A 51,898-nucleotide genomic window follows, 5' to 3' on the forward strand; every position below is an offset into this window, starting at 1 on the left:
AATAGCAAATGGGTCTTGCTCTTTTATCCAGTCAGAAACCCTGTGTCTTTTGATGGGATCATTTAGCCCATTCACCCTCAGAGTAACTACTGAAAGATATGAATTTAGTGTCATCACAATACCTATTCAGTCCCTGTTTTCGTGGATTATTTCTTTGGGCTTCCTCTTTCTTTAACAGAGGCCTCCTTAATATTTCTTGCAGAGCTGGTTCAGTGGTCACATAGTCTTTCAGTTTCTGCCTATCTTGGAAGGTCTTTATCCCTCCTATTCTGAATGAGAGCCTTGCCGGATAAAGTATTCTTGGCTGCATGTTCTGCTCATTTAGTAGCCTGAATATTTCCTGGCAGGCCAGAAAGGGCTGGCTCTGGCTCTGTGTTGATGTCTGCTGTTAATCTAATATTTCTCCCCATATGAGTTAAGAATCCCTTGTCTCGGGATCCCTGGGTGGCGCGGCACTTTAGCACCTGCCTTTGGCCCAGGGCGCGATCCTGGAGACCCGGGATCGAATCCCACGTCGGGCTCCCGGTGCATGGAGCCTGCTTCTCCCTCTGCCTATGTCTCTAGTTCTCTCTCTCTCTCTCTGTGACTATCATAAAAAAAATAAAATAAAAAAATAAAAAAATAAAAAAATAAACTAAAAACCCCACTACTTTAATAAAAAAAAAAAAAAAAGAATCCCTTGTCTCTCGCTGCTCTAAGGATTTGCTCTTTATCTTTGGAATTTGCGAGTTTCACTATTAAATGTCGAGATACTGAATGGTTTTTATTGATTTTGAGGGGGAGGGGGCCTCTCTGTCTCCTGGATCTGCATGCCTGTTTCCATGCCCAAATTCCCAGCTATGGGAAGTTCTCAGCTATGATTTATTCAAATATGCTTTCTGGTCCTCTGTCTCTCTCAGTGCCCTCTGGAACCCCAATTATATGTAGAGTCTTCCTTCTGAGGTTATCATTTATTTCCCTTAACCTTTCCTCATGGTCTTTTAATTGTCTGTCTCTTTTATCCTTTGCTTCCTTCCTTGCCATCAACTTGTCTTCCGTGTCGCACACTCTTTCTTTCCTTTTTTTTTATAATAAATTTATTTTTTATTGGTGTTCAATTTGCCAGCATACAGAATAACACCCAGTGCTCATCCCGTCAAGTGCCCCCCTCAGTGCCCGTCACCCATTCACCCCCACCCCCCGCCCTCCTCCCCTTCCACCACCCCCAGTTCGCTTCCCAGAGTTAGGAGCCTTCATGTTCGTGCACTCTTTCTTTCACCTCATTAACCCTCCTTGATAGGACCTCCAGTTTGGATTGCATCTCATTTAATTGATTTTTTATTATGGCCTGAATAGATCTAAATTCTGCAGTCATGAAGTCTCTTGAATCTATTATGCTTTTTTCCAGATACACCAGTTGCTTTATAATTGTGCTTCTGCATTGGCTTTCTGACATCGAATTGTAATCCATATTCTGGAACTCTGTGGCAGAGTGTTCTCTTTCTGATTCTTTCTTTTGTAGTGAGTTCTTCCTTCCAGTCATTTGCTCAGTGCAGAGTGGCTGTATGAGTGGGCTGAGTCAAGAGTATTAACCACGACCTAAGTAAATTTTACCCTAGAGGATTCTGATGAGGTCAGAGACCAGAAAATGAAAACAAAGATCACAACAAAATAAAACAAAAGGACCACTGAAGTGAAAAACACATTTTAAAACAAAGCAGTAAAAAGTAAAAGGCCAAGAATCTCAAAGAAGAAGAAGAAAAAGAAAAAAGAAAAAGAGAGGGGGAAAAAAAAGCAAAAGTAAAGGGGGCGGGGAGAAAAAAAGAGGAAAAAAAAGATAAGAAAAAGAAAGAAAGAGGGGGTGGATGGGGATTTGGTGGTGGTGAAGAAGTTGTAGTGGAGGGAGAATGTAGTCTACCCTAGGGGTTCTGGAGGGTGATACTCCTAGTTCCAATTGTATTAAGTTCTATGTGTTAGGAGATGCTCAATCCCAAATGTATATAAACCAGCAATACTTGTAGAAAGCCCCAGCAGTGACCAGCAAAACATAAACAAGATAAAAAGCGGGGGCCAGAATGGGAATGAAGAGAGAATATAATCTCACGGAATGAACCGGCACACTATACCACTTGGTTCTGGGTGCATGCTGGTCATGTTTCAGAAGGCATTAACTTCTGTCATTGTAGAACAAAACAAGACAGAGAAAACAAAAAGCGCAAAACAAGATCTCACATATCTCCCAAAATTGAATTGAGTTTGTTGAGGGGAATCTAGAAGTGAAAAATATATCTAAGACAAATGCATATGTAATTGTAGGCATACGAAAGTCAAAAAAGGAAGAAAAAAATGAAGAGGTGGTAAAATATTGTATTTAAGGTGGGAAAAGAGAAAAAATATTGGAAGCTTTTCGTCTGATATATAAACGAGTTGTACTGGGAAAAGGGGTGGGGGGAAGGGAGGGTACCCTCTAGTTCTATATACCATAAATCTCTCGACTTCCCCGGGAGCTTTCCAGTGCTGCTTGGTCAAGAACTTGCTCTTCCCCTGTTCTTCCAGCTGGTCCTCTGGGCGAGGGTTCTGCTGTGCTGATTCTCACATGTGCGTGCATGCACCTGGGAGAGCTGTCCCGCCCCCTGCCAGTTGCCGGCTCAGTGGTAGATGTTTACCTTGTGAGGCCTCTGTTCCCTGGTAGTGCTGCCTCTCCCAGGCACAGGGGGAAACAAGGAGGAAATCAACAATGGAGGTGGCCAGAATTCCAGCTCTGGGGTCAGCTCCCTGCTAGTAACTACCGCAGTCTTCCAGTTGGCACTGGACTAGTGCGACACCTCCGGGGCGGTGTGGGGGGCACTGATCCGAACAGCTTGCAGGGCACCCAGCGAGCGGCAGGAGAGTCCCCACTGTCCTGTGCCCTCCCTGCTTCCGCCTGTCTCAGGGGTAGAGCAGGATCGTGGGCTTTGTCTGCTCGGTGCCCTGGGATCCAGGGCCCTGTGCTGCTGGGATGGCGCCTCTGGGGCACGTGGCTCCCCAAGGCAGCAGGGCACAGACACCTCCGTCTGGAGCCGCCCGCCTAACCCACTGGCTTCTCCCAGATGCCCTGCCACGTGCCGCCAGCCCTGTACAGATCTGCCCAGTCTGTGGTGTGTTTTCCCTCCAGGGGCCCCTCCTGTATTCGTGTCTCTGGGAAACTGGAGGCTTCACTGCCCTTCCTGCTAAGGAAAGGAAGCTAAGCACTTATCTCTACCTGATTCCCCTGCTAAGCACTTTTCCCTCGGGGGAAAAGTCCACGGTGGAGTTTCAGAGTTCCTGCTTCTCCAGGGCTGGGCTTTCCTGTCCCTCCAGGAAGCTTTATCTGGGCTCCTCGTGGTGCCCCTCCCCAACTTGATCTTTTTTCTTTTATTTTTTTCCACCTTCCTACCTTTATTTTTTTTTATTTATTTTTATTTTTTTATATTTTATATTCTTTTATATTTTTTATTATATTTTTATTTCATTTTATTTTATATTTTTTATATTTTTTATATTTATTTTTTTATTTTTTATTTATTTCTTTTATTTATTTATTATTTTTATTTTATTTATTTATTTATTTATTTATTTATTTATTTTTATTTATTTCTTTTATTTTTCTTTTATTTTTTTCCACCTTCCTACCTTGCTAGAAGCAAATGCTCCCTTCTCTCGGGAGCATTCTGATTGTTCTCTTTTTAAATCTCAGGTCGGAGTTGTCAGTGTTCGGGATGATTTCAGAGTTATCTCAGTAAGTTGGTGGGACCAGGTGAGTTGAGGACCCCTCCTCTTCTGCCATCTTGCCCCGCCCCCATACCGTGTTATTAGTTTCAGAAGTAGCATTAAGTGATTCATCAGTTGCACACCACACCCAGTGCCACTACTTCACTCCTTAATGCCCATCACCTAGTTAGCCCATCCTCTCACCCAAATCCCTCAGCTACCCTCAGTTTGTTCCCTAAAGCTCAGCATCTCTTATGGTTTGCCTGGTTCTCAATTTTCATCTTGTTTTATTTTTCTTTCCCCTCCCCCATGTTCATCTGTTTTGTTTCTTAAATTCCACATATGAGTGAAATCGTATGGTATTTGCCCTTCTCTGACTGACTTATTCTGCTTAGCAGAATGTCTTCTAGTTCCACCCATTCCATTGCAAGTGGCAAAATTTCTTTCTTTTTGATGGCTGAGTATACACACACAATGGATATATACCACAGCTCCTTTATCCATTCATTGGATTGTTGATGAGGACATCTTAGCTCTTCCCATATTTTGGCTATTGTGGAGATTGCTGCTATAAACATACATGTGCCCCTTAGTTTAATTTTGAGTTTAATTTGAGCCCTTGTGAGTGGTGTGAGGTGGGATCACATTGTGGTTTTGGTTTGGATTTCCCTGGTGCCCAGTGATGCGGAAAGTTCTTTTTTATGCGCCTGTTGGCCATTTGTGTGTTTTCTTGGGGGAAATGTCTGTTCGTGTCTTCTGCTCATTTCTTGACTGGATTATTTGGGTTTTTTGGGTGTTGATTTTGATAAGTTCTTTATAGATCTTGGATGCTAGCCCTTTATCTGATACGACATTTACGAATATCTAAAACTAAAAAAAGTTTTAGTTTTGTTGACTGTTTCCTTTTCTGTACAAAGTTTGTTGGGTTTTTGTTCTTCTTTAAATCTTTATCAAGTCCCAATTGTTCACTTTTGCCTTTGTTCTTCTTGCCTCTGGAGAGGCAATCAATTGCATCCATTTCTTTGCTATGGCTGAGGTCACAGAGGCTGCTGCCTGCATTCTCTGCAATTTTTGATGGATTCCTGTCTCACATTTAGGTCTTTCATCCACTTTGAACTTATTTTTGTGTTTGGTGTAAGAAAGTGGTACAGTTTTATTCTCTTGCATGTGTCTGTCCAACTTTCCCAACACCACTGGTTGAAGAGACTGGCTTTTTTTCCATTGTATATTCTTTCCTGCCTTGTGAAAGTTTAGTTGACCACAGAGTTGAGGGTCCATTTCTGACTTCTATATTCTGTTCCAAGGATCTGTGTGTCTTTGTGCTAGTAGGACACTGTCTTGATGATGACATCTTTGTCATACAGCTTGAAGTCAGGAATTGTGATGCCTCCAGTTTTGGGATTCTTTTTCAACATTCCTTCAGCTATTCTGGGTCTTTTCTGTTTCCACGCAAATTTTGGGATGGTTTATTCCAACTCTATGAAAAAATGCTGATGGTATTTTGATACGGATTGCATTGAATGTGTAGATTGCTCTGTGTAGTATAGATATTATAGCAATATTTGTTCTTCCAACCCATGAGCATGGGAATTTCCATTTCTTTGTGTCCTCCTCAATTCCTTTCTTAAGTGTTCTACAGTTTTCAGAGTACAGATCCTTTACCAAAGTGGTTAGGTTTCTTCCTAGGTATCTTATGGTTTTTGGTAGAATTGTAAATGGGATCAATTCCTTCATTTCTCTTTCTTCTGTCTCATTGTTAGTGCACAGAAATGCACTGATTCCTGTGCATTGATTCTGTATCCTGCCAGTTTGCCGAATTGCTGTATGAATTCTAGCAATATTTTGCTGGAGTCCTTTAGGATTTTTCCATGGAGAATCATGTGATCTGCAAAAAGGGAGAGTTTGATTTCTTCTCTGTTGATTTGGATGCCTTTTATTTCTTTGTGGGTTTTTTAAGTTTTTATTTATTTCTTTATTTTTTAAAATTTTTATTGCCAAGGCTAAGACTTCTAGCATTATGTTGCACAACAGTGGTGAGAGTGGACATCCCTGTCGTGTTCTTGAACTTAGGGTAAAAGATCTCAGTTTTTCCCTGTTTTGGATGATATTTGCTGTGAGTTTTTTTTAATATGGCTTTTATGCAAATGAGATATGTTCCCTCTAGCCTTACACAGTGGACAGTTTTTATCAAGAAAGGATGCTCTATTTTGTAAAGCACTTTTTCTGCATCTATTGAGAGGATCATATGGCACTTGTCCTTTCTTTTACGCATGTGGCATATCACACTGGTTGATTTGTGTATGTTGAGTCACCTTGCATCCCAGGAATAATGCCCACCTGTTCGTGGTGAATAATCCAGGTAAATGGGCTGTTGGATCCTATTGGCTAGTATCTTGATAAGAATTTTTGCATCTATGTTCATCAGGGGGAGTTCTTCTTTCTAGTTATTTTTCTCAGTGCAGAGTGGCTGTATGAGCGGGCGGTGTCAAGACTATCAACCATGACCTGACTAAATTTCACCCAGATGATTCTGCCGAGGGTCAGAGACCAGAAATTGAAAACAGATCAGACAAAATAAAATGAAAGGACAACTAAAGTGAAAAACAAGTTTAAAAAAAAAGTAGTAAAAAATAAAAGGCCATGAACCTAAAAAAGAAGGGAAAAAAGGAGGGAAAAAGAAGAATAGAAAAAGAAAAAGAGAATAAGAAAAAAAGGTGGGGAGGGCGGGACTGGGAGATGGTGGTGGTGAAGAAGTTGTAGTGGAGGGAGAATGTAGGGGTCCGGAGGGTGATTCTCTTGTTTCTGATATATTAAGTTCTGTATTATTAGAAGATGCTCAGTCCCAAATTTATATAAACCAGAAATACTTGTAGAGGGCCCCAACATTGACCACCAAAGCATAGATGAGATAAAGGGGGGGGGGCAGAATGGGAATGAGGAATCTCACAGAATGAAACAGCATGGTATAATACTTGGTTCTGGGTGCATACTGGGTCATGTTTTAGAAGGTATTAACTTCTGCCATTGTAGAGCAAAATGAGGCAGCGAAAACAAAAACACAAAACAAAGAAAACATATCTTGCATATCTCCCAAAATTAAACTGAGTATGTTGAAGGTAATCTAGAAGTGGAAAATACATCAAGGTCTGTAACTGTAGAAATATGAAAGTCAGAAAGGAAGAATCTTAAAAATGAAGAGGTGGTAAAATATTGTAGTTAAGGTGGGAAAAGAGAAAAAATTGGAAACTTACGGTCTGATCTAATGCTTTCCTGGAAAAGGGAGGAAAAAAATTAAAAAGGAGGGGTATACTCTGGTTCTATAAACTGTAAATCCCTCAACTTCCCCTGGAGCTTTCCAGTGTTGGTCCGCCAAGAACTTGCTCTTCCCCTGTCCTTCCAGCTGGTCTTTTGGGAGAGGGGCCTGTTGTGCTGATTCTCAGATGTGTGCACCCAGGTAGCTACCCCGCCCCATGCCAGGTGCAGGGCTCAGTGGGAGCTGTTTATTCTCTGAGGCCGCTGTTCCCTGGCGACCCCACTCCGCCCCAGGCACAGGGTGACACAAGGAGGAACAACAATACTGGCGGCAGCCAGTTCTCCAGCTCTGGAGTCAGCTCCCACAGTAACTACTACAATTTCCCAGTCCACACTGGCCTCATGTTCCGGGGGCGGGAGGTGCTGATCTGCACAGCTAGGGGCGCCCGGGGGCGGGGGGCAGGAGAATCCTCACTGACCTGTGCTCTCGTTGCCTCCACCTGTCCCAGGGAGGGGGGAGCACCGGATCCTAGGTTGAGTTCCCCGGTGCCCTGCTGTCTGGGGCCTGTGCTGCTGGAATCATATTCTCAGGGCGCGGCTCCCGAAAGCAGCAGGGCACAGTCCCCTCCGTCGGGAGCCTCTGCCTGAGCTTCTCCCGAGGCCCGCCGGCCCGTACTCCATCCAACCCTTTACCGAGCTCAGCCCACAGTCTATAGAACGCTCTCCCGCAGGGTGCACTTCCTCTGTTAGGGACTCTGGGAGACTGGAGGCTCCACTGCCCCTCCTGCAATTCTGCCCAAGTTCCCTACTAATCGCCTTTCCATCTGGGACAAACCTGGTGCGGATTTTTAAAGTTCCTGCTTCTCAGGGACTGGGCTTCCCTGTCCCGGGAGGCTTTTGCTACCCGGACTTAGCCAGGCTCCACGTGGGGGGCTCCCCCCCCACCCCCCGCTTGATTCTTTTTTTTAATTTTTTTCCGCCTTCCTACCTCGTTAGAAGCAAAAACTCTTCTCTCTGGAGCGTTCCAGCTGTTTTCTCTTTAAATCTCAGAGTGAGACCTAGATAACCTTCAAATCATCCTGAAAACCTATAAATTCCACCTGAGAGGAATTCGGAGGCTCCGCGTGGAGAGGGCTGTATCGCCAGGGAGGGGGATTCCAACAGTGCAGGCCCCAGAGCCCAGGCTGCCGGAGGACACAGCCCAGGATCCGGCGCTCCCCGCGGGACAGGCAGAGGCCGGGAGGGCACAGGACAGCAAGGACACTCCTGCCGCCACTACCCTGAGCAGTGCAGATCAGCGGCCCCGCCCCCGGAGAATCCAGAACCCTGCGGACTGGGAGCTGCGGTAGCAGTAACTACCGGGCTGGACTCCAGGGCTGGAGAGCTGGCCGCTGCCACTGTTCCTCCTGGGGCCTCACAGGATAAACAACCTCCACTGAGCCTCACGGTGGCCTCACAGGATGAACAGGTTAAACAACTCCCAATGAGCCGTGTACCAGGCAGGGGGCTGAGAAGCTCCCCCAGGTACTCACACCTGAGAATCAGCACAGCAGGCCCCTCCCCCAGAAGACCAGCTAGAGGGAAGAGGGAAAAGCAAGTTATTGACCAAGCAGCACCGGAAAGTCCCGGGGAAGTCGAGGTATTTACAGTATATAGAATCAGAGGATACTCCCCCTTGTTCTTTGTCTTCTGTTCCCCCCACCCCATTTTTTTTATTTTTTCTTCTTCTTCTTCTTCCGTTTTTATTTTTCTTTTTTCTGTTCTCTCTTTTTCTCCTTTTTCCAGTACAACTTGCTTTTGGTCACTCTGGACTGAGCAAAATGACTAGAAGGAAAAACTCCCCTCAGAAGAAAGAACCAGAAACAGTCCTCTCCCACAGAGTTACAAAATCTGGATTACAATTCAATGTCAGAAAACCAATTCAGAAGCACAATTATAAAGATACTGTTGGCTCGAGAAAAAAGCATAAAGGAGTCAAGAGACTTCATGACTGCAGAATTTAGATCTCATCAGTCAGAAGTTAAAAATCAATTAAGTGAGATGCAATCCAAACTGGAGGTCCTAACCATGAGGGTTAACGAGGTAGAAGAATGAGTGAGTGACATAGAAGACAAGTTGATGGCAAGGCGAGAAACTGAGGGAAAAAGAGACAATTAAAAGATCATGAGGATGGGTTAAGGGAAATAAATGACAGCCTCAGAAGGGAAAATCTACATGTAATTGGGGCTCCCGAGGGTGCCGAAAGGGACAGAGGTCCAGAATACGTATTTGAACAAATCATAGCTGAGAACTTTCCTACCTGGGAAGGGACACAAGCATTCAGATCCAGGAAATAGAGAGATACCCCCCTAAAATCAATAAAAACTGCTCAACACCTTGACATTTAATAGTGAAACTTGCAAATTCCAAAGACAAAGAGAAGACACTTAAAGCAGCAAGAGACAAAAAAATCTCTAAATTTTATGGGGAGAAATATTAGATTAACAGCAGACCTCTCCACAGAGACCTGGCAGGCCAGAAAGTGCTGGCAGGATATATTCAGGGTCCTAAATGAGAAGACCATGCAGCCAAGAATACTTTATCCAGCAAGGCTCTCATTCAGAATAGAAGGAGAGATAACGAGCTTCCAAGATAGGCAGAAACTGAAAGAGTATGTGACCACCAAGCCAGCTCCGCAAGAAATCCTAAGGGGGATTCTGTAATAGAAAGAAGAAGTCCAAGGGAACAACCCACAAAACCAGGGACTGAATAGGTATCATGATGACACTAAATCCATATCTTTCAATAGTAACGCTGAACGTGAATGAGCTTAATGACCCCACCAAAAGGGGCAGGGTTTCAGACTGGATAAAAAAGCAAGACCCATCTATTTGCTGTCTACAAGGGACTCATTTTAGGCAGAAGGACACCTACAGCCTGAAAATAAAAGGTTGGGGAACACTGTACCATTCAAATGGTCCTCAAAAGAAAGCAGTGGTAGCCATCCTTATACCAGATAAACTAAAGTTTATCCCGAAGTCTGTAGTGAGAGATGAAGAGGGGCACTATATCATACTTAAAGGATCTATCCAACAAGAGGATGTAACATCATCAATATTTATGCCCCGAATGTGGGAGCTGCCAAGTATAACAATCAATTAATAAGCAAAGTTAAGACATACTTAGATAATAATACACTTACACTTGGTGACTTCAATCTAGCGCATTCTACAATCGACAGATTTCCCAAGCACAACAATATACAGAGACAAGAACTTTAAAGTTTTCTTTCCTTATTTATTTATTTATTTATTTATTTATTTATTTATTTATTCATTCATTCATTCATTCATTCATTCATTAATTCATTCAGAGAGAGAGAGACAGGCAGAGGGAGAAGCAGGCTCCATGCAGGGAGCCCGATGTGGGACTCGATTCCGGCCCTCCAGGATCACGCCCTGGGCTGCAGGCGACGCTAAACCGCTGCGCCACCAGGGCTGCCCGAGACAAGAGCCTTAAATGATACACTGGACCAGATGGATTTCAGAGATATTTACAGAACTTTATATCCAAACGCAGCTGAATACTCATTCTTCTCAAGTGCACATGGAACTTTCTCCAGAATAGACCACATACTGGGTCACAAATCAGGTCTGAACCGATACCAAAAGATTGGGATCGTCCCCTGCATATTTTCAGACCATAATGCTTTGAAATTAGAAATAAATCACAAGAAGAATTTTGGAAGGATTCCAAGGATGTGGAGGTGAAGGACCCTCCTGCTAAAAGATGAAAGGGTCAACCAGGAAATTAAAGAAGAATTAAAAAGATTCATGGAACCTAATGAGAATGAAGATACAACCGTTCAAATTCTTTGGGATACAGCAAACGCAGTCCTGAGAATTAAAAAGATTCATGGAACCTAATGAGAATGAAGATACAACCGTTCAAATTCTTTGAGATACAGCAAACGCAGTCCTGAGGGGTAATACATCGCAATACAAGCATCCATTCAAAAACTGGAAAGAACTCAAATACAAAAGCTAACCTTGCACCTAAAGGAGATGGAGGAAAAAAAACAGCAAATAGATTCTACACCCAGCAGAAGAAGAGACTTAATAAAGATTCAAGCAGAACTCCATGAAATAGAGACCAGAAGAACTGTGGGACAGATCAACAAAGCCAGGATTCGGTTCTTTGAAATAAAGAATAAGATAGATAAACCATTAGCTAGCCTTATTAAACAAGAGAGAGAAGACTCAAATTAATAAAATTATGAATGAGAAAGGAGAGATCACTACCAACACCAAGGAAATACAAACGGTTTTTAAACCATATTATGAACAGCTATATGCCAATAAATGAGGAAACCTGGAAGAAATGGACACATTTCTGGAAAGCCACAAACTACCAAAACTGAAACAGGAAGAAATAGAAAACCTGAACAGGCCAATAACCAGGGAGGAAATTGAGGCAGTCATCAAAAACCTCCCAAGACACAAAAGTCCAGGGCCAGATGGCCTCCCAGGGGAATTCTATCAAACGTGTAAAGAAGAAACCATAAGTATTCTACTAAAGCTGTTCGGAAAGATAGAAAGAGATGGAATACTTCCAACTCATTCTATGAGGCCAGCATCACCTTCATTCCAAAACCAGACAAAGACCCCACCAAAAAGGAGAATTATAGATGAATATCCCAGATGAACATGGATGCAAAAATTGTCAACAAGACACTAGCTAATAGGATCCAACATTACATTAAGAAGATGACTCACCATGACCACAGGGGATTTATCCCTGGGATGCAAGGTTGGTTCAACACTCGTAAAGCAATCAATGCGATAAATCGTATCAACAAGAGTAAAAACAAAACCATGTAATCCTCTCAATAGATGCAGAGAAAGCATTTGACAAAATACAGCATCCATTCCTGATCAAAACTCTTCAGAGTGTAGGGATAGAGGAAACATTCCGCAGCATCTTAAAAGCCATCTATGAAAAGCCCACAGCAAATATCATTCTCAATGGGGAAACACTGAGAGCCTTTTCCCTAAGATCAGGAAGAAGACAGGGATGTCCACTCTCACCACTGCTATTCAGCATAGTCCTAGAAGTCCTAGCCTGAGCAATCAGACAACAAAAAGAAATAACTGGCAAAGAAGAAGTCAAACTCTCCCTCTTTGCAGATGACATGATACTCTACCTAGAAAACCCGAAAGCCTCCACCCCAAGATTGCTAGAACTCATACAGCAATTCAGCAGTGTGGCAGGATACAAAATCAATGCCCAGAAGTCAGTGACCTTTCTATACACTAACAATGAGACTGAAGAAAGAGAAATTAAGGAGTCAATCCCATTGAAAACTGCACCCAAAAGCATAAGATACCTAGGAAGAAACCGAACCAAAGAGGGAAAGGATCTATATATACCCTAATAACTACAGAACGCTTCTGAAATAAATTGAGGAAGACACAAAGAAGATGGAAAAATATTCCATGCACATGGAGTGGAAGAATTAATATTGTGAAAATGTCAATGCTACGCAGGGCAATTTACGTGTTCAATGCAATCCCTATCAAAATACCATGGACTTTCTTCAGAGAGTTGGAAGAAACCATCTTCAGATTTGTGTGGAATCTGAAAAGACTCCGAATAGCCAGGGGAATATTAAAAAAGATATCGATAGCTGGGGTCATCACAATGCCAGATTTCAGGTCGTACTACAAAGCTGTGGTCATCAGGACAGTGTGGTACTGGCACAAAAACAGACACATAGATCAATGGAACAGAACAGAGAATCCAGAAGTGGACCCTCAACTTTATGATCAACTAATATTCAACAAAGGAGGAAAGACTATCTACTGGAAAAAAGACAGTCCCTTCAATAAATGGTGCTAGGAAAACTGGACAGCCACACACGGAAGATAGAAACTGGACCCTTCTCTTACACCATACACAAAGACAAACTCAAAATGGATGAAAGATCCAAATGTGAGACAAGAGTCCATCAAAATCGTAGAGGAGAACACAGGCAACACCCTTTTTGAACTCGGCCACAGTAACTTCTTGCAAGATACATCCATGAAGGCAAGAGAAACAAATGCAAAAATGAACTATTGGGACTTCTTCAAGATAAGAAGGTTTTGCACAGGCAAAGAAACAGTCCACAAAATTAAAAGACAACCTACAGAATGGAGAAGATATTTGCAGATGACATATGAGATAAAGGGCTAGTATCCAAGATCTGTAAAGAACTTATTAAACTCAATATCAAAGAAACAAACGATCCAGTCTTGAAATGGGCAAAAGACATGAACGGAAATCTCACAGAGGAAGACATAGACATGGCCAGCAAGCACATGAGAAAATGCTCCACACCACTGGGCTTCAGTGAAATACCAATCCAACCCACAATAAGATACCACCTCACACCAGTGAGAATGGGGAAAATTAACAAGGCAGGAAACAACAAATGTTGCCGACGATGTGCAGAAGGGGGAACCCTCTTGCACTGTTGGTGGCAGTGTGACCTGGTGTAGCCACTCTGGAAACTGTGGAGGTTCCTCAAAGAGTTAAAAATAGAACTATCCTATGACCCAGTAATTGCACTGCTGGAGATTTACCCCAAAGATACAGATGAAGTGAAAAACCTGCACCCCGATGTTTATAGCAGCAATACCCACAATAGCCAAACTGTGGAAGGAGCCTCGGTGTCCACTGAAAGATGAATGGATAAAGAAGATGTGGTCTGTGTATACACTGGAATATTACTCAGCCATTAGAAACGAGAAATTCCCACTATTTGCTTCGACGTGGAGGGACTTGGAGCGTATTGTGCTGAGTGAAATAAGTCAATCTGGAAAGGAGAAACATTATATGGTCTCATTCATTTGGGGAATATAAAAAATACTGAAAGGGGAAAGGAGAGAAAATGAGTGAAAATATCAGTGATGGTGACAAAACATGAGCGACACCTAACTCTGGGAAATGAACAAGGTGTAGTGGAAGGGTAGTGGGTGGGGGGTTGGGGTGACTGGGTGACGGGCACTGAAGGGGCACCTGATGGGATGGGCACTGGGTGTTATGGTATATGTTGGCAAATTGAACTCCAATGAAAAATAAATAAAAATAATTAAAATAAATAAGTAAATCTCAGAGAGAATTCCTAGGTTTTCAGGATGATTTGAAAGTTATCTAGGTAAGTTGGTGGGGACAGGTGACTTGGGGACCCTACTCCTCCGCCATCTTGCCCTGCCCCTCGTCTGATGTTTTGGACCTTTCTTTGCTCCATAGATTTGCTAGATGCAAGCCTACGTTGGTTTTCTGTGAGAGAGGTCTGCTGGACTTGTTCAGGAGGTGACTTGTCCTTCTAAAGATGCCAGGTCAAGGTGTGGGGTTTAGCATAGTGGTTTCCAGCCTTCCTTGGAGGTGCTGTGTTTGCCTCCGAAGCCAAACTGCGCTGGTGGGCAGGACGAGGGAGTGGTGGTGAAGTACGTAGTCGATGGCATCACCCTGCCCTCTTGTCCCTGGGGATGGAATTTCCAGCCACTGCTGTTCAGGAAGCCCTCTTGGGAAAGCAAACAATCTCCTGTGTCCCTAGCTTTTGTCAGTTCACTACCTTTAACCTGCCTGTGCCTAGCCTGTCAGCACATCCAGAGCCACAGATCTGTATTTTATCTCTGGCCAGTGGCTGGGATTCCAAACTCCAAGTTTTATAGGGCCTGGTAAGGTGCAGACCCATTCCTCTATCCCAGATAAGAGGCTTGGGGCATGGCCAGCACCATCCCATCCCTGAAAAGCAGTAGCACAGTGGGGGTGCACAGTGGGGGTGCAGGCTAGAGTTTATTGTAGCACTCAGCAAAAAACTGCAGCCTGGTTATCGGGTGTCTGTACTTGACTCAGTCTCTTACTCCCTTATGTCCCAGAAAAGCCATCGCAGAGGCTTGAACCTATTGTGGCAGACAGCGAAAAGCAACAGCCAGGTTTTCTGCAATCTGCTCCATTCTCTGCTTTCAGCTAGTTTCTACCACAGAAAAGCAGCTGCTATGTGCACACTGAGGTTTACACACACACAGACACACACACACACAGCTATCTACCTATCTATCTATCTATCTATCTATCTATCTATCTATCTATCTATATCTATCTATCATCTATCATCTACCTATCATCTCTAAACAGACCATAGGTGGTGACATCTCTAGACCCCTATTCAGCAGGAAGAAGTTATAGAAGATGATATTCCACTCCCAGCCAACTTGAAGATTTAACGGTCAAAATAATTCAGAGGGGAAATGATGTGGGGGACAGAGGCAAAAGAAAAATTAAATGGCCTTACCATTCACAGTCCATTGACAAGTCTTTGAAACAAGCAGAGTGACACTCTTGTAGGAACCAGCTGCCTGAATGTTAATACTTTGTGAAGGACAAAAGGCAATCTTAGCCCAACGCTCAGGATCCTGTAGGTGTATTTTAACATTATAAATTCCTTTAGAAATTTCCGGTATCTCCTCTCCCCAAGACACATATTGGCAATCATTCCCCTAAGCATAGGACCCACCGATATACATCTGAAGGGTCTCAAAACTACGGGCTTATTAGACAGTAATAAGTGACCTTTCCCCAACGATAGCTAGCCCCCTCAAGGTCCTGGAAACCTGTTTCCAAAATTCCTCAGAGATTTATGGTATTCCTAACTTCTCCCAACTCCCAACTATATAATAACCACCCCTTAATATCCTATTGTAGCTCTCCCACAGGGCCTGTCCTGTGGGACAGCTTCAATAAAACCACCTTTTTGCACCAAAGACATCTCAAGAATTCCTTCTTGGCCACTGGATTTCAACCCTAACGTCTCTCCTACATCACTCTAGTCCAAAAGAAGGATGAAAAATGGATGTTAGGTGGTCATACAAATGAGACACAGCCGTGTCTACCATCATTTTAAATTTGGAAGGTTGGCTCAGTTGGCAGTGGTTTTAACAGTGCATCCATGCATCCAGGCAAAATCCAGGTTTCAGTGGCCTATCCACCAACGGGGGAAGGAACTTGTGACTCAAGTTAGAGTCACAGAACCACTGCGTCCCATTAGGAGTCAGTCATCTAATTCTAGGCCTCCTTGAATTGCACTTAAGATATCAAGGGCTAGTCAGTCTTGTAGGGCCATCTTTTGAATTTGTATAGGGATCAAAGGAGTCCAAATCCAGGGGCAATTTCTCTTAGCAAAGTTTTTGTCACTCCAGTGGCCTTTTTATCCAAATGAATGGAGTACTCCCTGTATTATCTTTCCCTGGTTATTATTTGGGTATAAAAAATTTCCCCTCATTATAAAGCATTTCTGAATATGCTTGTTCCTGGGCTATGTGAATTTTTTGGTCTGAATAGACTGCCCTCATGGACCTTATTGGAGGTAAGATTGGTAAAAGACAGAATATTTGCCTATTTGTGCTGCCTGCTTGGGCCATGTGGTCTACTGAATTGTTTTTTTTACATTCTAGGGTCATATCCTTTCTGCTGTCCTTTGAGGTGGTTTACAGCTACCTCCTCAGGTAAGTGTACAGGGTCGAGAACAGTTGTATTTTCAGGCTTAATATTTGATTAGGGAATTCTGGCTTGATAATGATCCCCTTTCTTCTAAATTGCTCCATGGATGAGGAAGGCATATTTGGAGTCAGTACAAATATTTTTTAAGGCTTTGTCTTAAAAATTGCAAAGCACAAGTGAGCACTACTAACTAACTCTGCTTTCCTGGCTCCTATTTGCTCTGGCCTCAATAGTCTGAGTTAGACCAACTATAGCTTACCCATCTTTTCTTATTCCCTTTTCCATGAAACTGCTGCCATTGGTAAACTGGTTGTCATCTGCATTTTCGATAGGGGAATCTTTTAAATCTGGTCGACTAGAATAAACAAGATCAACAACCTGTGAACAGTTATGCTCTATAGAAGTACAAAGGTCAGGTCCAGACATAAAGGTAGCTGGGTTTAAAGTTTGACAGTATCTCAGGCATATCTATGAGCACAGCCTAGTATTTCATAAGTCAGCCTCTCATCATCCATTGGTGGCCTCTGGTATCTAAGACATTCTGGACCTGAGGTGAAGTCATTAGAGTCATGGACTGTCTCATAGTGAGCTTTGAGGATCCTTCCACCAGGAGGGATGTTGTATGCTTGGCTAAAGCCTCCACTCAGCACTTTTGTATCAACAGAAGTGGCTGAGGGATAAAACCATCATGGAATCTTCTTTGTTTGAGGTCTATCCTTAACAATATCTTAGTTACAAGGAATCACTGGCAAGTGGGAGAAAACTTGTCTCAAGAAATAAGGGCATCCCCAAGTGCATCATCCAATCCAATCATAAAGAAGGAGAGGTCATCCATTATCTCCAGAAGTCCATAGTTAACCCTAGGGAGTGGGGTATGCAGTGGCTTTTGAGGAGTGATTTTTGTCATCGTAGCCACACAGATTTAGTCAAGGTGCTAGTTGAATCATACGATTGTTGGGGAGTCAATCACATTTTCAGCTCTTCAAATAATCATATGCCCATGGGGCGGTGTTATTATCCCCACAGAGTAACAAACAAGAGGACTGTGTATACGTGAGCTATCGTGGCAATTTCTCTGAAGTTTGCCTCAAGTTGTCTAGTGTAGGCAAACAACAAACTTTTAAAGACAATCTTAACTAGGATTTAACATCTGCAAAGATGTGTTATTGAAACTTAATTTTTCTGTCTAAAATCATCCTTATTTTCAGAGATAGCCAACTCGAGACTAATTTGTTTGCAAAACAAATAGAATTTTAACAAAGCTGACCTAATCATTTACATAAGTTCAACAACTGCCCATATCGATCTTTTAGAGTCTGTTTTGCTGGAACTTTTACAAGGAATCTAGATTGAACTTTTAGTAGCCCCTGTAGGCCAGAAGCCAAGATAAGTGCTTGCTGTCAGACATGCCTGCAATACCTGTAGACTTGGGCGGCTTTGTGTTCACAAGGCTCCCAAAGTATCCTGAGGTTCCTGCTGCACCTGCCAGAAAGTGACATTCTTTACTCACCTGGTGAGGCTGCTGGGAACTCTGCACACAAGGTATCAGGCCAACAGTTCCAAGGGGGCTTTATGGCTCCAGGTTTCATAAAGTCATAAACTGTGTAGTCATATATGAGTTTATGTCTGTCTCTCTGAAATATGACATTCCAGGCAAAGTCTTGTAGAATAACCAATGTTTCCAGTGGTGTCCTGTTACAAAGAGAACAGATTCCTGGAGAGCTTATGCAAATGACTATGATTGCCATGGAAGAAAGAAAAATTATTGAGACCTTTCGGATCTCAGGGGGTTCAGGTAGAGAGAAAAGTTAAATGCTTCCATTTGTTCACAAATGAATTATCAGGTTTCTGTACATCACAGATAGCTTAAGAGAAGTTTTCCTTAATCTGGAAGTGTAAACAGAGAGCCAGCAATGTTTCAAGCAAGAGCTACAAAACTGTAATCTTCTTCCTAGTTCATTTAGTCCCATATTACTAATTCTTGTTCAGTTTGAATGCAGCTTATTAATTAGTTCTGGAAAATTCTTACCCATTTCAGGTTTGGTCTTAAAGATATCAAATACCTATATTTGTCCCAAAGTCCTTTTATGAATCCCCTTGAAGATAAAAGTCATTTTGCAAGAGAATAGAAACAATTATAAATGACAAAAACTCAGAAATGGCCATTGTTGATGGTCTGTTCATTATGATGCAACTGACAAGGAAATACAGTTATTTCTGTGACACATAACACTTCAATAATCAGTATACCAAGTGATGACTTTATACAAGAAAGTAACATGCCAAATAAACAAGCCTGATTAGTCAAGGAGACTTCACCTGTGATTTAAATCTTGGGGAAGCTTGTTAAAAACCTTAGAACGTTTCGGGGTGGCTAAGTTGGTTAAGCATCTGCCTTTGGCTCAGGTCCTGGATGGAGCTCCAATCCGCTCCCTGCTCAGCGGGGAGCTTGCCTCTCCCTGTCCTTCCCCCTCTGCCTCTGCCCCACTCATGCTCACTCTCTGTCTCTCTCTCAAGTAAATAAATAAAAATTTTATTGGAAAAAAAAAAGCCTTAGAAAGTTTTAAAGCATAGCCTAAACCAGATTAGAGATCACCAAGGACCCGATAAAGGCAAAACAGAAACTGTTTTTTCTGGGAGGACAAAGGGAAAAGAAAACAACTTTGTTTACATTTTCATATCAAGAGCAAACCCACAACTCAAGAAAATTTTGTATTTTTAACACAGAGAAAGCAGACTTTCAACCTTATACCACTGTACTTTTTAAATCCATTCATTTTGATCTTAGTGCTGCCCTGACCATACATAAAATTCCTTCCCAAAGATTGCCCTTCACAAAAACCTTTTTATATCCAGATTTTGTCCCAAACCACTTCTCTCCAAACAACCAGTCTCATTCAGGACAAAACTACTTTCTTTTACCTTCAACAAGAGTGTCTTCCCTTTCCTTTGATTGTTCTTACACATACAGAGCTGCTTCTCTGATGCCCATCAGTCTTAATTAGCAGAAGTTTAACTCTTAGAAACCTTAGTCTCCAGTGAAAACCAAGTAGTAACCAGCTGTGGACAGTTATCCCAGATCTCTTTAGATGGCAAATTTATTTATTTATTTATTTATTTATTTATTTATTTATTTATTTAAAAATATTTTATTTATTTATTCATAGAGACAGAGAGAGAAAGAGAGAGAGAGAGAGAGAGAGAGGCAGAGACACAGGCAGAGGGAGAAGTAGGCATCATACAGAAAGCCTGATGTGGAACTTGATCCAGGGTCTCCAGGATCACGCCCTGGGCTGCAGGCAGCGCTAAACCGCTGCACCACCGGGGCTGCCCTAGATGGCAAATTTATGAATCAGTTAAGCACAAAGCATCTTTGCCAATAGCCTCCAATATCCTTAGTGTGTTTACAATACGAAGTCAAAAGCACAAATCTTACATCCTTTAATCAATGCTTTAGCACTTTGTTCTATTTGGAAAGACCTAAATGTCCAATGAATTTGGTCCCATTTATCATCCAAGCAAAACTTTAAAGTTTCAGATTACCAAATACTTTGAAAGCTATCTTGACAATTACCCATGAAAACTTTGAGGCAGATCAGAGTAACCACCACTTTAAGTGTGCTAACAAATTGCAATGCAGATAACACAAGCTTATTTGATCTTCAGCAAATCTAGATAGAATACAAGTGTCATATTTAATGCTGATAACTCTAAAGACATGTCTATTTTAATTAAACCAGCAAACCTAAATTAGTTTAAAGGGCAAATATATTCCACCTGGGTCCACTTAAAAGGTCAATTTACTCCCCATTGTCAGTTTTTACCTGGGGCACCAGTGGGGAAATCTGAAGTGAGCGATGTATGCAGGCCACAACCAAAGTGGCGCAGAAACAAGAGGAGGGGAAGGGGAAGACAGAAGAGGCAGAGTGCTGCCAGAAGTCAGAGAAAGAGGGTCTGGTTTCAAAACCTCATCAGCTCTGACAGAGTGGTAGATGTCGTTTGTGGTGTGTTTTGTTTTGTTTTTGTTTTTGTTTTCCACCAAAGTGAAAATATGTGGTCCATATCAGGCCAGAGAAGACAGGGAATTTCCCTGAAACAAGAGGAGTTTTGGCAGTTGCTTGGGAATATTCCACAAAGTCCCTATCCCAAGATAGACTAACCACAGTTGGCTCCAATTATAGCCATTAGCCTGGAAATTAGGGAGAAGCCCCCACATCTATTAGGAGGAAGAACAGTGAGAGAGAGATGGGGGCGGGGGGGCGGAGGGAGGGAGGGTGGGAGAGAGAGTGCCAGAGCGCCAGTGTCCCCTTCATTGTGGATGGCCTGTGCTTTCTCCAACCTGGGATCTATCAGGAGGGGGCCTATTTAGATAATTATCATCCAGTATGTCAGGAGGGAGTTTACTAGACTGGTTACTGACCAAACAAGGGCTTCTACAAGAAGCCCTTAGGTCCAGATCATGAATTAGAGCCCTGTTGCCTGCAGAAGGGATCTAACCAAAAATGCTACTGTGTTACAGGAGATCAGTCCTTTCCTAAATTTTGCAACCTGACTTGTTTCCCGGGGGCTAAAAGGCATCCCAAGAGAGAGTCCTTGGGGACTGAGGAAGAAGCCTACTGAGGTCATGCTCCTAGAGAAGTAGAGAAGGTCTATTACCAAAAATCCCTCCCAACTCCCACGTGGCATTCCAGGAAGGATAGGTCAGAGGTTCCATGTGTCAAAAGCAACTGGACGTGTGTCTTTACCAAAAATTGCTATGGATCACCATCCTGCCTTACCGTGAAGGCATCCTGCCATAAAAGTCCCCATAGGTCTTCCCCATTGCATCCCAGGCTACAGGTGGGTGCCTGGTGAATGGACTGAACTACCACCCAATCCATGCCAGAAGGCCTTGTTATTGCCTGGCCAGGAGGGTTGTGCCTTACTTTTCCTTGCCTTCAAGAGCCCATGGAAAATATTGGGAAACTTTTATAAGGAGAAATCACCCAATTTTCTAGCTTTAGTAGTTATTAGTAGAGGACATTGACAGAAGACAGTAGAATTAGAAATCCATCATGGTCTAAAGGACATTCCAACACCTGTGGTCTTTACAGCCAACCTCTCTAGGAAATGGTCCCTAGTCAGGTTTTAATTCAATCCAGTACTGGTTTTAGCCAGCTCTGAGTGGATATCCTGTGGTCAGAACCAGCTAGACCAGGGATGTGAAAGGGATCACATTGGACCAAATGAGGAGGAAACCTCACACAGGAGTCCTAAGATTGGCAGGTATCCTGGTGATTTAGGTGGCTGTCCTGTGCCCCAGACAGACAATTTTGTATAAGGACAAGGAATAGAGAGAGAGCATCAAGTATGTAAGTCTTATTATCATCCCAGCCACGGTACTCGCTTCCAGCCAAAAGGCAGGCTTTCTCCTCCCCACCGAGTAGTCTTGGGGTAGAAGTTTGTAGCCTGAGCAATCAATGTGAAAGTGTTCCAATAAGACCATAAGACTGTACTCCCTGGAAAGTCCCTGAAATGAGAGTAAAGAAGAAGAGAAGGGAAGGGAGGGTAGGGTAGGGTAGGGTAGGGTAGGAGGGTAGGGTAGGGTAGGGTATGGTAGAGAGGGTAGGGGAGGGGAGGGGAGGGGAGGGGAGGGGAGGGGAGGGGAGGGGAGGGGAGGGGAGGGGAGGGGAGGGGAGGGGAGGGGAGGGGAGGGGAGGGGAGGGGAGGGGAGGGGAGGAGAGGAGAGGAGAGAAGAGAAGAGAAGAGAAGAGAAGAGAAGAGAAGAGAAGAGAAGAGAAGAGAAGAGAAGAGAAGAGAAGAGAAGAGAAGAGAAGAGAAGAGAAGAGAAGAGAAGAGAAGAGAAGAGAAGAGAAAGTACCACCAAGTTTACACCAGAGCTCAGAGTCCAGGTGAAAAGACTCAAAGCCCCAAGTTTGGGTGCCAAACGATGTAGGAAAGATGTTACGATTTGGGACTATGGGCCAAGAGAGCATTCCGAGACAACTATGGTGCAAAAAGGTAGTTTTACTGAAGCATGGGGACAGGACCCATGGGCAGAAAGAGCTGCACTGGGGTCATGAGGAGTGACCTGTTATATACTTCAAGTGAGGAAAAGGTTAGGGAGAGCATAAGTAAGTTATTTTGGAAGCAAAGATTCCAGACCTTGAGGGACTAGCTATTGTTGGGAAAGTGTCATTTATTACTGTCTAATAAACCCTTAGTGATGAGACCTTTCAGATGTATATCACTGGGTCAAACGCTTGGGGGATGATCACCAACATATATTTTGGGGAGTAGAGATAAAGGAAGTCTCCAAAGGAACTTTTATATGTTAAAGGAGGCCTACAGGATCCTGGGGGTTGGGCTATGGACTGTCTTTTGCCCTTACACAGGAATTGACATGCAGGCAGCTGAGTTCCTAGAGGAAGGTCACTCTGCCTTGAAACATTTAAGGACTTGTCAGTGGACTGTAAATAGTAAGGAAACTTGAGTTTTCTTTTGCCTCTGTTTCCCAGATCAGGTAGACATGGTACATGTCAGGGTACCCTGATATAGACTTAATTCATTGATGTGGCTTTCTATGACTTGGTTACCTATCCCACTAAAGTCCATTAAAATCCTCATAATGGTGCAGGCAGTGCAAAGTAGTAGCTCAGGCCAAAGATCTCCTGATCTCTGTCAGCTGAGGATGTTAGTTAGAGTGGGCTTATCTGGGTGGACATTGAGGCAGGCAGGCAGACAGGCAAGTTAGTGGAAGCTTAAATGAGTCGTGAGTCCAAGCAGTTGTTTCTCATTGGGGGCGCCTGATACAGTTCCTCTTCCTGGCAGTGATGGCTAATGCGGATACAATTCAAGAGACCAAACTTTCCAAAGAAAACTCCCATTGTTACTGACACAATATCTATCTGCCGTGTTCTGTTTGTTGGTCTCTGTTTATCTGCTTGTTTGTTTCTTTGTTTGTTTAAAACGAAGAACAAAATGATGACGGGCACTGAGGTGGGCACTTGACGGAATGAGCACTGGGTGTTATTCTATATGTAGACAAATTGAACACCAATAAAAAATAAATTTATAAAAAAAAGAACAAAATGAAACCCTAGAAGTGCAGTGAAGTCTGTTTTTTTCCCCCTTTGCTCATAAACTCATGAAAGACAAAATCAGAGACAAATGTTGCCTGCTAATTCTACAACAATACCTCATCCAGCCTAAATCAAAATTACTCTCTAAAGTGCTGCTGCCTTCCTCCTAGACCAAACATACCAGTCAAGTTCCCACTTAAGCGTGAATCCTGAGAATAATAAGAGAGGTTATCCTGGGTCCTGGGGGAGAGAAGGGTTCGAGATTGGATGATCTCTGGTAAATCACTGGAGCAATTCCCAATTTACTATGATTACATTGCAATCCATGACAGGATTCTCCTTTAGAGGCAGCCTTACATTCTGCATCAGTGTCAGGGACCTGATCTTTGCCAGGGATGGGGACCGGCTGCACACAGGAATTTGGTGGCCACACAGACTTTTTTCCCCCTAAACCACATCAACTGTACATTTTGGCTCCAAAAAATAAGCAACATTGTGTCATTGTGTTGGGCGTGGATCCCAAACCTCCACAATCCCAGAAAGCACTCAGTCTTTAAGAACATCTTGTGAGAAATGTTGCGAACAACTTTTCAGAAAGACTAATTATATGGTCATCAAGACAGTGTGGTACTGACACAAAAACAGACACATAGATTAATGGAACAGAACAGAGAATCCAGAAGTGGACCCTGAACTTTATGCTCAACTAATATTCGACACTGGAAGAAAGACAGTCTCTTCAATAAATGGTGCTGGGAAAATTGGACATCCACATGCAGAAGAATGAAACTAGACCACTCTCTTTCACCATACACAAAGATAAACTGAAAATGGATGAAAGATCTAAATGTGAGACAAGATTCCATCAAAATCCTAGAGGAGAACACAGGCAACACCCTTTTTGAACTGGCCACAGTAACTTCTTGCAAGATACAACCATGAAGGCAAGAGAAACAAAAGCAAAAATGAACTATTGGGACTTCATCAAGATAAGAAGGTTTTGCAAAGCCAAAGAAACAGTCCACAAAATGAAAAGACAATCTACAGAATGGGAGAAGATATTTGCAAGTGACTTATCAGATAAAGGGCTAATATCCAAGATCTATAAAGAACATATTAAACTCAATACCAAAGAAACAAACAATCCAATCATGAAATGGGGAAAAGACATGAAGAGAGATCTCACAGAGGAAGACATAGACATGGCCAACACGCACATGAGAAAATGCTCTGCATCACTTGCCATCAGGGACATACAAATCAAAACCACAAGGAGATACCACCTCATACCAGTGAGAATGGGGAACATTAGCAAGGCAGGAAACCACAAATGTTGGAGAGGATGCGGAGAAAGGGGAACCCTCTTACACTGCTGGTGGGAATGTGAAATGGTGCAGCCACTCTGGAAAACTGTGTGGAGGTTCCTCAAAGAGTTACAAATAGACCTGCCCTACGACCCAGCAATTGCACTGGTGGGGTTTACCCCAAAGGCACTGATGCCATGAAACGCCGGGACACCTGTACCCCGATGTTTCTAGCAGCAATGTCCACAATACCAAACTGTGGAAGGAGCCTCGGTGTCCATCGAAAGATGAATGGATAAAGAAGATGTGGTTTATGTATACAATGGAATATTTCTCAGCCATTAGAAATGAAAAATACGTACCATTTGCTTCAATGTGGATGGAACTGGAGGGTATTATGCTGAGTGAAATGAGTCAATCGGAGAAGGACAAACGTTATATGTTCTCATTCATTTGGGGAATATAAATAATAGTGTAAGGGAATAGAAGGGAAAGGAGAAGAAATGGGTAGGAAATATCAGAAAGGGAGACAGAACATAAAGACTCTTAACTCTGGGAAACGAACTAGGGGTGGTGGAAGGGGAAGAGAGCAGGCGGTGGGGTTGAATGGGTGACGGGCACTGAGGGGGGCACTTGACAGGATGAGCACTGGGTGTTATTCTGTATGTTGGCAAATTGAACACCAATTAAAAAATAAATTTATTATTTTAAAAAAGAAAGACTAATTAAAGGAGTAATCATCCTCTTAACTATGAAAATGCACCTGATTTTGCTAAAACATGTGTCTCTCCTGGTTCATCCATGAAACTGACCCTTTTTGCCTACTCACCCAGCAGGTAACTTCATGGAGTAAAACTATGGCTCTACAGTACTGGTGGGCTCCACCCAGCGGGACCAATGAACCTTCGCTTACTGATGCAGAAGGTCAACACTCCATAGAACTGATTGAAACAAGGCACTAAAAAATTATAGCCTGTCACAGCTCACTTAGTTAAGGAAGGCTACGGATTCCTAAATCTCAACCTCCAATTCCTTTGTAAGTCCTGCACTTGAAGCCATGCTAACAACTGGAAGTAGCTGTTGAAAAACAAAACAAAACGAAACAAAAACAACAACAACAACAAAAACATGTTCCCTTTATTACAGCAACTCTAACCAGATATGGTCCCTAATCAAATGCATTCACAATGACATGAGTACTAAATGGCTTGGAGTTACAGACTTGGCTAACCAGGTCTGCTCAGTCAGTAAAAAAAGCGTCAAAAGTCAACTACAATTCATCTTCACCTTTGGGGTTAACACGTAATCTTTTGTTGCTTCTCTAAGGGGGGTACTTAAGTGATCATGCAATTGCACACAGGCTTTGGAGACAGAACATAGAGACTTGTCTCACACTCCCACCAGAAACTCAGCTTTGGCTTTGTATTCATGACATCTTACTGTAGCAAATCTCTCCACATGCTGGGCTTGCTTCTGCCAACCAGGTTTTAGTACACGTCGCATAATCCTCTTCCCAGGTCAACCTCCTCCATAAACCTCACTTATCAAGATGAATGTGGTCATGGTTAATCTTATGTGTCATCTTGAGGAGGCCATGGTACTCAGCTGTTTAATCAACACTAGCCTAGATGTTGCTGTGAAGGAATGTTTTGGTTATGATTACACATTTACCTTTCTTACATTTTTAGTTTTTACATTTACCTCAGTAGACTCTGAATGATCACCCATTAAACGAGCAAGTCTCCTTTAGTCAGCTGAAAGCCTAAAGAAAAAAGGCAGAGGTTCCCCAGAGAAGAAGGCATTCTGCCTCCAGGCTACTTTTGGGTGCAGACTTCCCTCAGTCTCCAGCGTGCCCACAGATTTTGGTCTCTTCAGTCTCGCTAGCCTGTACAATCATGTGAACCATTTTGGTCTCTTCAGTCTTGCTAGCCTGTACAATCATGTGAACCAATTCTTAAAATCTCTCTCTCCCCACCCCCTCTTTGTTTCCGTAAACACATCCTACTAGCACAGTGTTTCTGACTGACTAATACAAATTTGGGTAATGAGTGTAGACATAGAGGACTAGAACCTTAAAGATGTTTCTTAAAGTTTGTTCCCTAATGAGATTAGATTTGAAGGCAATAATGACTATTTCCAGTGGGAAAGAGAGCACAAATAAAGTGGCAAGAGAGATATGGAAAATACCCTCACTGAGTACTCTTAATCAGATACTTATAGGAAACAAGATTCCTGATGACCAAGCTCTGATACCTTTGAAGACTTTTTGCCAAACTAATTAGTTTAATGGGATTGGCTGGTTGATCCTGTAGGAGAAGAAAATGTTTTCTCTATCCTCTTGTTCAATGTCTAGATTTACAAAGTAAACTGACAGCACACAATTAGCAGGAGAAAAGGCATACAGGTTTAATTAATGTTAAAGGTTTATCTCATGAGGGGGAGCTTTAGAGAGAAGAGGACCTCCTCTCCCCCCCACCCACACACACCAAAACCAAACCAAACCAAACCAAACCAAACCAAACCAGACCAAAACAAAACAAAACAAAACAAAACAAAACAAAAACAAAACAAGCAGCAAACCATTGAGGTTGGAGGCTTTTATGCATCATTAGGGCAAAAGAGGATCCAATTTAAAGAAAAGTGACAAGACAAATGAAAGGGACTTTGAGCTTCAAAGGGTGACAGGTTATGGAAAGGCAAATATATTGGTTAACTCATGGTAGACAAAGGCTCATTAGTAAGGTTTGCCCACATAGGCTCTTTTTCAGTGCCGGCTCTTCTCCGGGGGTAAGTGTGACAGCGTGGCAGGGACAGGATCACAAAAGAGATTTATGATCTGTCTTCAGGCAGATGGGGGAGGCCAGAGAACTCATCCTATGTCTACCTTTGCTCCATTGCCTTCAATTCAAGCTAGTACTCATGCCAGGGTGGTATATTTTGGGGTGGCATATTCCGATCTCTCACAGTTCTCCTGGCTGAAACTTCATGAAGTCCACATATTAAAAAATCCAGTCAAGGACTGTGGAGAAAAGATTTGGGTGGGAAGAGAACTGTAAAGGAAGAGAAGAATATAGGATAGAACAAGAATAACAGGCAGGAAAGAACGAATTCAAGTAGAGTTTCCCACACTTCATTAAACCAACTTCCCAATCTTGGAGATAAGTCAGTCCCATAAAATGGCCAATAGGGTGTGATTATCTTGTCTTTTTAAAGGTATAATTAGACACTATTTGTCTCATCCAATCTATTCAGAAGCTGCATTTTCCAATGATTGCACAAGCTCCTCCGTGCTGGGCAGCTACCATATCCTTGGCATGGTGATTTTTGAGCACATCTGAGACTAAACTGTTAACTTCTGACTGGACTGTTACCGGCATTTGTGTAGTGATATTGAACTCTTATTCTACTACCATGGGGAGATTTAGGACAGTCTTCCAACTCATACTTTCCAAAGCTTTGGAAAACATTGAAAATATGATGGAATTGTGATATTCAACTGGGTCTCTTACCTGAGACATTTATGTGGTGTTACCTTATGATAAAGGATCCGGAATTTGTAATTTTCCTGGCATTTAAGGTAGAAGAAGCCAGGTATCAGAGTCCACAACTTTCTGATCATTTAGGTAGGCATATACTTCATATACTTTATGGGCAGGTTTTGTTTTATTGCACTCCTTTTTATTGTGCTTTACAGATATTGTGTTCCTCACAAATTGAACTTTTCTGGCAATCTTGTGTTGAGATGTCTAACAAGCACCAATTTTCTTTTTTTTAATTTATTTTTTATTGGTGTTCAATTTACTAACATACAGAATAACCCCCAGTGCCCGTCACCCATTCACTCCCAGCCCCCGCCCTCCTCCCCTTCTACCACCCCTAGTTCGTTTCCCAGAGTTAGCAGTCTTTACGTTCTGTCTCCCTTTCTGATATTTCCCACACATTTCTTCTCCCTTCCCTCATATTCCCTTTCACTACTGGACCCTTCTCTTACACCATACACAAAGACAAACTCAAAATGGATGAAAGATCTAAATGTGAGACAAGATTCCATCAAAATCCTAGAGGAGAACACAGGCAACACCCTTTTTGAACTCACCACAGTAACTTCTTGCAAGATACATCCAGGAATGCAAAAGAAACAAAAGCAAAAATGAACTATTGGGACTTCATCAAGATAAGAAACTTTTGCACACCAATTTTCCAATACCATTTGCTCATCATGTATCTGTGTGTGTCACATTTTGTTAATTGTGCAACCTTTCAAACTTTTTCAGTATTACTATATTTGTTATGGTCATCTGTTTTTAATGATTGTGACGTACTAAAAACTCAGCGATAGTTAGCGACTGTTAGCCTAACGCACGTTTAAATTAAGTTGCACACATTATTTTTAAGGGGATCCCTGGGTGGCTCAGAGGTTTGGCACCTCCCTTTGGCCCACTCGATCCTGGGATCGAGTCCCGCGTCAGGCTCCTGGCATGGAGCCTGCATCTCCGCCTGCCTGTGTCTCTGCCTCTCTCTCTCTCTCTCTCTCTCTTTCTCTCTCTCTGTCTTTCATGAATAAATAAATAAATAAATAAATAAATAAATAAATAAATAAATCTTTAAAAAAAACAAAAGACATAATTCTATGACACACTTAATAGACTAGAAGTATAAACATAACTCTGATGTGCCCTGGGAAACCAAAAAACTCACTTGGCTTGCTTTGTTGTAATATTTATTTTGTTGCAGTGGTCTGGAACCAAACCTTCCATATCTCTGAGGTATGTCTGTACTGTCATTTTGGATAAAAAGTCTAGTGTAATTCATGCACAAACTCAAGCTGCAACTTGCAATTCCCCAGCTCATGGTGATCCATGACATTTGCCATTTTGACAACTTCATTTTCTTTCTTTTTCTTTTTTTTCTTTTTGCTACAAATACATTTTCTATGTGCTCCTATCAGTGTGGAGAACAGATTGAGCAAGAGCTGATGCAGAAGGACTGTAGTCCAGGTTGACAACTATAAATAAGTCTTAGGTTTGTTGCCTGACCAGTTAGTCCATATATATACATTTTTGTCTATTCAGGTATAATATTTTTTTTGGATTCAAGGTTTTTTTATTTATTTTATTTTTTTATTTTTTTATTTATTTTATTTATTTATTTTTTTTAATAATTTAATTTTTTATTGGTGTTCAATTTACCAACATACAGAATAACACCCAGTGCTCATCGCATCAAGTGCCCCCCTCAGAACCAGTCACCCATTAATTCCCATCCCCCTCCATCCTCCCCTTGCACCACCCCTAGTTTGTTTCCCAGAGTTAAGAGTCTTTATGTTCTATCTCCCTTTCTGATATTTTCCACACATTTCTTCTCCCTTCCTTTATATTCCCTTTCACTATTATTTAGATTCCCCAAATGAATGAGAACATACACTGTTTGTCCTTCTCTGATTGACATATTTAACTCAGCATAATACCCTCCAGTTCCATCCTCGTTGAAGCAAATGGTGGGTAGTATTTGTCGTTTATAATGGCTGAGTAATATTCCATTGTATACATAAACCACATCTTCTTTATCCATTCATCTTTCGATGGACACTGAGGCTCCTTCCACAGTTTGGCTATTGTGCACATTGCTGTTAGAAACATCGGAGTGCTGGTGTCCCGGCGTTTCATTGCATCTGAGTCTTTGGGGTAAACTCCAACAGTGCAATTGCTGGGTCGTAGGGCAGGTCTATTTGCAACTCTTTGAGGAACCTCCACACAGTTTTCCAGAGTGGCTGCACCAGTTCACATTCCCACAAAGAGTGTACGAGGGTTCGCTTTTCTCCGCATCCTCTCCAACATTGGTTGTTTCCTGCCTTGGTAATGTTCCCCATTCTCACTGGTGTGAGGTGGTATCTCATTGTTTTTTGATTTGTATGTCCCTGATGGCAAGTGATGCGGAGCATTTTCTCATGTGCATGTTGGCCATGTCTATGTCTTCCTCTGTGAGATCTCTCTTCATGTCTTTTGCCCATTTCATGATTGGATTGTTTGTTTCTTTGGGGTTGAGTTTAATAAGTTCTTCATAGATCTTGGAAACTAGCCCTTTATCTGATAGGTCATTTGCAAATATCTTCTCCCATTCTGTAGATTGTATCTTAGTTTTGTTACCTGTATCCTTTGCTGTGCAAAAGCTTCTTATCTTGATGAAGTCCCAATAGTTCATTTTTGCTTTTGTTTCTCTTGCCTTCATGGTTGTATCTTGCAAGAGGTTACTGTAGCCAAGTTCAAAAAGGGTGTTGCCTGTATTCTCCTCTAGGATTTTGGTGGAAACTTTTCTCACGTTTAGATCTTTCATCCATTTTGAGTTTATCTTTGTGTACGCTGAAAGAGAGTGGTTCAGTTTCCTTCTACTCCAGAACTGTGAGAGGAGTCGGAACAAGGCTTTTCTGGCATGGACCTTAAAGATGCATCACAGACAGCATTGGACAGAGTCCTTGCCGTGGAAAGTTCCCTTGACGGTACACACCAGGAGCAAAGGAACAGCAGCCACCACGAGAGGAGCCGGAGCAAGGCTCAGATCATGACCCCTATTATCCATATTGAATAACATCCTTCCGTCTGGGCCGAAAGATAAATAGCGCACTGAAACTTAGGGCATTGGTGAAAATGTGTTGTTGTTGGAGAAAAGGAAGAGATTTTGTAAAAAAATCTATTCAGCGGGAGGGACAGGCATGAGTGCCGTTGTTGGAGGAACGTTGGAGGAAGAATCAGGAGACTTCTCAGTCCAGAGCCTTGAGAGCTGACCACGCTGTCTGCCTGGGAGGCACAGAGCAGGGTATGACGTGATCAATTTCCCATCCCTGGCGTTTTTGCCCAAAAAGAGAGCACAACTCCTATCTACACACGAGAAAGCATCAGATACAAGTGAACTGAGAGACAGTCTACACTTATCGGTTGCTAGTATTCTTCAAAATTGTCAACATCTTCAACAATTAGGAAAGACAAAAGAAGTGTCACGGAAACGAAAGCCATGTGACAACTAAGTGTAATGTGCTATCACACACAGGTGTCCAGCGGAAGAAGCACCTTCCTTGGAAAACCTGGCGGAATCTGAGTGCCGTCTGTAGTTTAGTCCTAGTGTACACATGTGGGTCTCTTCGTTTTTATCATTGGAGCGTGGTCAGGAGATGTTCACCTCTGAGGGAGACGGATGAAGTGTGTACAGAAACTTTCTGCACTGCGTTTACAAGTCTGTACTTTGAAAATCATCCCGACCATATGCAGTACCTTGTGGTCTCAGCTATGTATTTCAAGGGTTTGGGTTGATTCTGCCTTGCATTTTTTTATGTTTTATAGAGGGTGGCTGTTCAGGTTACCTGCTCTTTCTCTGTTGTTGGAAATAAAAGCACTCATCTACCAAAAAATGAATGAATGAATGAATGAATGAATGAATGAATGAATGAATGAATGGAAAAATCAATCAATCAATCAATGAATCAGTCAGTCAATCAATCGAGGAAGTCTGGCCGGAGGCAGGCGGCAGGCCATGCAGGAGCCCTTCCTTACTAGGCCTGGGGGAGGGCCCCGCATTCACTGGGCGGTGCCCCGGCCCCTGCGCCACGCTGTGTGGTTGTGTATCCCTCCTGGATCTGCACGATGGGTCAGGCAGTCCTAAGTGAGCCAGGTAGGATCTGGCTCCCACGGACACAGTCCCCCATCCACCACAGGCTCTCCTGCCACTCACCACCCTCAGCCACACAGCCAGGGTGGTGTGGAGTGTGCGGACCTTCAGGAGGATCGGGGGCCAGACCTCATGCGCTCTGCGAGGTCTGCTGAGTCCCTGAGGCCTCTATGCTCCCTGCCCCTCCTTGACTGGAACCATATGGGACGCCTCGGGCCGCCACCAAACAAGTAGTGCACCCTGTTGCAACACTACAGGCACTGGGTCCCGAAAGGAAAGAATTGGGGTCTCCTTCAGAGGCAGACGGACTCAGACGCCCAGCTCATCTTGGTTATTTTTATTTACCCAAATTCTCGTTCGTTTGTTTATTTATTGATTGATTGATTGATTGATTAGTGAGATGCATACACACAAACACAAACACACACAGGATCTTGTGTTTCTAACTTTTAATGAAAGTTACATGGCTCCTGGAGCCCCATCATGTGTCTGTCGTGTCAGCACCACAGCGTCGTCCTCAGTGATCTCCTCTGCAGGAGAGCCGTGTTGACCGCTGGCATCCATCTGTATGTGTGCGACGGCTGTGGACAAGTGTGCCGTCGCCTCATATTCATCTCGGCATCTTGAGGCTCCTTGGCAGGGACAGAAACACCCAGGGCCTCAGGTACACGCAGAGACACAGACAGCCAGGCGGCCATGACACAAGTCTGTATGGTCTCTGGGCCAAGGGGCCGACGCACGAGTGATTCTCGGCCTGGCTCCAATGGCTATGATTCTCCTGGCCCCCGCAGCGCCCCCGCCCCGAGCACGGGGGGTTCTGCCTTTAGGTTTCCTCCACGCACGCGCCCACGGAATTCAAACTCGTGCTCCTTAATGTCGGCATGCTGGCCAGGGTTCTCTGTGTGCCTTTTGGGCGGCGGAGGGGACGCCAATGGAGACCGAGGGGATCGCTGCAGTGATTCCACCCCCGCCTAGCGCCTCGTTGCAAAGTTTCGCCTACGCACGGTGTCAAGGGCGGCAGGGACACCTTGGCCGTGCCCACACGTCTGGCGGTACTCGGGCACCGGAGGACGGGGTTCAGGGCCCCGCCAGGACCATTCGCACAGGCGGTGCGGCTCGGCTGGCTTTGTTTCTCTGGCACGGCTCATTGCAATGACAGAGCCCTTTCCCAATGTCTTGAGCTTCCCCAGGCACGAGCCCTTTGGCACGGCCCTTCCCCAGCCTCCCGGGTTCAGGGGGATGATGCCAACTTGACCTGGGGTCACTCCCCGTCAGGGCCACCCGCAGCCTCAGTGTGTCAGCCAAAGTCCCCCGAGATCCCCCCTTTCCACGCCCACACCCTCGGCTCCTCACCTGTCCTCCTGTGGCTTCCCTCTCCCGGCGCCTTCTTCCTCTCGTAGTACTTGAGGACATTGGGCCACAGGTCATCCATGATGAGCTGGCAGGAAAGAGAGAGCGGGACTCACATCCCCACCCGGAGCAGCTGGGGGACCCAGCGAGCTCACTGACCCAGTCTGTCACAGGGCCCCACCTCAGCGATCCTGCCTGACCCGGCAAGGTGGTGGCCACAGAACCAGTTGAAGAAGTTAAGGCCGTTGTCGTGGGTCTGGCGGCGGTAGGCCTCCCGTTCGTAGTGCTGCGACCACTGGATGGGAGTGGAGTGCGACGCTCTGTAGCCTGCAGGGCAACCGGCACGTGAGACGGTGCTGCACGGTGAACCCGGTTCCACCGTCCACCCGCCGCTTCCAGGCAGGCCTGCAGGCCGGCAGGCAGGCAGGCAGGCAGGCCGGCAGGCAGTCATGCCGAGCTGTCTTACCAGCAGCACTGACGACATACTCCTTCACGAGGACTTCGTTCTGGAAGTAGGAGTTCTTGCCAAAGAACAGCAGGATCCTGCGGCAGGCACTGGGAAAGGTGACTTCCTGCACCTGCCGACAAATGGGGGACACGGAGACGGGGTTGGGGGTTCCCGGGGAGCGTGGTGACACCTCTGTGCTGAGGCCTCCCCCTGGCAGCCTCAGCTCGCCAATCACGTGTCCTAGCCTCTCGCCTCCCGACCCAGGACCCTCTTCCGCGCCCTGGGCCTGACCTTCAGGTTCGTCATGAAGCGAAGCATGCGCAGATCTTGCTCACTGATCACGGCTGACAGCTGGGGGTGGTTCCCAAACTGCTTTAGGTCAAGGAGCCTTCCGGGGCTGGAGATGCGAGAGCTACAACAACGCCGCAGGCCCGCACAGCAGCGTGGCCCTGGCGCCCCTGCCCTCCCGCCGGCTCCCGGGCCATCCGCACAGGCTGCACCGAGCACGGCCCGCTGGGCCTCGGGCTGCTGCCCATGTGCGCGCTGCCACGGGACGGGAGCTGTGTATCCCGAGACACGCCCCTCCCCGCACCCCGTCCACCGCACATGCCTGTGGCCCCACGGCAAGGCACAGTGGGCTGCTCCCGGGACGGCGCACGTCCCTGGCTCTGGGCGACCAGGTCAGAGGTGGGCACACGCAGCCCCCTGGCTGCAGCAGTGTGCCGAGGCGAAAAGGGGCTTTGCGGGGAGCCGCGGCCAGTGCGGAGACCCTGCTGCCACTCCCACGTGTGACCCGGACCGCATGTCGTCCCGCGCACTTGACACTCGCTGCCTCTGGGGACGATCCAGCCCAGGAGGAGCCCACCCTCAAGCGGGCTCCCAAGGCTGTGGCGATCACCGGGGCATGAGCGTCGTCGCCACTCCCACCCCGGGACGGGCGGGGAGCGTTCACCAATGCTGTCCGAGGGATGCCCATACCCCACAGCGCCCCTGCCCTCCTCACGGCCCGCTTGGCTCCGGCCCCCCCACCCCCAGCCCCCCACGTCCCCCCCACCCGCGTCACCTTGGGGTCCTTGCCCCACAGCAGCAAGGATACAGCCTTGGCCCAGAAGCCACGGATGCCCTGCATGTGGGCGCTTCGCTGTTGCAGGCGATGGTGCCTTCTCTGACCCAGCCTGAGCTGGAACGGAGCAAAGGAGCGCCTGCCTCTTCCATTGGTGGGCTCCATGTCTGCCCGCAGCGCCTCGAGAGCCTCCAGCGGGCACTCCAACGGACTCGGCCCTGCCTCTGGATGCTCTGACCCTTGCTGCTGCTCTTGCAGCTCCCTGGCGCCTTCCTCTCCCTGGCCCTCCTCCATGGCCTCCTCCGGCTTATGTGCCTCTTCCTGAAGATTCGCCTCCTCCTCCAGCATGTACTCCGTCTCAGACATGACGGCCTCCTCCTCAGCCTCCCCCTCTTCCTCGTGAGCCATCGCCACATCCTCGGCGTCGTCCTGCTCGGAGTCATCGTCCACCTCAGGCCTGTCGTCTTCAGTCTCCTCGTCGTCGTCAGTCCCGGTCTCCTCATCAGATTCCTCGGGGTCAGTCTTCATCTCATCGGCCTCCTGGTCGTCCGCTTCAAACTGCGTGCCCTGCTCAGATTCCTCCCCCGAGTCCTCCTCATGCTCACACTCCTCCTCCTCTCCCACCGCCTGAGACTCCCCCTCCCTCTGCCCCTCTTCCTCTGCCTCCTCACGGTTGTCAGCCGCCGCCCCGTCTACGACCTCGACCAGCACCATGGCGTCTTCCACCGCCAGCACCAACTCCACAAGCAGCGGGGCCTGCTCGGTCTCCCTCCCGGCGCTGGCTTCATGCACACGCTCCTGCACGGTCCCAACGCCTAGGGACTGCAGCGTCCCCTCATCCCTCGGGGTGCCTACGTCCCCGCGGGCCCCGGCTGCCTGAAGTCTCCATTGCAGCACGAAGCAGGGCCAGGATGCCGGGGCAAGCCCGGCTTCCCGGGACCCCGTCTCGCTCTCCATGGGGCCCCGGCCCGGTTCCCAACGCCCCCCCGCCCCCCCCCCCGCCACGGGCCTGTAGGGAGCTGGGCCGCTGTGAGGGAAGGCGCTGGAGGTCCGAGTCCGCGAGTCCCCGCAGTGGCCCGGCTCGTGGCTGGCGGAAATACGCCCCCTAGGGCCGCCGCCGGGAGGCGCGGGCGAGAAGGCGGCGCAGGCGCAGAGCGGCTCCTGGCCTGCCGCCTGCTGCCAGGCACCTGTGCCCTGACTCACCGGGAGCTCCACCCCCGGGAGTGGAGTTACGTGCCGGACCTTGGCCCCAAGGAAGGCCCTGCCAATCAGGGGCAAGGCGGTGGGAGGGGCTCTGGGCGGTCCCGCCCTCCCACGACTAGCCCTGAGCCAGGGAGTCCAGGAGACCGAGCAGCCGCCTCGGCGGAGGTCGGGTCGGTGTCCTCCAGCCCCCGTCCGTGTCTCTGGCCATTTTCCTGGCCGACATCTGCCAGACGATGCCCAGGAGATCCCCGAGAGCGTGCCGCCCACTGCGTCCTGGGGCACCACCTGCCGGCACCGGAGCCTTTACATCCAGGAGGTCTCTTGAGGATGTGAAGAGCCAGAAAGAGTGTCACTCCCACTTTGCAGTTAAGAAGGAGAGCCGAAAACAAAGCCTTTGAATTCACAATTTGTCACTAACTCGTGAGGGATTTGAGGTTGCAGGGCAACCACGCGCGCGTCCTAAAGCCCGAGGAAAAGACGGGAGCTCTGGCTTACTTGGAGAGGACAACAGGCAGATGATGGTGACTAGAATTCATCCAGGGGAGTGTTCACTTGCAAGACAGTGAATCCCATGATGACCACAAAACCTGGGGAAGTCTGAAACATCTTGAGGGCTTTTCTCGCCTCGACCTTACAAGATGCATCACAGACAGCATTGGACAGAGTCCTTGCCGTGGAAAGTTCCCTTGACGGTGCACACCAGGAGCAAAGGAACAGCAGCCACCACGAGAGGAGCCGGAGCAAGGCTCAGATCATGACCCCTATTATCCATATTGAATAACATCCTTCCGTCTGGGCCGAAAGATAAATAGCGCACTGAAACTTAGGGCATTGGTGAAAATGTGTTGTTGTTGGAGAAAAGGAAGAGATTTTGTAAAAAAATCTATTCAGCGGGAGGGACAGGCATGAGTGCCGTTGTTGGAGGAACGTTGGAGGAAGAATCAGGAGACTTCTCAGTCCAGAGCCTTGAGAGCTGACCACGCTGTCTGCCTGGGAGGCACAGAGCAGGGTATGACGTGATCAATTTCCCATCCCTGGCGTTTTTGCCCAAAAAGAGAGCACAACTCCTATCTACACACGAGAAAGCATCAGATACAAGTGAACTGAGAGACAGTCTACACTTATCGGTTGCTAGTATTCTTCAAAATTGTCAACATCTTCAACAATTAGGAAAGACAAAAGAAGTGTCACGGAAACGAAAGCCATGTGACAACTAAGTGTAATGTGCTATCACACACAGGTGTCCAGCGGAAGAAGCACCTTCCTTGGAAAACCTGGCGGAATCTGAGTGCCGTCTGTAGTTTAGTCCTAGTGTACACATGTGGGTCTCTTCGTTTTTATCATTGGAGCGTGGTCAGGAGATGTTCACCTCTGAGGGAGACGGATGAAGTGTGTACAGAAACTTTCTGCACTGCGTTTACAAGTCTGTACTTTGAAAATCATCCCGACCATATGCAGTACCTTGTGGTCTCAGCTATGTATTTCAAGGGTTTGGGTTGATTCTGCCTTGCATTTTTTTATGTTTTATAGAGGGTGGCTGTTCAGGTTACCTGCTCTTTCTCTGTTGTTGGAAATAAAAGCACTCATCTACCAAAAAATGAATGAATGAATGAATGAATGAATGAATGGAAAAATCAATCAATCAATCAATGAATCAGTCAGTCAATCAATCGAGGAAGTCTGGCCGGAGGCAGGCGGCAGGCCATGCAGGAGCCCTTCCTTACTAGGCCTGGGGGAGGGCCCCGCATTCACTGGGCGGTGCCCCGGCCCCTGCGCCACGCTGTGTGGTTGTGTATCCCTCCTGGACCTGCACGATGGGGCAGGCAGTCCTAAGTGAGCCAGGTAGGATCTGGCTCCCACGGACACAGTCCCCCATCCACCACAGGCTCTCCTGCCACTCACCACCCTCAGCCACACAGCCAGGGTGGTGTGGAGTGTGCGGACCTTCAGGGGGATCGGGGGCCAGACCTCGTGCGCTCTGCGAGGTCTGCTGAGTCCCTGAGGCCTCTATGCTCCCTGCCCCTCCTTGACTGGAACCATATGGGACGCCTCGGGCCGCCACCAAACAAGTAGTGCACCCCGTTGCAACAGTACAGGCACTGGGTCCCGAAAGGAAAGAATTGGGGTCTCCTTCAGAGGCAGACGGACTCAGACGCCCAGCTCATCTTGGTTATTTTTATTTACTCAAATTCTCGTTCGTTTGTTTATTGATTGATTGATTGATTGATTGATTAGTGAGATGCATACACACAAACACAAACACACACAGGATCTTGTGTTTCTAACTTTTAATGAAAGTTACATGGCTCCTGGAGCCCCATCATGTGTCTGACGTGTCAGCACCACAGCGTCGTCCTCAGTGATCTCCTCTGCAGGAGAGCCGTGTTGACCGCTGGCATCCATCTGTATGTGTGCGACGGCTGTGGACAAGTGTGCCGTCGCCTCATATTCATCTCGGCATGTTGAGGCTCCTTGGCAGGGACAGAAACACCCAGGGCCTCAGGTACACGCAGAGACACAGACAGCCAGGCGGCCATGACACAAGTCTGTATGGTCTCTGGGCCAAGGGGCCGACGCACGAGTGATTCTCGGCCTGGCTCCAATGGCTATGATTCTCCTGGCCCCCGAAGCGCCCCCCCGCCCCCGAGCACGGGGGGTTCTGCCTTTAGGTTTCCTCCACAAACACGCCCACGGAATTCAAACTCGTGCTCCTTAATGTCGGCATGCTGGCCAGGGTTCTCTGTGTGCCTTTTGGGCGGCGGAGGGGACGCCAATGGAGACTGAGGGGATCGCTGCAGTGATTCCACCCCCGCCTAGCGCCTCGTTGCAAAGTTTCGCCTACGCACGGTGTCAAGGGCGGCAGGGACACCTTGGCCGTGCCCACACGTCTGGCGGTACTCGGGCACCAGAGGATGGGGTTCAGGGCCCCGCCAGGACCATTCGCACAGGCGGTGCGGCTCGGATGGCTTTGTTTCTCTGGCACGGCTCATTGCAATGACAGAGCCCTTTCCCAATGTCTTGAGCTTCCCCAGGCACGAGCCCTTTGGCACGGCCCTTCCCCAGCCTCCCGGGTTCAGGGGGATGATGCCAACTTGACCTGGGGTCACTCCCCGTCAGGGCCACCCGCAGCCTCAGTGTGTCAGCCAAAGTCCCCCGAGATCCCCCCTTTCCACGCCCACACCCTCGGCTCCTCACCTGTCCTCCTGTGGCTTCCCTCTCCCGGCGCCTTCTTCCTCTCGTAGTACTTGAGGACATTGGGCCACAGGTCATCCATGATGAGCTGGCAGGAAAGAGAGAGCGGGACTCACATCCCCACCCGGAGCAGCTGGGGGACCCAGCGAGCTCACTGACCCAGTCTGTCACAGGGCCCCACCTCAGCGATCCTGCCTGACCCGGCAAGGTGGTGGCACAGAATCAGTTGAAGAATTTAAGGCCGTCGTCGTGGGTCTGGTGGCGGTAGGCCTCCTGTTCGTAGTGCTGCAACCACTGGATGGGAGTGGAGTGCGACGCTCTGTAGCCTGCAGGGCAACCGGCACGTGAGACGGTGCTGCACGGTGAACCCGGTTCCACCGGGCCACCCGTCGCTTCCAGGCAGGCCTGCAGGCCGGCAGGGAGGCAGGCAGGCAGGCAGGCCGTCATGCCGAGCTGTCTTACCAGCAGCACTGACGACATACTCCTTCGCGAGGACTTCGTTCTGGAAGTAGGAGTTCTTGCCAAAGAACAGCAGGATCCTGCGGCAGGCACTGGGAAAGGTGACTTCCTGCCCCTGCCGACAAATGGGGGACACGGGGACGGGGTTGGGGGTTCCCGGGGATCGTCGTGATACCTCTGTGCTGAGGCCTCCCCCTGCAGTCTCAGCTCGCCAATCACGTGTCCTAGCCTCTCGCCTCCCGACCCAGGACCCTCTTCCGCGCCCTGGGCCTGACCTTCAGGTTCGTCATGAAGCGAAGCATGCGCAGATCTTGCTCACTGATCACGGCTGACAGCTGGGGGTCGTTCCCAAACTGCTTTAGGTCAAGGAGCCTTCGGGGGCTGGAGATGCAAGAGCTAGTACAACATCGCAGGCCTGCACAGCAGCGTTTCCCTGGCACCCCTGTCCTCCCGCCGGCTCCCAGGCCATCTGCACCGGCTGCACCGAGCACGGCCCGCTGGGCCTCGGGCTGCTGCCCATGTGAGCACTGCCACAGGACAGGAGCTGTGTATATCGAGACACACCCCTCCCCGCACCCTGTCCACTGCACATGCCTGTGCGCCCACAGCAAGGAACAGTGGGCTGCTCCCAGGACGGCACACGTCCTTGGTTCTGGCCGACCAGGTCAGAGGTGGGCACACTCATCCCCCTGGTTGCGCAGTGTGTCGTGGCGAAAAGGGGCTTTGTGGGTTGCCGTGGTCAGCGCTGAGACCCTACTCCCATTCCCACGGAGTGACCCAGACCGCATGTAGTCCCGTGCACTTGACATTCGCTGCCTCACCCTCAAGGGGGCTCCCAAGGCTGTGGCGATCACCGGGGCATGAGTGTCGTCACCACTCCCACCCCTGGACGGGCGGGGAGCTTTCACCAATGCTGTCTGAGGGATGCCCATACCCTACAGCGCCCCTGCCCTCCTCACATCCCGCTTTGCACAGCCCTGTCATCCTGGCATTCTTGCACATAGCATCAAGGATACAGTTTTGCCCCAGAAGCCACGGTTTCCCCGATATGGGCACTTTCGTGTTCCAGGGAATGTTGCCATCTCTGACTGGGTCTGATTTGAACCGTGTAAGGGAGTGCCTGCCTTTTTCATTGCTGGGCTCCATCTCCCCGGAGTGCCTCTTTTGCCTCAGGGGGGACTCCAAGGGACTCAGACCTGCCTCCGGATGCTCTGAGCTTTCCAGCTTCTCTTGTATCTCTTGTCCTCCTTCCTCCCTCATGCCCTCCTTGGTGCTCTTTTCCCGCTTCTCTTCCTCCTCCTCAGCTTCTTCATCGGCCACTTCCCGCTTAAACTTAGCTGGGTCCACAGCTGCCCTCTTTTCTAATGTGACCTCCTCCTCATGTTCGTCCTCTTCCTGTCTTCTTGTTCACCCTCCTTCTCCTTTTCAGTGTTCTTCATCTCTCAGGCTCCTCCACCTTCATCTCCTCCTCAGCCTTCTCCCCAGCCTTCTCAAACTCTTCCTTCTCACTCTGCTCTTCCTCTCCATCTTCCTGTTCCTGTCCCTCCTCAGCCTGCAGCTCCTTGTCCTCTTGTACACTTCTATCCTCCACCACCTCCTCAGCAGACTCCGTATCCTCCACTACCACCAAGTTCATTTCCCTGATTATTTCTTCAACCTCCGGCACCAAGTCCTCACTGGGGCGGGCCTCCTCTGTCTCCTCTCCGACCCTGGCTTCTGGTTGGGGCTCCTGTGTCATCCCAACCCCTAGGGATTGCAGCGTCCCCACCTCCCTTGGGGGGCTACAACCCCTTGGGCCCAGGTCACCTGATGTCCCAATTCCAAGAAGGAGGGCCAGGATTCTCATGCAGGTCCCAATTCCCTGGACCCTGCCCTGCTCTCCATTGCCCCCTTCCCAATCCCGAGTCAAATGTTTGGTGGCACCTGGACCCCTTGGAGCGCAGGAGCTGAAGGTGCAAGTTCTTGGTTCCTGGTAACTAAGGGGAGGTTGGCAACTGGAACCCTGCCATTCGTAGCACTGTGCAGAGGCGCGAGGCCGGAATGTTCGCACCCGCACAGTGGCTCATGGCCTAATGCCGCAGGCGAGCGGTGTTGTTATTGGCATAGCCCCTCATCAACTCCCCCAACCACATGCTGCCACCAGAGACTTCATATCTAGGAGGTCCCTTCGGCGGCAGCCACCCGCCATCCAGGAGCCTCACCAGGCCCTTCCTTACTGAGCCTGGGGGTGTGCTCTGGATTCACTCAGGGGTGGTCCGGCCACTGCACCTCGCTGCGCACACGTGTATCCCTCCTGGACATGCATAGGGTGGGGACGGCTGGGAGGGGGTGTCACAGGCAGCCAGGCAGGATCTGGCATCCAGGGACACGCTCCCCCATCCAGCGCAGGCTCCCCTGCTGTCCACCGTCCCCAGCCCCTGGTCCCAGGTTCCAGGCCACCAGCACCCCTGGCAAAGAAATAATTGGCCAGAAATTAGGAAGAGCAAACCCAGGGCAAGGTCCATGGGCCAGCGGGCTGCCTAGAAACCTAGTAACATAACCCCACTGAGGTTGGCGATTGGATATCAGTGGCATAATTAAAGGGCAGGATATGTCACCTAAAGCGTCATTCTGGATACTTGTCCTCAAAGCCAATGGTAGGACTGGCTAATACCATCTCCTTTTCTGTCTGCCCCTTTTGAAAGGCTTGGGTTCCTCCTTCCTTGTCTGACTTTCACACTAGGCTTCTCCTCTGGGTCATTACCAGTTATGATATACCTCCAGCATCCTGGTGCACAGAGCCCACTTCATCCACCTTCCTGAGGAGCATCTTTGCCCTCTCTGTTCCTCCCCTGTCCTGCAAGTTCTCCTACAGTGGTTCGGCCATGGAATGCAGGATCACCGACGGGCGGGATGGCAAAGGGAGCATTTGCAGCACACTTGCCGTTCTGAGGTTCTCAGGGCCTTCAGGACTGTTACACAGCCCATGACGGTGCGCTGCAGCAGTGAAGGTAGAGGCATAGGATGCACACCTCGTGAGTTGCAAGGAAGGCCCCGTGGTTACTGGAAAGCACGTTTGTCATAGAAGGACCTCATTTCAAAGGAATGGGCCAGGATGCCTGGGGGATTTGGACTTAGCTGGGATCCAGTGCACCATTTTTGAGGGTCACAATGTCACTAGTTTAAAAATCTGCTTTCCAGGATGCTTGGGTGGCTCAGTGGTTGATGATCTGCCTTTGGCTCAGGGCGTTATCCTGGGCTCTAGGGTTGAGTCCCACAGTGAGCTCCCTGTGGGAACCTGCTTCTCCCTCTGCCTGTGTCTCTGCTTCTCTCTGTATCTCTCATGAATAAAATGAATAACATCTTAAATAAATTAATCAATTAAATAAAAATCTAATTTCAACGAAAATGCGGAAGCCTGCGGGGAGGAAAACTGACACACACTCCTGCAAGACAAATGGGAATATTTCTGACACTGTCCCTGGGAGAGCCCAGATTCTGGAAGTGCTGATACAATGAAAACCAATGCAGCTCTTGTGAGAGTGCCCCACACAGCCTCCAGAAAGGAGGGTCCTGAGGAAATATTGCACCTGAAACAGCACTACCTTGGGGAGCCAGAAGAGTGATTTTGATTGTGTGTGTGTGTGTGTGTGTGTGTGTGTGTGTGTTTGTCTGAGTGGAAGGGGTTTGGGGATGTTGGAGAGAGAGGGAGAAATAGGGAAAGGGTGGGAGGAATGAGAGGAGGATTAGGCTGGGCAAGAGGCTGTGAGACAGAGGAGGATGGAAGCAGGCAGGGAGGGTGGGGGAAGGAAGCAGGATAGTAGTGACGGAGGGAGGGAAGAGGGGAAGAGAGGGGCATGGATGCACGAGGGGACTGTGGAGAGGAGGGATAGTGGATGGCAGGTTAGCAGGGCAGAGGGAGGGCAGGCCCGCAGGGTGGAGGGCCGCAGGCTGAATTCTGAACATTGCCAAGGACAGAGAATGATAGGAACCATCCCCTGCGAGACTTTAAGAGGATGAGAAGGAGAAACAAGGTGACAAGGACATGAAGCGCACGTGTCCTCCAAGGTCTGCAGGATCACCTCATGCCTACGATGAGCACTTGGGAAAACAGGACTGCCAGAAAGGGATGGGAAAGAGGAAAGGGCAGCATGTGCGTGAAGACCTAATGTGCCGAAGCTTTGCGAATTCTCTGGAAAACGCTGAGTCTGCCCATCCAAGGACCCCGGTGTGCTCCTGGCTGAGGGAATTACCATCCCAAGAGATGCCCTGTGCAACGGGCTCACCTCAGCTGGCTGAAAGGCAAAGAACGACTCTCAGAATCTGCATGGGCAGCAGTGACCCAGAACTCAGCCAGGTCCTTCTGAAGACCCTCAGCGGGAGGAAGAGACAACCTTCTGGTGGGATGCCTGGAGGCCAGAAGGCAGTGGTTGAGTGTTCACCAAGTTCAAAGTAGAATGCTGTAATATACGTTACATTAACTTACATGAACATAGGTGATGTTGGGCAAGAATGACTGAGAAAATGCTCACCAGATGCAAGGTCAAGGAGCAAGAGAATGAGCCCAGGGGGCCTCTATGCTAAGGACTGTGTCATGCTGAAAAGAGCCTTGGTGAGACGGTTAACTGAAAGTGCTGGCCTGAACTAACGCCTCCCCAGAAAGTACTGGCAGAAACAGGAGAGCAGGACCTGTGTTTGGAAGTAGTCTGCATTGCCTACGTGGGCTGAAAGACAAGGGCGTCCAAGCAGACGTACATTTATTTTCCTCGGCTCGGCTCACACAAAGCTACATCTAGTAAAGCGAAGGAACATACATGGAGTAATGTGAGACACACAGGGGCCGGCTCCCCATGCACTGTGCTAACTACAAGTACACAGAGCAGCAACCCCGCATTCCCCTGGGGTAGTGCGCTCACTGGAACTCTCTGTGGGGAGAGCCCTCAAGAAGGCCTGTTAAGCGTCATTATGGTAAAGCACTGTGCTGAAGCAGAAGAAGCCAACCCCAGAACGATGTGTGCTGGAGTTGAGCACCCGTGTGGAAGGAAGGTAAAAGTGTCAAAGGTGCGCAATGAGCCAGAAGGGAGAGCAGTGGTTACCTGGTGTGGGGGTGCGGGGGCGGGACCCAAGCAGAGGACGACGCGGTTGTGCACACCTAACCAGCACGGGGCGGGGGGGCAAGCAGTACAGAATACTTTCCCTGCCTACTTAGCGTTTTTGATTAGCCAGGTGTCTGCAGAGACATTTCAGAATGAAGGGGCAGAAGGACCTCCGAGAGGTGATGGATGCGGGCCCATGTGGGATGACCATCACGTTCCCCCCTTACCTACCACTTGTCACCAGCCAAGGGGAGCATAACCCACTGGTGTCACAGAAATCGGCGTGTTCCCCAAGTCATGAATCAGACACCTCAGTGGGAAGCCTTGGGGCTATTAAGGATTCAAACAGAAGCAGGGTACAGAGAACACAAACAACACAGTGGCACGAGAGTCTGTCCCAGTGAGCAAAGACCTTAGGCAGCAAAGACATGAGGCAGCAATGGAGGAAGGTGCATAGGAGGGCCCCACATTGTTGAAACCCTGCCGACGACCAGGCTGGGAGCAGCAGACAAACCTCTTAGGCCTGAGGCCACAAAACAGTGGAGGGTGGGGGCCAGGAGGGTGGGGACTCGGGGTGGGGTTGGGGTGTGCGGACCCTGTAGGGACATATGGGCCAGACAACTTGCACGCTGCAAGGCCTTCTGAGTCCTCTGAGGCCTCTTTGGGGCTCAACAAAATAAGTGGTGTACCCCGTTGGAACAGGAGAGGCACCTGGTCACAAAGGAAACCATCAGGGTCTCCTTCAGAGGTGCACAGACTCAGAGGCAGCAGCTCTTACACCTAAAGCCACAGGTCCCCCCAGAGGTACTGTGGCAGAGCAGAGACTCGCCGAGCCCAAGGCACTTTCGAAGGCACAGCTGTGCATGTCTGTGCACAGGCACAGCTGCTAGATTGCAGACGAACGGCATAAGCAGACAGAGGCAGGCAAGGGCATGGTCAGGGAATCAGGGACCCGGAAGCAATGGGGCGGGGGGCTGTGGTCAGACAAAATCCTTTCTCTATCTGGAGAAGAACATGAAGAACCCGAGAGGCTGGGGGTACATTCACGTGCTGCCGAACCCCAGAGCCCTATAAGCCTGCCAATTCCTATGGTGGGCCTCTCTGAACAGGCAGCACAAGTGCCGGCAGGCGTGTGAGTGTGTGTGTTGGTTCTCGCGAGTGGTTGTGCCTGTAGGACGGTGTGATAGTAGCTTTCAGTGATGCCTCAGTATATGCTGGTGAGTGAGAGGGTGGGAAGGAGCATGTCAATGGGTCTGTCGCTACATGCAAAGCTATGCGTCAGTACAGGTGAGTGAGCAGGTGTGTCCTAGGAGCATATCAGCATGTGTGTCAGTTCCAGCAGGTGAGTGTGAGGGTCAGTTGGCGTGTGTGAATGTGTCCGGCAGTACATGCGATTATGCATGTTGACAGGAGCAGGGGAGTGTGTGTTAGGCACACAGGCGCCCATGTGTGTATGTTTGAAGGTATGAGTGTGTACTTCAGGATGTGCGAGTATGTGTAACCATAGCCATGTGTGTGGGTGGTTTGTGTGCGTATGTGTGCGTGTGCCGGTGCAGGCGCCTCTGGTAAGTTTGAGCGTGTGGGTCCGTACCAGTGAGTGAGTGAGTGCCAGTATGGGAAAGCGTGTCACTCACCAAGGGCCAGTGTGTGTGTGTTTGTTGGTTTGAGCGTGTGACAGACAGTATGGGAATGGGTGTCCATTTGAGGGAGAGAGTGTGTGTTGTTAGGAACTGGTGTCAGAGAGCTGTAACGGGTAGGTGATCAAGTGCCAGTGTGAGTGTCAGCTGCAGTGTGCTGGTGAGGTTGTAGTAGGAACCCTCCACCTCCACTTTGGAGAACAACCCTAACACTGTATGCTAAGTAAACATGAACAGTAAATATCTCCTACCAAATATCTCTTAATCTTACCCCTGGTAGGGTGGGCCTCCAAAAATATCCCAAATTTCCACCTGAAAGTCCCCAAATCACACTGACTATACATCCTCTCCAAGGCAGACATCCTCTTAAATGGCATCCTGGCTCCTAGGCCCATATATACATGTCAGAGGGTTCCTGAAGTCCATCCTTCTTCCACAGAAGTTTCTCTTGGGCTTTAGGGGCCCCATTCTCCTGCTACTCCATGCACAGGCCAATGTGAGTCTTTCTGTTGGTCATAAACCAAAGCTACAAAGCAGCAAAGCCGCAGCTAATGCTGTCATCACCAGCAACACGGGCCTGGATTCAGCCAAGTTCAGCGCATGAAGCCAAAGAGGTCCCAGAGGCTGTCTGTCTGTTTACCAAACAGGGGCCTGAACCTTAGTACCCCTTCAAATCTACATACTATCATAAGGAGTGATTCTTTGTGGGTGTTGTACTCCTTCTAAACCATCTTCCCTAGGGTTCAAATGAGGGCTGTCGTAGGCACAGTGCTTTGGAAGTGGGCAGAGTCTACAAGACGACAAGACACAGTGGGCAAGACACAGGTAAGACTGAGGGTTCCTCAATGCCATCATGTCCTAGCAGCATGCTTAATTAATATGCCTCTTCATGGAGTGATATTCTAAATGAGGTGATGGGGGCAGTTTAGGGAAGTTACCAAGAAGGATTTCCGAGTTCACTGCGTCCCATGTTTACAATCAGGTGTCACCCGCATCCAAGTCCATAAACCAGAGGGCAGTCTGAAGGCTGGCAGGGCAGAGTGTACTCCACAATGAAATACAGAGGAGAAGTTGCACCTGAAAGGTTAGGGATGTCAGAAAGTTGGTGGTGGGGGGGTTGCTGCGGGCAGGAGGAGGGAGGGAATCGCAAGAGGTGCAGGCAGAGAAATGGACCCTCCCACCAGGGGACTCAACGGGGATTAATAATCCCATAATATTGGGCTTTAAACACCAGAGGGACTAAATTCCATTAGTTCATATAACCAGTGGGACTGGGAGCCTCGAGATTTGGAGGTTGGTAGATGTGGCACTGGGAGAGCTGGATGGGCAAGTGATAGCTAGGTTACTGTGCTTAAGGAGACAGACCCTGCATGGAGAGACAGCATACACAAAGCAGTTTACACAGTGTCATGGGCAAACAGGGCATAGATCTGTTCAACTGATTTCAAAAACAAGGAGCTGGCAGCCCCATTATGCTCCCCCACTAGGCAACATAGGTACCGAGATGCCTGCAGGGGAAGGACTGCACAGACGCTGGCTATCTGACCTGCTGATAGTGCTTCATCCCCAAGTTCTCCTGGGGACTGCATACTGCAAGCATGCAAAGCACCTCAGCCTGAGGTTAGGGCAAATGTTGTTGAAATCATACGGGTACCATGCCCCTCTGCTGGGCACACAGCTGCCACACATGCCATGACCAGCTACCATGCTGCAGCTGGCCTCATACCCTGGTGCCGCGCACCAGACACCTTTGTGTTCAGGTGCCAGCTGCCACAGTGTGCTTCAGGACATCTAGCACAGGGCCAATGGCTCAGGGAGGCCTGGGTGGCTCGGTGGTGGAGCGTCGACCTTTGGATCAGGGAGTGATCCTGTGTTCCTGAGATGGAGTCCTACATTGGGCTCCTCCTGGGGAGCCTGCATCTCCCTCTGTGTCTCTGCCTCTCTCTGTGTCTCCCATGAATAAATACATAAAATCTTTTTTAAAAAACGACTAATGACCCAGCATGAATTTTGACAACACAACCACTCTGCTCCCTAGTTGCCCGACAGGAACCCCCTGACTGCCAAGACCTAGCCTGTCTGGGTCTTACGAACAGTGCACCATGAACAAGCACAGTGCACAACAGGCAGAAAGTCACTGCCTCCAATGGCACTGAACACAAAAGCCACTCAGACACAACAGTAGGCCGGGAGCAGCTAACATACAATTCTCTCCTGATTTGTCATGTTCTGGAACAGGGGACAGTGCACTGCGGGACACTCGTGATCTCTTCTTCAGAAAGTCACTACTTTCAAAACAACACAAGAAGTTGTTCCTGTCTCATGACCCTGAGATGAAGAGTCACATGCTCTGCTGACTGAGCCAGCCAGGCACCCTCAGAATGAATTTTTTTTTTAAAAAAGGAGACCCAGCAATATGCCTCTTTGCTAGAGAATGATTTTGTACCCAAACAAAATGTTTGTTTCAATGTGAAACATTGAAAGTGAGGGAGTAGAGAACCTTGATAATGCAAAGGACATCAACGTAAAGCTACAGCAGTGTCGGACAAACTAGACTTTCAACCAAAGGCTGTAGTAAGAGATGAAGAAGGACATTATATCATTCTAAAGAGGTCTATCCAACCAGAAGATGTAACAATTGTAAATACACTTATGTCCCTAATTAGGGGGTAGCCAAATTTATAAACCAATTAATAGCACAATTAATGAAACTCACTGACACTAATATAGTAATAGTATGGGACTTTAACATTCACTCAGAGCAATAGAGACGTCATCTAAGCAGAATGTCAACAAGGAAACAAAGGCTTTGAATAACACATTGGACCATATGGACTTTGCAGATATATTCAGAACATTTCATCATAAAGAAGAGGACTACACATTCTTTTTGAGTGCACATGGAAAATTATCCAGATGAAATCACATACTGGGCCACAAATTGGCTCTCAATCCAGTACAAAATATTGAGATTGTACTACGTGTATTTGCAGACCACAATGCTTTAAACCTTAAAGTCAAGGACAAGGAGAAATTTCAAAGGGACACAAATATACAGAATGCTAAAGAGCATCCTAGTAAAGAATGAATGGATCAACCAGGAAGTTACAGAAGAATTTAAAAAGTAGATAGAAACAGATAAAGATGGGTATGTGACAGTTCAGAACCTTTGGGATACAGCAAATGCAGTCCTAAGAGGGAAGTATATAGCAATATAGGGCATTCTCTAGAAACAAGAAAAGTCTCAAGCACATAATCTAAACTTAGCCAAAAGGAACTGGGGAAAGAACTCATATAAAGCCTAAATCCAGCAGAAAAGTGATAAATTATAAAGATGAGAGATATAGAAAACAATGATATAGAAATATTTTAAAAAATGAAAAGCAAGAGCAGATAAACTAAGCTAGGAGTTATTACTTTGAAACAAGTACTAATACTCAATAAACCCCTAGCCAGACTTATCAAAAAAGAAAAGAGAAAGGACCCAAACTAATAAAATAATGAAAGAGGAGAGATCACAACCAACACCAAAGAAACACAAACAATTAGAAGAGAATATTATGAGCAATTATATGCCAACAAATTAGATCTAGAAGAAATTGATAAATGCCTACAAATATACAAACTATCAAAATTGAAACAGGGAGAAGTAGAAAACCTGAAACAGACCCCTAAGTGGCAAAGAAATTGAAGCAGTAACCAAAAATCTCCCAACCAATGAGTCCAAGAAAAGATGGATTTCCAGTGGAATTCCACCAAACATTTAAAGAAGAACTAATACCCATTCTTCTGAAACTATCTCAAAAAATAGAAATTGAAGGATTACTTCCAAGCCCATTCAAGAAGACAAGCATTGCCTTCATCCCAAAACCAAAGACCCTACCACAAAGGAGAATTACAGAGCAATAACCCTGACGAACATGGATGCAAAAATTCTCACCAAGATATTAGCCAAAAGGATCCAACAATACTTTAAAAGAATTATTCACCACGACCTACTGAGATTTATTCCTGGGCTGCAAGGGTGGCTCAACACCTCCATTTCAATCGATGTGTTACACCACATTAATAAGAGAAAGAACAGGAACCATTGATCCTCTCAATCGATGTAGAAAAAGCCTCTGACTATGTACGGCATCCTTTCTTGATAAAAACTCTCTGTAGCCTAGGGATGGAAGGAACCTACCTCCATATCATAAAAGCCCTCTATGCAAAGCCCGCAGCAAATATCATTCCCAGTGAGGAGAAACAGTTTCCCAGTTGGGAAAATCCAAATCAAAACCAGTGAGTTAAGTTACCACCTCACACGAGACGGGATGTCTCAAATCAACAATTCATGAAGGAAGAGACACTGGCAAGGATGTGGAGAGGAGGAACACTCTTACACAGTTGGTGGGATTGCAAGCTGGTCTAGCCATACTGGAAAACAGTGTGGAAGTTCCACAAAAATAGTAAAAAATAGAGCTGCCCTATGACCCAGCAGTTGCAATACTAAGGTATCAAAGGGTACAAGCATAGAGTTTTGAAAGGGGAACATGCACTGTAGTGTTTCTACAGCAACATCCACAATAGCCAAACTATGAGCAGAACCCAGATGTCCAATGACAGATGAATGGATAAAGAAGAAGTGGTATACATATACAATGAGATATTACTCAGTCAGTGAAAGGAAAGAAATCCTGCCATTTGCAATGATGTGGATGGAATTAGAGGGCATTATGCTAAGAGGTGTAAGTCAGTCTGAGAATGACATATGATCATATGATTTCACGCATATATGGAATTTAAGAATCAAAACAGATGAACATGGGGAAACAGAGGGAGAAATAAAGTAAAACAAATTCTGAAAGGGAGGCAAATCCCAAGACAGGCCGCACTCTAGGAAACAAACTGAGGGTTGCTGGAGGGGGGGAGGTGGATGGGGGATGGGATAACTGAAGAGATGGGCAGTAAAGAGAGTAC

The 51,898-nt window shown here is 47.1% G+C and overlaps 1 long non-coding RNA gene across 1 annotated transcript; it reads right to left on the reverse strand.

The window, feature by feature from the left end:
* Positions 1-1,207: 1,207 nt before the first annotated feature.
* LOC144309510 (uncharacterized) lies at positions 1,208-18,640 on the reverse strand. The gene is made up of 3 exons (XR_013375474.1): positions 17,996-18,640; positions 15,281-15,401; positions 1,208-5,593 (listed from the first exon to the last, which is right to left on the reverse strand). It is a non-coding gene; the product is annotated as an uncharacterized LOC144309510 (long non-coding RNA).
* Positions 18,641-51,898: the final 33,258 nt, after the last annotated feature.

This window comes from Canis aureus, unplaced genomic scaffold (assembly GCF_053574225.1).
Source record: "Canis aureus isolate CA01 unplaced genomic scaffold, VMU_Caureus_v.1.0 NW_027326476.1_RagTag, whole genome shotgun sequence".
Classification (NCBI taxonomy): Eukaryota; Metazoa; Chordata; class Mammalia; order Carnivora; family Canidae; genus Canis; species Canis aureus.